Below are 72,089 nucleotides of genomic sequence, written 5' to 3'. Positions count from 1 at the left end.
CTAATGACATCATGATAGGTAAGGAGTCTCACAGGTTGTGTGAGGCTACCCAGTAAGGACGGTAAATTCTGCATCAGTGCCTTCAGAATACTGTCACACAGACTCTGGATTACTCAGTGACTACCTGGAGATGACAGGCACCTTGACATGAAAGTACACATGACTTATGGCTTTTTGGAGGGGACTTTGCTGACAAGATATGGGAGACAGGGAGGAGTGGGGGTTACACTTCTCACTTACTGTCTGTTAGAACTTAGACAAGTCACATAAGTACTATAAGCCTCATTTGTAATAACATCTATCATTAAGGTAGTTATGAGAACTAAATGTACTGATTTCTGTAAAGTGCTTGGAGGGCTAACTGACCTACAGTACAGAATCATTTATGGCTATTATCATCATGGGCCAAGTGGGAGATTACATTCTCCCTTCCTTTTTCCTGGATGCCATATTGCTTAAAGTTTTCAAAGACGCCTTCCAAAATCAAGAATTAGTCTTGCTGAGTCCTAAACTGAAACTGTTCAAGAACATATGCCCTTATATTTATTATCTCTCCTTCCCTGCCTCATCTTATGCTTTCATTGAGCCCTGCCACCCAGGGATTGCACTATCCAATAACATGATACCAACAGTACATTTTAGACTCATGCATTGTTTTCTAGATCACAGAGCTAAGACTATGACAAAGTAAGAACGTAGCCATATTGGAAATAATACTCTTGGAAGAGGGTATTATTATCCAAGAATTTTCCTGGGATAATTACAAATTAGGAAATATATTGAAAATGTTTGATACATTCATAAATCATGGAGAAGGAAAAAGTCCATAACAACCTCTCAGTAGATAACAAACACAAATTCAGTAGAAGTCAACATACATTTTTAAATAATGAGGCCGGGCATGGTGGCTGACACATGTGTGATCCCAGCACTTTGGGAGACTGAGGCAGGGGGGTGGCTTGAGTGCAGGAGTTTAAGACCAGCCTGGGCAACGTGGTGAAACCCCATCTCTACAGAAAATACAAAAAGTAACCAGGTGCGGTGGCTCACACCTGTAGTCCCAGTTATTCTGGAGGCTGAGGTGAAAGGATTGCTTGAGCTGGGGAGGTGAAGGTTGCAGTGAGTTATGATTGTACCACTGCACTCCAGCCTGGGCAAGAGAGTGAGACCCTGTCTCAAAAAAAAAAAAAAAAAAAAAGTAAAGGAAAAAAAAAAGAAAGAAAGAATAATGAGTTATATAAATAATTCAAAATCCTATCAAATAAGAGTTTTATTTCTACAAGAGAAAATATATTTTCTTCTTCCAAATCATCTGCCAACCTGATTTCAAACCCAGTCCACATTAAATTATTCTCATTAAAATTATAATCACCACTGGAATGCCAGTCATGTATGACTATTTAGCATTATTATGTATGTTCTATCTAACAAAGCGATAAAGGAAAACCAAATGAGTTATGCTGGAAAGATCATATAATTACTCTCTTTATTATATTTACCAAATAGCACTTAATTTATGTAGTTGTTTTACGTAGCAATTCTGTGCTCAGGAATTTATCATTTAGATATACATGTACTTGTTGCTAAAGATGCATGGGTCAATTGATTTTACACTCCAGAAAGGCAGGGATTATGAGTGTTTTGTGTTTATGATTACATACACAACACCTAGCCGAGCACTTGGCCCAAGATAATGAGAGCCATAAACGATTCTGTACTATAGGTCAGTTTGTCCTCCAAGCACTTCACAGAAATCAATACATTTGATTCTCACAACCACCTTAATGATAGATGTTATTACAAATGAGGCTTGTAGTGATTATGTGACTTGTCTAAGGTCAAACAAACAGTAAGTAATGAGACAAGAATTTGAACCTCAACATTCTGATTCTAGAACTACTTTTGATCATTCTGATATTTAAGGCTTTTCATATGTAGACATCACATACTGTTACACAAAAAATTACTTTTTGACTACTCCATGTAGAATGAGTAAAAAGATGAAAAAGATGTACAAATAAATTATTGAATGACAATGCCAATTGTTACCAATTTATAAAAATAAAAACAAGAAAATAATAAATATAGCAAGAGCCAAAAAATAAAACAGTCTGATAAAATAAAAATTGGTTAATTCATCTAAAGGAATCTACAAAATCATTAAGAACAGTGATAAATCTCAATGTAAACAAGTATGGGAAGACATGGTGCTATGTGAAAAGCAAATATCAAGTGTGATACACAGAATAATGACCCCTCAAAAACATCCGTGTTCTAATTCCCAGAACATGTGAATATATTACATGGCAATGGGAAAATTAAGGTCACAGATAGAATTAAGGTTGCTAATCAGCTGACCTTGAGATGAAAGGATCCTGGATTAGTCAAATGAACTCGATGTAATTACAAGGGATCTTGTGAATGAAAGAGCGAGGCAGGAGGATCACTTTCAGAGTCAAAGAGAGATGTGAAGATGCTACACTGCTGACTTTGAACATGGAAGGGAGTCACAAGCTAGTGAATGTGGGGAGCTTATATATGCTAGAAAAGGCAAGTCAATAAATTTTCCCCTAACACTTCCAGAAAGAATGCAGCTCTGCCAGTACCTTGATTTTAGCCTTGTGAGATTCATTTCAGATTTGGGGCCTCTAGAATTGTAAGAAAATAATTTGCATTGTTTTAAGCCACCAAATTTGTGGTAATTTGTTGCAGCAGCAATAGGACAAACATATACCAAGTTGGAGAAGTATATTTCATTTTTATATACAAAAGCATATATAATTAGCGTAATATTACACGCAGTTTAAAAACCTTATCTTCTTTGGATTTGTATTTTCTCACTTTGCAGAACATTGGTAATTATTACATATATATTGCTATATAATACGATGTCAGGAAATAATAATAATATGTAAAATATTTAGATACAGCAATATTTAAATAGGGAAAAATACACACACGAAGATGAGTTTAAAGATGTATAATAATTAACCATGTTATTTGTTGTATTTTCACATAAATTGCACTTTTCAGTAGCAAATAACTATTTTCTTAAGCTTTCAAATTTTTTTTTTTTTTTTAAACAGGTTCTCACTCTGTCTTCCAGGCTGGAGTGCAGTCTCACAATCATAGCTCTATGCAATCTTGAACTCTGGTGCTCAAGTGATCCTCTTGCCTCAGCCTTCAAAGTAGCTAGGACTATAGGTGCATACCATTACACCCAGCTGTTTTTTTTTTTTTTTGACAGAGGTTCTCACTTTGTCACCCAGGCTGGAGTGCAGTGGCACGATCTTGGCTTACTGCAGCCTCTAACTCCCAGGCTCAAACAATCCTCCTGCCTCAGCCCCCTAAGTAGCTGGGACTATAGGCACACCACCATGCCCAGCTAATTTTTAAAAAATTTTTCATAGAGACAGGGTCTTGCTATGTTGCCCAGGCTGGTCTTGAATCCTGGACTCAAGCAGTCCACCCACCTCGGCCTCCCAAAGTGGTGGGGTTAAGGTTTGAGCCACTGTGCCTGGCCCCAGCTAATTTTTTAATCTCACTATGTTGCCCAGGCTGGTCCCAAGCTCCAGGCCTCAAGTGATCCTCCCACTTCAGCCTCCCAAAGTGCTGGGATTACAGATGTCAGCCACTGTACCTGGCAATTTCCAAAATTTCTACAATATGCCTGTGATACATGTAAAATTCTCAGAAAAAGCAACAAACTTTATTTTTATTTATTTATTAATGTTTTTGGAGACGGAATTTCGCTCTTTTTGCCCAGGCTGGAGTGCAATGGCACGATTTCGGCTCACTGCAATCTCTGCCTGCCAGGTTCAAGCAATTCTCCAGCCCCAGCCTCTCGAGTAGCTAGGATTACAGACGTGCATCACCATGCCCAGCTAATTTTTGTATTTTTAGTAAAGACAGGGTTTCACCATGTTGGCCAGGATGGTCTCGATCTCCTGACCTCGTGATCCACCTGCCTTGGGCTCCCAAAGTGCTGGGATTACAGGCTTGAGCCACTGCGCCCAGCCATTATTTTTATTTTAAATATAACTTGGATTTTACACACTGTTCATGGAAGGTGACACAAGAGATATTAATAAACTAGTTACCTTTTAAAATCAAAGGTTGGTGTCTGAAAATTGATGTTCCCAAATTCACCAAAGCAGAAAGGTGAACAAAATATTTCAGCTCATTATCATAAATGTCCAACATATTTTTATCTAAATGTAAAAAAAACCATGCACATCTTATAAGAAAACACAGCAAAAATAACTTCACAGCTTGAGTCAAAGAAAAAGTGGATATTGATGAAACTGTGTGTATATATTCTAAATACAATTTGAAAGTCAGGCACGTAAATGTTGGTAACACCTTCATCATTTTTATGCTAACAGGGCTGAAAGGAAAAGAATTAATTACAACCAATCGTTGAAGCCTCCAGGCAGTAGTGAAGTTTTTTTTATATTTTTCTAGACTCATCTTCCATTTTTTCACTAAGCGCTTATATTAGTTTCCTATTGCTGTATAACAAATTGCCACAAACTTAGTGACTTAAAACAATATACATTTATTATCTCAAAGTTTCCAAGAGTCAGAAGTCTGGATACAAGCCTGTTGGTTTCTCTGATTAGCTGTTCACCAGGCTGAAATCATTAGCTTGTTCACCAGACTGGACAGCCAAGGCCATGATGTCATAGAAGGTTGGAAGTCATCTTCCAAGCTCACTGGTTATTGTCAGAATTCACTCCCTTGTAAACATAGGAATGAAGTTGTCATTTACTTGCTGACTGCCTGTCTAGCACTGCTCTTGGCTCATAGAGATCCCTCTCAGCTCTTCACAGCAGTTCATAGCTTGCTTGTCTGCTTCTTCAAAGCTAGCAAGTGAACAATTTCTGCTGCTTAGAATCTCTCTGACTTCTTTCAAGTATTGACCTGATTAGGTTGGGTATACCTCAGATAATCTTCCTTTTGATTAATCTAAAGTCAACTATTCAGGATTTAATTACATCTGCAAAATCCTTTTGCAGCAACATCTGGATCAGTGTTTGATTAAAAACTGGGGACATATATGTACACCAGGGCTAGGGAGTCCTGGGAAACATTGAGAATTCTACATACTTCATACTCTAACTATTAAACTATTGACTCTTTCACTAAAGCTCCTGGACTTTTTCACCTCTGTTCTGCATTTCTCATGTCATCTTCCTTATTGGAATGCCCCTATCATGTTTCAGTAGGATAATTTTTAAAGTTTTATTTTTTAACACCCTTATTGAGATATAATTCACATACCAAATAATTCAGTCATGTAACATGTACAATTCAGTGATTTTCACTGTATTCAAAGAGTTGTGTAACTTTCACCACAATTCATTAAAAAACATTTTTACTACCTCAAAAAAATAAAAAAATTAAAAGCCCAGACTGACAGCAGCGAGATGACTGACTAGAATTGCCTGGCGCTTATCCTCCCCACAAAAAAGGACCAAAAGAACAAATAAACAACTATAATACAATCAGAGCCTGTGAAGAAGCGTGATGGAGTACAGCAAGGGAGTGGTGAAGTCCCTGTGGATCACAGAAACTGAGGATAGCAGCATAGAGAGAAGAGCAAGGCACCCTACCTCTGCTGCCCCATCTCTTCTGCCAGGATCAGATGAGCTCAGAGTCAGGAGGGATTTCCCTTTGTGAGGAAAACGTAAGTAGGAGGCCCCCAACACCCCACATTACTACCACAGACACCTGCAGTTCTTGCTACGGAAGAATCCACCAGTCCTCACAGGCCCTGAGCCCAGTTTGGGGAGCTGCTTAGAATTCAAGTGGCTACACTGTTCCAGAGGAGGAGATTACATTGTGCACTGCCTCCTGACACATGACCCAAGCTGTTACAGCATACTGCCATTCTGAAACCAGAGTCACTGCTGGAGTGTGTCCTACTCTGGGGGCCAGTAGGCTCTGCATCTGTCCTGTCCTAAGGCTCTGCCATCATTCCACCATGCTCACATAGGTGGCTGCAATGCAATGATCCTACCTGCTCAGAGTGAAGCCACAAATAGGTGTGACTCCAGTGCCCAGGCCCATGTGATGTCCTGCCCCTCAAGGAACAGGTGGTTCTGCATAGTGTGAAAACCAACCTTGTGTGGGCCAGGAATACTGCCATGCACTAGAGCTCCCAGCAGGAGAAAAAGTTTCAGTGACCTGCCCCTGGAAGCCCTACCCTCAATCTGGCTGAACTGCTGTGGGCCTGCACCCTCTCCAGAGAAACAGCCTGGCTGCCACACTCCGAAAATAACCAAACCAGCATGTTCCTGCATCCTTGGCTGAAGAAACAAACCAGCAAAACTTTCTCTGGGAACCCTGCCCTAGAGTTAGCAGAACTGTTTGCTGTGCACCTGCACCCTCAGCCTGAAAAAGAGACTAAGGACCCTGTTTCCGGTGATTTTGGCTTCTGACTGGCCAACCTGATACACCATGCCCCCAGCCTGAGAACAAATTCAGTGAGGCCATCTCTGACAAAACTGTGCCACCATTGCCACCATAATCTCCTTCAGCCTAGGCAGCGAAGGCATTGGCAGACATCTCTGACATGGATTATAGGAGAATAAACTGCATGGAAATTATACTACTGCATTTATCCAGAATCAAAACTAATGCACACCATCGAACTGACTCCCTAGGACCCATCTACAGGAAGAATTCTCTGCCTACAAAAGCTGCTCCACAAAATTGAAAAAGGTAGGCTGTTCTACCAGATGTTCAGATATCAACATACGGACACAAGGAACATGAAAAAGCAAGGAAACATGACACCTTTAAAGGAATACAATATTTCTCCAGTAACAGATCCCAAAGGAAAAAAAATATATATAATGACTAAAAAAGAATTAAAAATAATAGTCTTAAGAAAACTCAGTGAAAAATAAGGATTATAAATAAACAATTCAATAAAATCAGTAAAACAATTTACTATCTGAATAGAGAAATTCCACAGAGATAAATATAAGAAAAAAACATCTTGGAGCTGAAGAACTCAATAAATGAAACAAAAAGTACAATTGAGACCTTCAACAACAGAATAGATCAAGAAGAAAAAAGAATTTCTGAGCCTGGGTATGATGGCTCATGCCTATTATCCCAGCACTTTGGGAGGCCAATGGGGGAGGCTAGCTTTAGCCCAGGAGCTCGAGACCAGCCTGGGCAACACAGGAAGACCCCCATCTCTACAAAAAAAAAATAAATAAACTTAGCCTTGAGTGGTGGCATGCACCTGCTATTCCAGCTACGCAGAAGGCTGAGGTGGGAAAATTGCTTGAGCCCAGGAGGTTGAGGCTACAGTGAGCCATGATCACATCTCTGCACTTCAGCCTGGGCAACAGAGTAAGACTCTATCTCAAATAAATAAATAAATAAAATTCTGAATTCAAAGATCTTTTGAAATAACAAATTTAATAAAGTTACAGGATACACAACATAAAAATCAGTAGCATTTCTATATGCTAATATGTGCTATATGTAGTAGTATTTCTATATGCTAGTAATGAACTATCTGAAGGAGAAATCAAGAAAACTTTCCCATTAAGAGTAGCTATTAAAAAATAAGTTACCTGGAAATAAATTGAACCAAGGTGGTGAAGCTCTCTTCACTGAGAATGATAAAATATTGTTTAAAAAAATTGAAGAGTATGAAACTAAATGGAAAGATATCCCCTGTTCAGGGATTATAATTAATACTGTTAAAATGTCCATGCTGGCTGGGCGCAGTGGCTTGTGCCTGTAATCCCAGCACTTTGGGTGGCTCAGGCGGGCAGATCACGAGGTCAGGAGTTTGAGACCAGCCTGACCAATATGGTGAAACCCCATCTCTTCTAAAAATTCAAAAATTAGCTGGGTGTGGTTGCACATGCCTGTAGTTCCAGCCACTCAGGAGGCTGAGGCAGGAGAATCATTTCAATCGGGGGCAGAGGTTGCAGTGAGCCAAGATCATACCACTGCACTATAGCCTGGGTGACAGAGCTAGACTCCATCTCAAAAAACAAACAAACAAACAAACAAAAATGTCCATGCTATCCAAAGTAAACATTCAATGGAATCTCTAACAAAATACCAATGACATTCTCCACGGAAATAAAAAAAAAATCCTCAAATTCATGTAGAACGACAAAAGACCCTGAAGAGCCAAAGAAATCTTGAGGAGAAAATAAACAAACCAAACCAAACAAAAAAACAAAACAAAAAAACCCAACACAAACAACACAACAACAACAACAAAGCTGGAGGCATCACACTGGCTGATTTCAAAACATGCTTCAAAGCTAGAATAACCAAAACAGTATAGTATTACTACAAGAACACAGATACAGATACCAGTGGAACAGACAGAGCCCAGAAATAAATCCACAAATCTCCAGCTAACAGACTTTCAATAAAGGTGCCAAGAAAACCAGATTATGGAAAAAGAATAATCATTTTAATAAATGGTACTAGAAAAATTGGATAACCATATGCAGAAGAATAAAACCAGACCCTTATGTTTTACCATATTTAAAAATCAACTGTAAATGGATTGAAGATTTAAATGCAAGACCTGAAACTATTAAACTACTAGAAAAAAACATATAGGGGAAATGATTCATGACACTGGACTATGCAAATATTTTTTGGATAGGAGCTCAAAAGCATAATCAACAAAAGCAAAAATAGATAAATGGGATTACACTAAACTTAAAAAAGCTTCTGCACAGAAAAGGAAACAATAAACAGAATGAAGAGACAACCTAAAGAATGAGACAAAATATTTCCAACCTTTATATCTGACAAAGGTTACTATCCAGAATATATAAGAAATTCGAAGAATTCGAAAGCCAATAATAATACTAATAATAGTATCCTGATTTAAAAACTGCGCAAAACACCTTAGCAGACATTTTTCCAAAGACTATACACAAAAGACCAACAAGTATATGAAAAAATGCTATCAATAATTATCAGGAAAATGCAAATCAAAATCACAATGAGATTATCACCTCACCCCAAGTTAGAATGCCTATTATCAAAAAGACAAAAGATGACAAGTCTTGGTGAGGATATGAAGAAAAGGGAACCCTTACACATTATTCATTGAAATGTTAAGTTAATACAGTGATTATGGCAATTACTATAGAGATTCCTCAAATTATTACAAATATGACTGCCATGTGACCCAGCAATCCCACTACTGGGAATATATATAAAGGAAAGGAAATTAAAGAGATATCTGCACTTCCATGTTGGCAGCACTATTCAAAATTGCCAAGATAAGGAATCAACCTCAGTGTTCAACAACAGATGAATAGATTAAGAAAACTGTGGTATACATACTCAATGGAATACTATTTGTTCATTTTAAAAAAAAGAACAAAACCTTATTTTACATGAATGAATCTGGAAGACATTATGGTAAGTAAAATAAGTTAGACCCAGAAAAACAAATAGCACATTCTCACTCATATGCAGCATCTAAAAAAGTTGATCTCACAGAAGTAGAGAACACTGGTTAGCAGAGACTGGGTAGGTAGGAGGGAGGAGAAAATAGTGGAGAGGATGGTCAATGGGTACAAAGTTACAATTAGAAAGAAAGAATAAGTTCTGATGTCCTATATTGCACAGTAGGGTTACTCTAGTCAGCAATAAGTTATTATATATCTCAAAAGAGCTAAAAGAGAGGATTTTGCATGTTCCTACCCTAAAGAAATAATACATATTTGAGAAGTTGAATGTGCTAATTACTCTGATTACTGCATAAAGTACACAGGTATCAAAACATCACATTGTATCCCATAAATATGTACAATAATTATGTGTCAATTAAAAATAAAAAAGAAACCCATATCCATTAGCAGTTAATCTCAATTTCCCCCAGCTATCCTCCCCCATCCTAGCCCTAAACTACTATTTTTTCTCTAAAGATTTGCCTATTCTGGGTATTTCATATAAATAGGATATATAATATGCCATCTTTTTTTTTTTTTTTTTTTTTTTTGAGGCAGAGTCTTGCTCTGTCGCCAGGCTGAAGTGCAGTGGCGTGATCTCGGCTCACTGCAATCTCCACCTCCGAGGTTCAAGGGATTCTCCTGCCTCAGCCTCCCAAGTAGCTGGGACTACAGGCACGTGCCACCATGGCCAGCTAATTTTTGTATTTTTAGTAGAGACGGGGTTTCACCATGTTGGCCAGGATGGTCTCAATCTCTTGACTTCGTGATCTACCCGCCTCGGCCTCCCAAAGTATGCCATGTTTTATGACCGATTTCTTTCACTTAGAATGCCTTCAAGTTTCATCCATGTTGTAGCATATATTGGTATTTCATTCCTTTTTATTGCTGAGTAAAATTTCATTGTATGTACAGACAACATTGTATTTACTCATTCATCAGCTGATGGACATTTGAGTTGTTTCTACTTTTTGCCTGCTATGAACATGCTGTTAGGAACATTTTTGTACATCTTTTTGTGGACGTATGTTTTTGTCTCTGTAACCTGGGAGTGGAATTGCTAGGTTATGGTAAATCTATGTTTTGAAGAACATCAAGATTACTTTCCAAAAGAGAATTCATTTCCATTTAATTTTGCATTCCTGTCAATATTGTATAGGAGTCCAATTATTCACATCATTGTCAAAACTTGCTATTATATAACTATTTTACTATAGCCATCCTCGTTGGTATGAAGTTTGTACTTTTGATTTCCACTTCTTTAATGTCTGATGTTGCTGAGCATCATCTAAAGTATTTAGTGACCATTTGTATATTTTCTTGGGCCTCTTGATCTTTGAGGTTCATCTAAAAGATCCCCTCCTACCTGAAGCTTTCTCTAATTCTGCTAGCCAGTTGTGATTTGTTCTCCTCTGATTCATAACTGCACTCTTGTGTTGAACTTAATTATTGATCACTCTGTATAAGATATCATACCAAGAACAATTGAAAATACATTTGTGAAGCAGATATTGATTGATATTTGGTCCTCAAGAAGTGTACAACCATGTTAAAGAGATAAAACATATGTGTTCAGGTCACATGACATGCTTGCTTTCTTCCTTCTAGTTTGTAAAATTGATAGCATGAGATTGCTATCTTATGACCCAGTGTTATAAATAAAGCCAATAAATATTAATTGAATTGAACTGTAATCTCAGCCTAAATTATGTCTAATTTGGGGATAAACTTAAGAAAACATCTAAAGTAACAAAACACTTCACTTAAAATTATTGTTAGTTTATTTTCCCTCTTGAAATCTTCCAACTTTCAGGTGTAAGTTTCTTAAAACACAGCCAAATTAGCTCAAACCACCTGACCACTGAAGTCTTTCTCTGTAATGTATAAAATCATATTATAAAATTTTGAAAGAGAGTTATCTCAAATGGCCTCATTTATTTCCTATAAAAAATGTAAATCTCTAAACATTTAATTCCATTTGAATATTATATTCATCTTTCAAAATCAAGCTGAAATGCCTCTTCTTTTATAGTCTTATTCTGTTTTTGTAAGGCAATTACTTGATCTCTCTTTCTCTATTCTTCCTATTTTATGTTTTAGGTCCTTAATAGCAATTGTCATGTTGAATTGTGGTTAGCTATTTATGCCCAGCTCTCTCCATAACTGTTTATGCTGTAGACCATAGTGGGTTTCTCTATAAATTCAATTTTTTAGCTCCTATTATTGTTGCTGTAAAATCCATTTGATTAGATGTTATCAATTTTAGATAATTCAGTGAGCATTACTGAATCTATTACCAATAGAAAGCAAGAGGTTTTTGCTATTTGTAAAATTTTTCTATAGACTGGAAAGGCAGCAGTGGCAAGCATATTTAAAGTCTATTGTTTATTTTATGCTTTCCTCATAGAAAATAATATTATATTAATTATTTGATATACAGTATCCTAGTTCCTTTATTTGGGCTAAAATAATATATTTCTTCACCATTAAAAATTATACTTGAGGATTTAACAAATGATTAATTTTGTTTCTCTTTTTATTTTTTGAGATGGAGCTTCGCTCTCATTGCCCAGGCTGGAGTGCAGTGGTGCGATCTCAGCTCACTGCAACCTCCACCTCCTGAGTTCAAGCTATTCTCCTACCTCAGCCTCCAGAGTAGCTGGGACTACAGCTGCCTGCCACCACACCCAGCTAATTTTTGTATTTTTAGTGGAGACAGGGTTTCACCATGTTGGCCAGGCTGGTCTCAAACTCCTGATCTCAGGTGATCCGCCCTGCTCGGCCTCCCAGAGTGCTGGGATTACAGACGTGAGCCACCGTGCTCGGCCTTGTTTCTCATTTTTCAAGAATTATTTAAAATTAGCTATGTTATCAAAAAATTTTCAACAGCAGAAAGAAATATTAAGTAGCCAAACTTAGAACAAACCAAAGAGGTTATGCAAGTCAACATAAACACTTTGAGATAAATGCAATTATCAAGAGAACATATTTTAAAATACTGTACAGAATTTATAACAGAGAAAAGTTGGTGAAAAAATTTATTTTGCAATCTAATCTTTTTTTTTTTTTTGCCAGAGTTTGATGGTTTTCTAAAATAATCTTTTAGGGAGCAAGAACTTCCCATTTGAATTGACATTTGTAGTTAATAAGATTTGAAAAATTTGAAGGACAGCATTTAAATCTCTTTGTCACTGCTATGGCTTACACTAAAATGAATGCCCGGCCCTATAGGAAATTTGTTTTAAGCCCACAATAAACACGTCACTTAACCACTCTAGGACTCAACATTTTTTTCTTGAAAAATAGGGAGCAAATGTTTTTAATGCCCCTCCCAGATCTAACATTGTATGATCTTTCTGCTAATTTTAAAATCATTTTATAGGGAAAAACTTGATAGGTACTCTTTTATGTTAGATTATGTTAGAAAAGGAACAAAGAGAAATAAACAGCTCTATTCTAAAGTAATATCTACTTTGTGCTATTTTTAAATATATTTTACTTTATATTTCCAATGATGTTGTAAGACATTTATAGTTCTGTATTAAAGATAAAAATGAACAGATCATCAAATTTAAAAGAAGACAAAACAAACTTTGTTCCAGATCACATGGTTAGTAGATGACCCAGCTGAGATTTAACCCCAAGGCTCTCTCTGTTTATATATCTCATTAAGTATACCTTGTATGTTATTTTTACAATCTATTCAAAACTCAGTGTCTCAGTTTAATACAAACATGTAATATACACTAGATTTGGCTCTAGATTATTAATGGCAACCTTCTCATCCCCATTTCCTCCCACTCAATGTCAATCACAAGGTTACTTTTAGCAAAGTATACCTATAGGGGAGAAAAACTTTCACACCCATTGCAAGGTTCATTGCTGAGGAGGCCACTGTAACAGAAGACAAACTAAGAGAAAATGCACATTTACCAAATACAAGTTTTCATGACATAGAAGGCTTCCTAAATGAGAATCCAAAGAAACAAGAGAAACTATATTATTATGGTAAAGCATACCAGAGGCATTCGAACGAGAGTGACTACCTTGAATAGCAGCTGGGCAATATTAGGCTGAGACCTGCTGGGCTTGCATTCCCAGGAAGTTATGCATTTTTAGTCACAGGATGAAATAGGAAGTTGGCACAAGATACATTGTCATAAAGACCTCGCTGATAAAACAGGATGTAGTAAAGAAGCCAGCCAAAACTCATCAGAACCAAGATGGTGATAAAAGTGACCTTTGGTCTTCATCACTGCCCATTATATGCTAATTATAATGCACTAGCATGCTAAAAGACACTTCCACCAGTGCCATGACCATTTACAAACGCCATGGCAACATCAGGAAGTTACTCTATATGGAAGGGGTCCCCATCCTGCGGGCTGTGGACCAGTAGTCATCCATGGGCTATTAGGAATCACGCCGCAAGCCACAGATGAGTAGCAGGCGAGTGAGAATTACCACCTGAGCTCTGCCTCCTGTCAGATCAGCAGTGGCATGAGATTCTCATAGAAGTGCAAACTCTATTGTGAATTGCACATGCGAGGGATCTAGGTTGCACACTCCTTATGAGATTGTAACTAATGCCTGATGATCTGAGGTGGAACAGTTTCATCTCAAAACCACACCGTACACTGCCACCCTCTAACAGAAATTGGTCCCTGGTGCCAAAAAGGTTGGGGACCACTTCTATATGGTCTAAAAAGGGGAGGAACCCTCAGTTCTGGGAATTGCCCACCCCTTTCCCGGAAAACTCATAAACAACCCCTTGTTTAGCATATAATCAAGAAATAACTGTAAGTATACTCAGTCGAGCAGCCCACGCCGCTGCTCTGCCTATGGAGTAGCCATTCTTTCAGTACTTTTGTTTCTTAATAAACATCCTTGCACTTTACTCTGTGGACTACACCTGAATTATTTCCTGCACAAGGTCCAATAATCCTCTTTTGCAGTCTGGATCGAGACCCTTTTCTCATAATAGTCATGCAAGTGTATAATTAGAGGACAAAGGCTATGGTAATAAACTAGGGTCAATTTAGCAACGTCTATTAGTGCAGATTCTTCTCCGTGTTCCGGTATGGTATTCTTTTCCTCTAGGTATAGGGTGGACACATCTGGAATGAAGGTTCTATGACCTACCTTAGAGAGAGGCCAGCGAATTCTCTTAAAGCCTCCTTCAAGGGAAAAGTGTGAGGGAAAGGTGAGAGTGAACTTCCTGCTTCAGTTCCTTCCTGCTTCTGCTCCTTCCTCAAATGCCAAGGTGCTATATTTTGGGGTAGCATGTCCTGAACCCCATTTCACCTAAGGCTTACCCAAGAGTTTTATTTTAAATTGTCCCTCTATTATCACATCAGGAACACTCTTGGAGTTAACATTTAAATGAAAATGCATATTTAGATAATTAATATATTTCAACACAATCAGAGATGCCAAGATCATACAAGCAGTTGCTGGCAGACCTTTAAAAAGTGTTAAATTCCATTGGCTGTTTTTACATGTAACTTGTTAGAAGCAGCATTTCACTCTCAACAAATGGGGGGGAAAAACAATTATATAGTGAAAGCCAAAATAATGACTGCATTCCACCATCCTGTGTTACTTAAGTCTGCTAATTGCTTTATTTTGAATCGCTGTGGCTTGGTTAATCTAGGTGATTGAAGTTCTTTGAAAACCTCCACTCTTGCCAAACTTAGCTTTTGATGAGTCACTTTGAAGTGACTTGGGTGCCTTGGTGAAAGGTAGACAAATACAGTCCCACCCCACCAGGTGTCCTTGCCTTGTAAGGCTTACTAACTCCCCAGGTCCAGGAGCTAAATTCTATTTGGCTGCTTCTAAGGAGAATCCTGAAGTCAGGATACAATAATATTGTGCAAAACTGAATGTTTAAAACTACCTCCCAAGTCATTCTGAATTTCATTATGCAATAGAAATGGCCAATTCTAGCATGCTTATATTCCAGAATATCCTCACATAAAAGTTGACTTGGAAAAAAATAAAAATTACAAATTGAAGTAGAAGGTTATTTGAGCTTTGACCGAATATAATTGTTTTGTCACACTTCTCACTTTCTAAAGTAAATGTATGTGGGTACTGAGTAATATTAATTCAGGAATGGCAATGCTTGAAAAGTAGGAATTGAGTTGATAATAAGGAAATTTTCCAGATGGTTTTAAATTATAATTCAGCTCAGAACCCAGGTTTCTGTCAACATTTTTTGCCCAAAAATTAAATGATAAATTTTAACATTAAATCCTAACATGTTAAGGATAACTCATTAATGTAGTAGAATAATATTTCTCAATATATTCTAACAAGAGGATCCTTTTAAATATGAAAAATATTGGGAAACATACAAATGATAATAATCATTCAAACTGGGAAATTCATTGCTTTTTCCTGGACTTAAAAAAGTATTTAAAAACTACTGTTAAATCAATAGTGGTAAGTTATTTAATAGGAATTATATCAATGAAACCACCTTTGAAAAATTATAACTGAGGAAATTATGATGGGGAAAGAGAGAGAGGGCAGAACTAACCAATCCCATCTTGCTTCTAATCTCTAAGCTGTCCTAGTTCATTCCCAATTAACCTTGGGAAGGAATTTAGTTTACAGTTTAACTTTGAAACAAAAATAATGATAGCTCTTCCCCAGAAAAAAACAAAACAAAACAAAACAAAACAAACAAACAAAAAAAACCCTTTGTGCCTGGGGACCAGTCTGCCTTTGCAGGACTAACAAATTAGCTACAAGATTAGAAATTACAATTTAGGGGCCACGGAGCAAGAGTCTGAATTTCCCCAAATTGCTCCTGGGAATAGTATCACTGTTGTAAAAACCTAAGATCAGTGCTTGAGATATTTTGCAAACCCTGCGTTCCAATGCACCAGCTGACACTGCCCAGACCAGTAATCTGACTCAACCAAATCTGTGATTCCATCCAGAAACAGAAGACAGCAAGAGCTCACTTCAGCCCCCTATGATTTCATCTCCAACCCGACCAATCAGCACTCCCCACTTCCTGAGCTCCCACCTACCAAATTATCTTGAAAAACTTCGATTCCCCAGTTTTCAGGGAGACTGATTTGAGTAATAATAAAACTCCAGTCTCCCTCACAGAATGCTCTGAATGAATTACTCTTTCTCTATTGCAATTTCCCTGTCTAAACTGGCTTTGTCTAGGCAGTAGGCAAGCTGAACACATTGGCAGTCATACCAATACCTACATTTATTAAAAATATGTATTTAAATAAAGTTTATTATTCAAACCTCAATAAGGTTTGTTGTACATTTAGATTAACAGGCAACTTACAACAAATCTATGACTCTCCAGAATTATTCTGCCTTATGTTTGGTATCCAATGTTGGAAAAAATAGAAAAAAAAAGAAAAAAAAAAAGAATTGGTTTCTAGCCCGTGTCAGGCCTCTGAGCCCAAGCTAAGCCATCATATCCCCTGTGACTTGCAGGTATACATCCAGATGGCCTGAAGTAACTGAAGAATCACAAAAGAAGTGAAAATGGCCAGTCTCTGCCTTAACTGATGACACTACCTTGTGAAATTCCTTCTCCTGGCTCATCCTGGCTCAAAAGCTCTCCCACTGAGCACCTTGTGACCCCCGCCCCTGCCCACCAGAGAACAACCCCCTTTGACTGTAATTTTCCACTACCCACCCAAATCTTATAAAATGGCCCCACCTCTATCTCCCTTCGCTGACTCTCTTTTCCGACTCAGCCTGCCTGCACCCAGGTGATTAAAAAGCTTTATTGTTCACACAAAGCCTGTTTGGTGGTCTCTTCACACGGACGCGAGTGAAAGCCCGAATTTTGAAAATAATTATTTTCAGAACTTATGTAAGTAAACTGACATCTTGGTAATGCACTTTATTCTCTAGGCTTAATTTTCTTCCCTACCAAAATCAAGGGCTGAATTTTATGATTTTCATGATCCCTTTTAGCATTTCCTTCTGATACATTAATCCATTTTTATGAATTTTAAAAAGCGTGATTTTTCTTGTTATTATGGCAGTGTTATGACATATAGATTGAATAACTGAGTATTAATTCACATTCTTGGATCAATTTCTGTCTACAGCAAAATATATTTTGCTTAATTATTTGCATATTTTAAGTAAAAATATTGTGTGACCTGAGGTATCAAGATCATTGCTTTAATAAACCACTTTAACCACCTTTTTTTTTTTTCAGAATAGCCAGTGTTTCCTAGTAATTAATTTTCTAAAAACATAAAGATCCCCAGAAGCATGATACCAGGCACTCTTTTTCACTGCCACAACCTTTGTTCCATATGTTTGAAATTTACCATATGCTTTGTTGAACTCCGAATATCTTTTCACAACTTATGTAAGTAAATTAACACCTTGGTAATGCACTTTAACTGAGACAGGTCTCAGTTAATTTAGAAAGTTGAGTTTGCCATGGTTGAGATGGCCACCTACAACACAGCCTCAGGAGGTCTTGATGACATGTGCCAGAGGTGGTCAGAGCACAGTTTGGTTTTATACATTTTGGGGAGACTTGAGACATAGATCAACATATATAAGATGAACATTGGTTCTGTCTGGAAAGACAGGACAACTGGAAGCAAAGGTGGGACAACTGGAAGCAGGGAGGGGGCTTCCAGTTCACAGGTAGATAAGAGACAAACAGTTGCATTCTTTTGAGTTTCTGATTAGCGTCTCCAAAGGAGGCAATCAGATACGCATTTATCTCAGTGAGCAGAGGGGTGACTTTTAATAGAATGGGAGGCAGGTTTGGCCTAAGCAGCTGCCAGCTTGACTTTTAGTTTAGTGATTCTGGGGCCTTAAGATTTATTTTTCTTTCACAGATTCAATTCTAACAAAGGTGTCAGTAGTCAGAACTGTCGTGGATATTTAGCAATATGCGCTGCATTAAAATTGTATTAATTCCTGTCTTCCTTTTTGTGCTTCAGAAATATCAGACATGGAACGGATTTTACTTCAGATAATTAAGAATTGGCTCTTTGATCTTGGTTCCAGGCAAATTACCTCTGAGTTTGTGACAACAGAAAATGTAACTTTGTAATTTCTTACTACAATTCACTACTGATTTTTAAGTGTCTTGAAAACTCATTGTATCAATGTCAATTGTGACTTTTACATAATGCTAAATTTTATGAAAATATCATTACAGTTAATGCTTAAGGATACATAAATTCCATAAAGAAATACCAACTACTATTAATAATATCAGATAAAATAATGGAAAGGATACTATAATAGAAGTCAGAGAGCCTAAGTTACATTTCTAGCTCTTATAGGAATTGATAATAGGTAATTTAATTTGGCAGGTAATTTAATTTTTTAAGGGTTGTCTGATCCTTAATATGCAAAGGGAGGGGGCTGGACCATGTAATCTCTAAATGCAGTCCAGTAATTGAAACAGAAAAAAGAAGGAAAGAAAGGAGGAAGAGAGAAAGGAAGGAAGGTAGGGAGGGAGGGAAAAGGATAAAGGAAAATGAGCAGAACTGATAAAATCATTCTTCATGCTGCTATGTGTAAGGAATTAGATGTACTAGCAGAACTCACTTGTTTCTTCTACTTCTCTCTCCATGCCTACAATGCCAAATCAGTATCTTATTTTGCTTTTTTTGAACAAAGAACATAAGGTGAAAATGTTGTCAGTGTTTGAGAAATGTACTGCCTTAGGTTCTGCCCCCTTCTCTTCTGCTCTCCTTTTGCTCTTCTTGGTTTGTTGGTTTATTTCAATCCCCTAGTCACCATTTCCCTTCTCTATTTCTTCCAACATAAATAGAAAGAGAACTCCTGAACACATGTTTTTATGTTCTCTCTTCTTCCCACATAAAAGAGGATCGAAAGGAGCAGGCTGTGGTTGGTGAATGATGAGTGGTTTTGCTCATCAACATGCATACTGGTGTGTCTCTTTAGCTCTTTGCACACTACATGCTGCTTATCACATGGGCATTGAGTGAGCTCATAAAAGCCCATGGAAGCAGGCAACATCAATCCTCTGCCTTCCAGCTCCCTCCTCTGTTGCAATGAGGCCACATTTGGCTGCTGCACTTGAGAGAATCAGTTTTTATTGGCTAAAATTGCTTTTTGCTTCAGAGCTCTCAAAACTGCCTTAGGAAAAACAAAACAACAACAAAAAACGTGGTCTGTTTTTCCCTTTCATGCAGCTTTTGGGATAGCCCAACATTACTGGCTTGTGTGTGTGTGTGTGTGTGTGTATGTACATATATACATATATATACATATATATATATTTTTTTTAGAAGAGCCAGTTAAAAAATTACCTTTATAGATACTAGAAAGTTATTTGTTACTTAAAAAATAAAGGAAAAAAATGAATTGAAAATATGTCAGATCATTCATAGTGCATTCATCAACAGCAGCAGCTCCCTACCCTTAGAATCAATGTACTAGTGATAGGCCACTATATCAATTTTAAACTATCAGAAGAAGAAAAGGAGTAAAGAGGACCTCAGTAACCTGATTAAGTATTGCAGGTGAGAGAGAGCAGATCAACATAAACAGCAATTCCATTTTGATTCAGTGCCCTTTTTCATCTGAAGAAGTGAAGTATTTCAAAATATTTGAAACTCCCTCCTGGTAGAAAGTTGCTTAGTGAAAGATGCTGACTCATTTCTGTGAACGACGATATTGGATATTGTAATCTGCATTATTTAGCCCGTTGTGTGATATTAATCCATATTTTAAAAAGAAAAGAGAGTAGACGAGAGAGAAGAGAAGAGCAGAGAGGAGAAATGGAGACACAGAAGTGAAGGAAGGCTATATGCCTCAGGTGGAGTAACTCAGAAGCTTGCAGCATAACCAGAAACATATGCTATTTCCAGATTTCTCATGCAAAACACAAGTTATAAAAATAGGATTTTATTCACCAGGATGAACATGCAGATTGCCAGAAAAGCAATAACTTTATTGAAAGCCATTGCTATGGATGAAAGCTCCTGATCTAGTTCTCTTATTTTTTCACTGGGATGCATTGACATCTACATGAAAACCCATTCAATAGACACTGTTAACATTTATATATTCTGAAAAGCAAAATCATGGGCATCATACTCTTAGTTTCTAAAAGAGTTCCATTCCCTAAAGTCATGTAAGTCCAAAATAAATCAAGATCAGAACTGAGAACGTTATGGTCCAGATTCCTTTGGCCTATTTCCTGAATGAATTAAGCTTAGTGCATTTGTATGAAGTATTCTGTCAATCTTCATTTGTTCAAATTTTGTGCCAAGAAATATTTTAGTGTTGAACAACTGTATGGTACTGAATAAGGCATATCTCTCTCCCCTTTGAGCTTGCAATCAAGTGGGTACAAACAAAAACAAATCATTAACATATAAATAAATAAGATCCATACATTAATTGGGCAGTGTTTAGTGCAGTTAAGAAAAACACTCTAGATACTTTAAACAGAAGAGTTTGAAACAGAAAGTTAAATGCTCAAAAGCCCTCCAGTGTCGTGTAACCACATTCAAAGAGCTAGTGTTGAGCCACAGTTGCCTCTAGCATCCATGAAACTAGAGAGAATACACTGAAACACAAAATAGCGTCTTGGTCTTCTTATCTCAACAACCTTGTTTGTCAGTGTAAGCAAGACAATAGCCTGTACTTCACTTCTGTTTTTCAAAAGTTACTTAAAACTTAATTTTGATTGAGAATTCTAGTGCAAAGAAGTCTGGTAAGTGTAGATTTTTTAGCTCACCAGTGTCTGTGGTATAGAAAGGCAGTTTAGAGGGAGGGTAGAGTGGAGGTTGAGTGGATCAATTCACATAATCTATCATACTGCAGATTAAGATAAATAATATAAGGAAGTAATATAAATGATGTGACAGAAAATAAAACGTCAGTGGTAGCAGCTTACTATGATAGGCTGGTCAGAGAGGGCTCTTTGAGTAGCTGATATTTGATTGTAGACCTGAAGAAAGGCACTGATGTTAGCCATCTGAAGAGCTAGAGGAAAAAAAACCCGCAAAGTAATGAGCAAGGAGAAAGACAGCGTATTGCGAAGGGGCTTGATGCATCTGAGGAAGAGAAAGAAGCCAAGTGTGGCTCAATTGCAATGAAGTGAGAGAGTGGGTCTTGAAGGTATAACACGAAGAGAGAAAGCCAAGTAAAACTAGAATCATGCTGGATCTTACAAATCATAAGATAAATAAACAACTACTAAAAAGTTTCAAGCAGAACAGCAATATGATCTGATTCGCTTTCTAACCAACTATTAAGTCTATGTGCTACATAGACTGTGGATTGAGATGATTCAACACAGAAGCTGGAAAATAAGTTAGGGACTCTTGTGAGAATCTCTTACGGCTTAGACTCACAGGCATTGTAAGTCTGCTGCAGGAAAACAATGGAATTTGAGGCATAGCATGGGGTAGACCTGACAGATCATGATATGTCCCATGGAACACGGCAAGGGTATATTAGAAAGAGAAGATCAAAGGATGGGTGGAAAAATTCATTGCACTTCCAAGTCTTTTCCTTACCATTGCTCCTGACACTGTAGCTTTTATTTTTTCTCACCGCTTGAACTTGACATTTGATATTTCCTTTAATTCTGACTTTAGTTCTCCTTCAGGACTGCAGTTGTACTTACCCTTTGGATTGAGACTGCTTCTAACATATGACAAGAACAACCTAATTCAATACAGTCTTATCCACTGTTCGTTTGAGCTAACACGAGCAGCCAGTTTGGCCAAAAACTTTGCTGATGACTTTGGGGGAGTGATGGTAATTGCATAACTTAAAAGATTATTTTAACTTTCCCAATTCTTGAAGAACATAGATCTCAAAAATAAGTAAAATAAGTTTCACAACATTTATTTAATACATTCTTTACAAAATACCCTGACCAATAAATGCATTACTTCAGGATTACTTGATCTGGGAGTGGGTGACCAAGAACTTTTGCCCTCCTTTTTCCAGACTGACAACAAAAATATTTATGTTCACTGTGTCAAATGTCACTGCTGAATTTTTTTTGGAAATAAATGGCATTTGCATAGTTTGAAAACAGCAGAACTTGAGGAATTTTTGTTGATTACTCAGTCAGTTACAGTTTTCTAACCAGGCTGTGGCAAGCAAACAACTTGAAAGAAAATTGACAGGAGACAAGTAACTCTAGGTCAAAGAAAATGCTCTTAGATGACAGAATGAATTAAGGCACAGGCAAATACCTCAGAAATAAAGGTGATAGCAAAGTTGAGGAAAACAGATGTTATGTTGACCTCAGTTCATTGGAATCAAATAACTAATTTGCTTACCATCCTCTAATACTTTGAAATGGTCCCTGAGGAAGCCAGGAGTAGCAATGAATTTGTAAACTGGATACTTCCACATTTTGGTGAGGTGCAGTTTGTGAGAACAAAAGCAATCCCTGTTGGAACGCAAACACAATGCTGCAATAACATTAGCACAATGTAAGGTCCCAGCTGACAACATTGGAGGCAGCAACCTGAAATATGGGGAAATAACCACATCGGTTTTCTCTCCATTTCACTGCTTGATTGAAACACATAGCCAAGCATAACTCAGCTGACAGGCGAGAGGGACCCTCCAGCACAATGGGACACTATCAGTAACACCTTCAGCATATTCAGTCTCAGTCAGAAGCTGAAAGTCTGAGTTGATTCTCTTTCAAAAGGTCTAGAGCCTTTCTCTCAAACCTGTATCAGTTTCAAGTAGCTAGTCATAGTATTCAGGTCTAAAAATATATTAAATTACCTGTTGACAGCTAGAAGTCAAGATGCCTGGTTTTTTGTGACGTTAGTTCTATTCCTTAAAATTTCTGAGTTTCAATTACCTGTTTTGTTAAAGACATATATATATATAGTGAACCACATACTTAAGACAGGTCTCAATCAATATAGAAAGTTTATTTTGCCAAGGTTAAAAACGCACCTGTGACACAGCCTCAAGAGGTCCTGAGGCTGAGGCTGAAGAATCACTTGAGCTCAACAGTTTGAGGCTGCAGTGAGCTATGATTGTGCCACTGCACACCAGCTTGAGTGAAGGAACAAGATACTGTTTTGAAAAAAACAAAACAAAAAACAGCATACTAGGGGCCAGAACATAGGCAAATTATTTGAAATACTTAGCCTCAATTTCCTTATGTGGAAAAGAAAAATAATTGTAACTTCTGAGCTATTATATCACAGAGATAGTTTAAGTATTAGACAGTCTATATAAAACAGCGTAGGACCTAAATAAGCATCCCATTCATGTTTATTAGAGGAATTAATACACGAATGAGTTAATGATATTATTATTTCAATTGGAATTCAAATACTAGTTATCTGAATCAGTTTGATCAATTCTACTCAATACATTTATATTGTCACCTCTCAATCGTAGCTTTTATCTATAAAATGCACTACTTGATTACATCAACAATTCTCAAACACTCATGCATAAAAGAAGCATTCAGAGACTTCGTTAAAAATTAAGATTCCTTGGTCCCATACCAAAGCAGTCTTAATTAGAAGAGCTACGGTGAGGCCTGTGAATCTGTATTTTCAAAAGCATCACAGTTGATTATGGTTCACTTGGACAAAACATGTTTTTTTTTAAAAGTCTGGGCTAAGATCTCTCCGGGCTCTAAAGTTTTCTTCATTCTCATTACAACAAACTATTTCAAAAAAATCCACCTGCTACAATTTGAGGTTATTGACTCATTAATAAAAGAATCCCATGATCATATATATGTATGTACAAGCACATGCACAGATGCACACATACACACACACACACACAAACATACTCAGCTGAACACTCACAGAAATTCCACTCTTACATCATCTGTACTGCTGATTAAAGTACTTGATTTTGAATGATGGGAGAAGTAACCATGATGCAGGGCTGCCATGTTGTAAAATTCCTGGAGGTATCTTAATCACATTGATCAGCTAAGTCAGCCAGCTCAGATAAGAAATCTCCTATTCAAAATGCCTAAAAGATATTCTCAAAGTCAGAGTGAAACTGAGACTAAAACAAAAATTGCAGCACTCCTGACCTCATTATACTTCCTACTTCCCGAATAGCAATGCCCAAATACTAAATCTCTACATGAGCAACCTGACACTCAAAGTCCTGTCACGTTCCCCCTTGCGTCTCTAGAACCAGCCCAGGTTTGTGGTTGGAGAGAAGGAATGTAACTACAGGAACATTTTCTCATCTCTTTTAAATAGCCTCAAATTTCTTCTATAGGAAGGCAGACACCTGGTAATCTCAAATTGAAGCCAAAGCACAAAGATAACTGGGAGAAGACACCAATCACTTCACAAACAGAGCATGAAAAATTTCATCACCCTAACAGCAGATCTGCTTTACTCCTTGTACATTTTTCTATAGAGTCATTTTGTGAATAAATCTTCCCCCGTGGAGGAGCATATTCCATTAGCTGCCAAGGTTGAGGAATGAGAGGAATCGGTGCTCTGTGAAGAGCAGCTCAGTTCACACAGCCTCAGGGCTGGCACCTTCTCAGTCTTTCTTAATGGTGCCTTTTGGGAAAAGTGCCTTCCTTTTATATCGAAACAGAAGTACATTCAATTTCCCATATGGGTATGACCCTAGGAAGAGTAGGAAGAAATAGAAAAACTAGACACTCAAATGTATTTAAGTGAGTAGCATGAAAAAACAGGAGTATTAGGCTCTCTTGTCCAGTTTTATAGTTGAATTCAGGGTAATCTCCAGCCTCTACAGTTATTGGAGGCAAAATTTAATCTGACGTCAATAATAGATGAATAACACAAACTTAGACACGGGAGTATATGTGTACATGTATGGTGATCATGAGAATATGCCTCTCAAATCTCCAACTGCAGTAAGTGTAATTGACCAAGAGTCCCAGCTGCAACCCCTAAAACCCACTGCTGTGTTTGTGAAGAGGACACATTTCCTATGGCAGCTCTCAGTCAATGACAAAACATGGTAGAGATACTAAGGAAGTCTAGTGCTGGAGAAGCTAGCCTCTTCTAATGGATGACTTTGGCTTGCTAAATTTTCCATAAAATGGCAAGTGTAGTCTAAGATGCTTCCATTCAAACTTTTTTCCTGCCTTCCCTTTCTCCTTCACTCTGGTTCAGACTTGTATCATGGGCTGATGGTGCTCTCAGACTCTCCTGTCTCCCTCCCCATTTTCTCCCACAGTTTTTTTAAATAGTAAATTTCAGAATATTTAATCTCCTTTTGGTGAGCTTATCAGAAAACTCAGACTAACACAAAATACTTCTGTATATTTTTTAATTAAATATTTCAGTAAATTATTAATCAGGGTTGTAATACTTAAAAAGGTGGGATAAGAGCATGGTTTTAGTAGGGGAAGGACCAAATAAGTTTAATTTTGTTCTAAGCATTAGATCTACTTACTCTGTGCAAATAGTACTTCAAGTTGTTCATCTCTAGCCCAGTTTATCAGAAGAAGATTGTGAAATTTAGCAGTAAAGCTCGTTAGTAATAATGTCTACTTGTGCTTAATTTAATCTTTGTAGACGGCAGTCCCTCCAGTTACCCTAGGACAAAGTGTCAAATAGATTTATTTTATTGAAGTCTTCATAAAAATGGTACTATTTGTTGAGAGTGAATAGTCTGATGTCACTGAATATGAGACTAGTTGGTAAACATCTTTTGATCAGTGATGTCTGACAACAATGTTCTTGCATGGAGACCACAGTGATGTCAGAAAGCTGACTGAGCACTGTACTGTTTGGGGACCTGAGTCTTGGACGGATATCATCTCTCTAATTCAGTTTTTTGTATGTTTAAATAAAATACAAATATTCTTTGAAATGAAATATCAAACAGGACTTTAACAAAATAAGTTAGAACAAGATAATTATGATTAAAATTGGGACTAGCCTTCCTTAAAGCCCCTGATTCAGTCCCTGGTATGCTCCCTCACCAACTTAGGACCCACTATAAGGAACTGAAACTAACGCTCAAATGAGGTCTTACTATTCTCTCTTCAACACTAAATTAATGCCCCCAATCTTTATAAAAAGAAAATTCATATATCTAACATTATTAATCATGAAAGATAATTCACTGAAGGTGATTGATCATAAAAATTCCCCACTGAACTTCTCACAAGTTCATATTTTTCTTCATGATGAAAAATATATGTGGCTTGCAGAGGATTCCTATATACAGAAAATCATTTCCTATAGCTTATATGTCTGACACTACAGTGGTACTCAAATGTGAAAGCACTTTGAAAACAAATGATGCCTTATTTTAAAGCACCCATTCCCTCCTCCCAAGATTTACTAAATGAGAGTGTTCAAAGGTTAAGACCAGAGATTCTGTCTCCAATCAAAGCAAAATGACACCCCAGAAGTGATTTCGATATACAGGTAAATTTGGGAACATTATTTCCACAAGAAATAATGAATCTAAATTATATGGATTAAGGGCTGACAATTAGTCAATTTCTAATTAAAATTTCCAGGAAGATCCAGGTCTTAATTAAAACTTTGCAGAATATTTTATGATAGTAGGTGGGTTTCTAAATACAGTTTAACTTTACTTTTTCTCATCTATAAATTAGAGAATATAAAAACACCCATTTCCTGTACAATTTTTATGAGAACATTTTCTTTGAAATATGAAGGCTTAAGTGTTCCTAACATTGGTTTTAAATAAGCATTATTCACCAGTATACACATTGCATGTTGTATATGAATTATCTGTGTCCTTATCTAAGGTCAGCCCCTCTACCTGATCACTAGATCCTTCTCCTTCTTGTCTACTCAGGAACATCATTCAGATATTCCTTGTCTCTATTCGGCATCATGATTGTTATCGACTTTATCGAATACTCTCATGAACACACTCATGTGCTATAGTATCTCTGAATAAATAAATTATCTTAACTACATATCCTTTCTTAGCTGCATCCCATTTCCTGCTTCCCTTAAAAATAAAATTTCTTCATATAGTTATCTATATTTTTATCTCCAAATTTTCTCTTCCAGATTCCTCATACCTAACATTCCATCAAACACTCATCTCCATGTAGGTTATACCTGTAATTATATAACTTAGTAAATTAGTCCTGTGACTTATCTTAATGGAAACAGTGTTCACTCTCTGTGAAATATCTTCTCTTGGCTTCCAGGGCATGACAGTCTTGGTTCCTGCCTTACTACACTGACCATTCCTTCTTAGTTCCCTTTACTTGCTTTTCCTCATGTTTCCAATGTTTTAATGCTGGGATTCTTCAAAGTTCAGTCCATGGCCCTCCTCTCTTCTCTGTCTGTTTACAGGATACTCTTACCTAGTCTCATGGCATTATGCAGATGACTTCCAAATTTAAATGTCCAACTTGAACCTGCCACGTAAATTCCAGACGTGTCAATCCAACTCTCTAACTGACCTCTCCATTTGATGTCTAATAATCATCTCAGATTTGACTTGTCCTAAACCAAGTTCTTGATACTTCTCCCAAAATTTTGCTCCTCCCACAGTCCTCCAGATCTTAGCAAACAATAACTCTGTTTTTTTTTTGTTTGTTTTTTTTGAGATGGAGTCTTACTCTGTCACCCAGGCTGGAGTGCAGTGGCGTGATCTCGGCTCACTACAACTTCTGCCTCCTGGGTTCAAGCGATTCTCCTGCCTTAGCCTCCTGAGCAGCTAGAACTACAAGCGCGTGCCCCCACACCCAGCTAATTTTTTTGTATTTTTATTAGAGGCGGGGTTTCACCATGTTAGCCAGAATGGTCTCGATTGTTCTGGAGTCTTTCTCTAATACACTACATACAATCTATAGGCAAATTCTGTTGGCATCGCCTTTGAAATCTACCCCAAATCTTACTATTTTTACAGCACTTCAACCACTAGTACCTTATCAAAAACCACTTCTATATTTTTTGTAAATTATTGGAACAGCCCTTTACCTGGTCTTCCTGTTTCTGCCTTTTGCATCTCTTCTTCCTTCCTCTCCTCCACACATACCACTAAAATCACAACATTGCAACTACAGTAATAAATACATCACTTCTCTGCACAAAAGCTTCTGGTGGCTTCCCCCCTCACTCAGGAAGTCTTTATAGTACTCCGCAAGATCACTTTCTGGCCTTTCCTGTTGGACTCATTTTCTATTTCTACCTTGCCCACTCTGTTGCAGCCACACTCTCCTCCCTGCTGATTTGTGAACACACTGACCATGCTCTTGCTTCAAGAAGACTTACATTGCTGTTCCCTCTGCCGGGAGGACAGTTCCTCTAGTATCCACTCACCTCATTCAGTTTCTGCACAAATGTCACTTTTACAATAAAGTCATCCCTAAAGAACTAATTTAAAATTGTACCCTACTAAAAAGCAATCCGCTTACCTCACTTAGAACACTCTAAAAGTGCTCTAAAGGACTAAATTAGCAATTTAGCCCTTTAGTACCCCACTGATTAGCAATCCCCTTACCCCACTTAGAGAGTGCTCTACTAGTACTTTAGATAGTAGCATCTAAACAGTGATGCTACTGTCACACTAAAAGTCACCATCATAGGTAGGTACATACATTTAAATCAAATAAACTTAATCACCTAATTAGAACATTATATTTCATCTACGATATCCACATATTCAACAGGTATTTATTGACCATGTTGTACAATTTTCTAGGTACAGAAGATACATCACTTAACAAAGCAGATCACTACACTTGGTTACTTGGAGTTTATATTTGAATTGGTAAAATATATGGCAGAAACTAAAAGTGCTGAAAAGTACTAAATTAGTAATGAGTAATTTACTGATTAGCAATCCTCTTACCCCACTTATAGAGTGCTCTTCTAGTTCTTTAGATAGCAGCATCTAAACAGTAGCATCTAAACCCCTTGGGATTGCTAATTACCCTACTTTAGGAGGTAATTACATGAGGAGGGCGAAGCCCTTATGGAAGGAATTAGAGTCCTTATAAAAGAACTTGAGACAGTGGGTCCACTCTCTTTTGCTCTTCCACCATGTGAGGACACAGCATTCAAAGCACCACCTTGGAATCAGAAACAAGGCTCTCACCAGACACCAAACCTGCCTGCCCCTTGATCTTGGACATCCAGCCTTCAGAACTATGAGAAGTACATTTCTATTATTTATGAATTACCCAGTCCGGTATTTTACTATAGCAGCATAAAGAGACTGTGATAGAAGGTATGAATTTTTGTTCTAAACGAGGACTGGGGGTGGTAGGAATTTGAAAACAACGCTAATACAACAAATCAGTTAGATTGCTTCTAGCTATTTTATTCTTCTTTCATTAATTAGTAATTCCAATCCACCTCTGGGTCTGAAGTTTTGCAGGTAAAACAAGTTCCTTTTAGATATTTTCCTCTGAAAAGAATTGGGGAAATGTTGAAAAGTAAAAGGAAAAGGGAAAGGAGTGATCCTGACATTTACGAATTTGTGATATTATGTACTGAAATGATAAGCTGATTGTATATTTCTGCCTAGTCTGCATATAGGGAGGTTACTCAGGTAAACTACTACTGTTGCTTATTGAATTATCCCAGTGTCACTTCTCCCTACAACACACGTGGCATCATAATGACATGATGGTGTCACTCTGCCATCTCGAATAAGTAATCAAAGAAACCAGGATGTGAGTTATAATGAGACTGTTGCCAAAGTATGGAATTTCTTATGAGTAATATGTTTTTTGTTTGTTTGTTTAAATTTGGTTTGGGGGGAAAATTATATATTCTGCATTGATAAGTTAAACAAATTATGTTTTTTATTCTATTATAATAAATATTTTTATTATCTTAAAGATTGCTTTTTTATAAGATAAAATAACAATTGTAACTCAAATAATTTAGTTTTAAGTATCTAAGCTTTTTATTAATGTAGAAGAATCAGAGATAAATAGATAAGGAAAGGGGATTGTCCCCCAGATTTTTTTTTTTTTTTTCTGTGATCTTGGCTCACTGCAACCACTGCCTCCTGGGTTCAAGCGATTCTCCTGCCTAAGCCTCCTGAGTAGCTGGGATTACAGGCTTCCGCCACCACACCCAGTGAATTTTTGTATTTTTAGTAGAGACGGAGTTTCACCACGTTGGCCCAGCTGGTCTCCAACTCCTGACCTCATGATCTGCCTGCCTCGGCCTCCTAAAGTGCTGGGATTACAGGCGTGAGCCATCGCGCCCAGCCAGGATTATATATATATATATATTTTTTTAGAAAAATAGACAATACCTATCACACAGGATAGGATTATTATAAGAAGGCAATGATGTAACATTTGAAAAGAATTTTGTAAATGTATTATTACTATACTGTGAATGCTTGATAGAAAAAGAAAGAACAAATGAAAGAAAGAAAACTATTACTAGAATAATAGTTGTTCCTTATCTACACCATCCAGAAAGTTTCTGTAACACAGTGAGAACTTCAGTGTCATTTTACGTACTAAATCATGGAGACAATTCAAAACCACACCAAACATACTCATTTAAATATCATGATCTCTTGGTTTTAAAAGTTTGTAAGATAACTCAAATTAGCCAATTTTAAGTTTAAACTAAAATAATATATATAATTGTTTTAATCTAATATAATTTCTAAAATTTTAGGAAGTACAGTAAAATCCATGGAATTGGATGTTAAGTTTATTAGTATATTTTAAAGGAATATCTGCAGAGCAGAAAAATACACAAAGACTAGTTAATCTTTTGTAAACTTCTACTGCCACTTCTCAAATATAAATTAAATTTTTAAAAAATTTTGTTTAGAAAGTGTCAAAAATTGTTAATAAGAAAAGTCACTGATAGGATTGGAACATGTTACTTATGTTAATAGTGCATACTTTAATGCTTAACATCAGGTTGCTATAATTTAAACATGTCCCTCAAAGTTCATGTGTGGAAAACTTAATCCCCATTGCAACAGCATTAGGAGGAGGATCCCAATAAGGGGTGATTAGGTCATAAGGGCTTTGCCCTTATGAATGCATTAATGTTGTTATTGCTAGAGTGGGTTAATTATCTTGAGGGTAGGCTTGTTAAAAGGAAGTTAAAACCCCTCTTTATCTCTTGCTTTCCCAAATTCTCTCTAGCCCTTCCACCTTCTGCCATGGGATGGCACAGCAAGAAGGCCCTCATCAGATACAGGCCCCCCAGCCTTGGTTTTCCAGTCATTAGAACTGTACGAAATAAATGTCTTTTCCTTATAAATTACTTAATCTGTGGTATTCAGTTATAGCAACACAAAATGGACAAAGACACAGGTGTTACTTTTCTGCATTATTTTTGGATCTCATCCTGAGGTAAGATAGCAATAGCTGTATCATTAGTGAGTCAACTCAGTTCGCTAACAGCATGACAGTAAGAAATAAAACCACTCATCACAACAAAATGGGTAATCTCACCTGTGAAGAAGCTAACTCTCCCAAAGTGGTAAGGAAAATAAAGCTTCTGTGCAACTAGATAACATCCAAATATAGACAAAATGAGAAAAATGTGGTTGGTAGAAAATTCAAATTAAAGTGATTTTTCAAATATTCTAAGATGCAATGTACTTTTATTTCTGGAATATCATTTTTTGAAACACAGTAGTGCATACTCTGCCAAGGATGAGACAAGCAAATGCTCTTTATCTAGCTTATCTAAATAACCTATATATAATAGCTTATGATATAATGTAATATAAATAACCCAATATATAACCTATGATAATTATAACCCAGAATAATTAAAACTGTTGACTTTTTCAAACCAAGAAATTCATACAGGAGTTTTAAAATACTATATCATAATTACACATTGAACATGAAATGTGCAGAGCTGTTTATTCATTGTAAAATTTTGTATTAATTTATTTTTCTATGGTAGTTTGAGAAATTCATTGTAAATACAGGCTTCAAATTATATTAATTTTCAAGTTCTTTTCTAAAAAATACTTTCTTCTACATAAATCTTTATTAAATGTATGCAGCTTTGTGATAAACACTGTAGGGGTATAGAAGTATGTAAGAGTTGCTTTTGTCACCAGGAACTTTCAGTCTAGTAAAAAAAAAAAGCAAACATGAAGGATGTGGGTTAGTAAATAAATAACAATAAAGTAAATAAAACTCGGCTCAAACAGGCACACTAAGCCCAATTCAAGGATCCAGGAGTCATAATATATATTTGTCACAGTGGCTTTTCTATAGGAGTTCACCTGCTATTGGGGGAGATAGATTGATAATACAGATCATTCTAGTGTAAAGCAGTAATTTACAAAACAGAGGTGAGCACGAGGTAATAAATCCTTCATTTACAGAGTGTTTTCTGAGAATTTATGAAGATATGCTTTCAAATTATACACTAACATTTGTGATCATTTTTAAACGAAAGCACATGAATTAGCCATGGATGATGCTACAAGCTTTGGCCTTGGTGGGAGAAAATACAATTTCTGTTAATTTCAGTAATTTCACCAAGTTTTATGATATTGAGCCAGTTCCTGTAACCTCTTCATCATTTCCTTCTACATAAAAACAAAGGTTTTGCTTGACTGGGGTTCTAAATATGGGATCCACTGACAGGAAGAAGTCTGTGGGTAGAGTTCACAGGGTCTATAAATTGGAATGGAAAAACAAAATCATATTCACTAACTTCTAATAGACATTTAGCATTTCCTTTCATTATGAATGTGCATGGCTAATCATAGAAGGATTTGCAGCACCTCCAAATTTGACACCATGAGACGTCACAGTCACAGGTATTTTCATATGACATTATAGAATTGCAGATACTTCAAAATGTTAATGAGATAACATTATTTTACCCTGTTATACAATATTTTAATATGTAACAATATGTATTGCAATATCACAAATTAGGTTTTTAAAGAATATTTTGATAATTATATTTCAGTGTTGTTGGATTATTTATAATTCCATGTATACATTCTATGCATGTAAGAACATTATTTTGAAAAACGGGTTCACCAGACTTCCAAAAGGGTCAAAAAAAAAGGAAGTCAAAAATTCCTGCTGTATACAATCTTGAGGACTCAGTACAAATATATAATATTTTCAGCACTAATTATTATCTAGGGCATTTACACTTTGCTATTCTCACCATGCAATAATTTCTAAGAGTGTTAAGGCAAAACAGAGGGGGGCCTGAGGTATTATATATAGTCTTGATTCTGGAAACCTAGAAGTCTTGGAAGTAATTCTACTCTTAACTAGTAGTTCTCTGTCTATGGATTGGTGTTTTTCTAGAATGATGTTTCAATGGTAAAATTTATAGTAATTTAAATCTGTTCTTTGGGAGAGTTGTGAAAGGTTTTTTATTTTACCGTGTTGTTAGAATGTTAGTCCTTTTCTTTCTTGTAAGATGAATACTACAGACATTGTTTACATGGCACTTCCTAGCCTGTTTAAGGCTGTAAAGACTAGAATATATGATGAATTTTTACGGCTTTTAGCATATTCTAGGGGTGTAAAGCATCTGAACATGAAAATTGAAAACAACAGCAAGGAAAACTGACAAGCAATGCAGCCACATTTTGTAGAATTTCTGTGTGCATTTTTTTTCAAGAACGCCTGTTGTTAGTTTAGACACTCATGTGTCTAATCCATTTTGGTTTTCTGACTTCTTGGCCTGGCTTCACCAATGTTCCTGTGACCAGTCACCTAATTTCACCTTTGGGATCACCTCTTCCTGACACTAGATATCAAGCAGCCTGACAAAAAACTTTAGAAAATACTTAGGAAAGCTTCTTAGTTAGAGAGTTTTATAGTGGATAAAGACTTTAGTGAAGGCTCTGAGAAATTACAATACTTGGAAAATTAGAGGATGCAGTTGAGGATTTCCCAGGACTTAAATGTTCAATGACTGCCCTGCTGGATTTCAGACTTGCATGGGCTTGTAGTCCCTTTTATTTGGCTAATTTCTACCACTTGGAATGAGTGTATTTACCCAATGCCTGTACCTCTATTGTATCTAAGAAGTAACTAACTTGCTTTTGATTTTGTAAGCTCACAGGCAGAACGGTCTTGCCTTGTCTCAGATGAGACTATGAACTTGGACTTTTCTGTTAATGCTAAAATTGATGTAGAAAATTTCTTGATCACTTTGCCAGCCAGGACCTCCAGCTGGCGACATACACCCCCACCCCCTGCCTGGGCCTCACTTGGCCCTGGGCCTGCAGCTGGAGGCACCTTGCCCACTCATCTCCCCTTGGCTAATATTGGCTGGCAACCAGCTCAGTCTGAGGATGGGCTGGGAACACCTCGGCCCACATATATTATACCTTGTACCCACATATGTTGGTTCCTGAGCTCTTGTCCCATGTCCAAGAAGACTGAGGATATGCTGACAGCTGAAGGGTTAGTATGGGTGGAGAAGAATTTTATTGAGTGATGGAACAGCTCTCAGCAGAGAGGAGAAGCAGCAGGGGGTGGTGCCCCACCCCTGCAGTTGGGTGGTTTTGTTTTCTCATTGTGGCTGGGTCTGGAGCTTTTCATAAACTCTGAATGGCAAGTGTGTGCTAATTGGTTTGTGAGTATGCAAAAAAGGTTAAAGTGAAGACATCACTCAAAGGAGGGCAAGACAGTGTAGAAAACCAATTAGGAAAGAGTAGGTTTATGTAAAACAGGTGAAGGGTGGGGATCAATCAGAGCAAAGTATGCCAAGTGGGAAGACAGGTTCTCAACATGGTCTGAGGATTTAGCTTGGCTTTCAGGCTTTAAGCTGTCTTCAGCTTGGAGGTGGGGATTCACTGGGGACCTACCCCTATCTGCCTAGGCATTTGACTGCCTCCTGTTACTATCAAAATGAGTTAAGACTTTGGGGAACTGTTGGGAAGGCATGATTGTGTTTTGAAATGTGAGGACATGAAATTTGGAAGGGGCCAGAGACAGAATGATATGGTTTGGCTGTGTCCTCTCCAAAATCTCATCTTGAATTGTAGTTCTCATAATCCCCACATGTCATGGGAAGAACCAGATGTAAGGCAATTTAATCATGGGGACAGTTACCTTCATGCTGTTCTTGTGACAGTAAGTGAGTTCTCAAGAGGTCTGATGGTTTTATAAGGGGCTTTTTCCTCTTTTGCTCAGCACTTCTCCTTGCTGCTGCCATGTGAAGATGGACATGTTTGCTTCCCCTTTCACCATGATTGTAAGTTTTCTGAGGCCTCCCCAGCCATGCTGAACTGTGAGTCAATTAAACTTCTTTCCTTTCTTTTATAAATTACCCAGTCTCAGGTATGTCTTTATTAGGCACATGATAATGGACTAATACAACTATTTTATTAATAAGTAATCGAGTAATCTCTTTTTGAGACAAGGTCTTGCTCTGTCAACTGGGCTGGTGTGATCACAGCTCTCATGCAACCTCCACTTCTGGGGCTCAAGCAATCCTCCCACCTCAGCCTCTTGAGCACCTGGGACTAGAGGCTTGCACCACCACACCCAGCTAATTTTTCTTTATTTATTTTTATTTTTTTTGTAGAGGTGTGATTTCTCCACATTTTTTAGGCTGGTCCTGAACTTCTGGGGTCTAGTGTTCTGCCTGCCTCGACGTCTCAGTGCTGGAATTACAGGCCTGAGCCACTGCAACTGGCTAGCTTGTAGTCTCTTGAAGTACAGAATTGAAACTGGCAAAACAAATTGGCTACAGGTTTTTAGACTGGAATAAATTAATATATATTATTAAAAAGATCATATTGTCCCATTATTAAAAATTATTTGAAAATAAAGTCAACCATAATCCCAAACCACTGATGACCCATTTACTTCTTAAATTATTATTTTCACTTTCTGATTTTTAGTCAAGGATATTTTTGCAAAGTTTATTTATTTATTTTCATCATTTAGGTATCAGAGCAAGTATTTCAATCTTCACAGGGTTTACCTCTACCTTAGCTAAAGAGTAAATCTCTGTTACTCTCTCATTGTCATGCTTCCTTACATTTCCTCATTTGTTTTCCTTTATAAGACCTTTAATATGTAAAATAATTACTATTTTATGGTTGCTATTTCCTCAGTTGACATTATCTCTATGACAGCAGGAATGTTGCTTATGTTTCCAGATATAGTAATAGAAATAATGCCTATCCTATAATATATAATAAATAAATTACTGAGCGAATGAATGAAAAAATCAGAAAAGCTATCATAAATTAAGGGCTGATACTAAAGGTATAAGCTAGCAATTCATATAGCAGTAAAGACTGAAGTCCTTAGATTTCCAATGATTAGAAAAAATATCTATACTCCAAGGATAATTCTTAGAAAATACCCACCTTTCTTTGAAGGATGGAAGTATATTTTTATTGTTTAATGTTATCACATTGTATAAAATATACTACAATGTGTTAATTTATTGTTTCAGTGATGACCATTTGGCACAGTTCCAATTTGAGATTATTTATGAATAAGATTTCTATGAATATACACACATTTATAAACGTTTGTGTGAACATTTTATGGACATACTGTTTTGAAGGGTAAATGCCAAGGAGTTGAATGCTAGCTTATAGCATTGGTGTACCCTCACCTTTGTAAGAAACTGCCATATATTTATCCAGAATAATTGTATCATTTTACATTCCCTGTAGAGTACGAAATTTCCAGTTGTTCCACATCCTCACCAATACTTGACACTGCAACATTTCTTTAACTATTTGTGTAGATAAAAGCTATTATCTCTTTATGAAATAATATCTCTCTGAGGAATAATGATGTCAAACACTTTTTTATGGGTTTATTGATTATTTTTATATAGTAATTTGAGAAGTATCGAATAAAATATTTTTTCTATTGTATTTTTGTTGTTTTTTAAAATTATTAATTTATATATGTTTTTGTACATTCTGGATGCAAAGCATTTATCAGCATATATTTTATATATAATATATAATATATAATAATATATAATATATAAATTATATATATACACACACATATACTGAGAATAGAATGTTTTCTTCCAGTATGTGCATTGCCTGCTTATTTTTTTACTGTGTGTCTCTTTAAGGATAGATATATTCAATTTTGATGAATTTAAATTTACCATTTCCTTATAATAAGGATAGTGCTTTTGTCCTATATAAGAAATTTTTATTTAACCTACAGTTGTAAAGTTACTCTTACTTTTTATAGAAGGATTATGACCTTAGCTATGATTCTTTTAACTCTATTATCCACCTCAAATTAAATTTTGTCTATCAAGTAAAATAGAGTTCAAAGTCCATTTTTTTCCATATGGATATCCATTTGTTACAGCAGCATTTGTTGAAAAGACTTTCCTTTTCTCACTGAATTACACTGGCTCCTTTGTCAAAAATCAGTTGACTATATATGTGTGATTTCTATCCCTGTTTCTGATTTTAAGGAGAAAGGATACATGCTAGCATTAAGGGTAATGTTATCTATAGATTTTTTTTTCATAGATGTCTTTTCTAAAAGAGAAGATATTGTCTATTCCTAGTTTACTAAAAGATCATTATAGCGAATGGCTGCTGAATTTTGTCAATTGCTTTTTCTGCTTTTAGTGATTAATCATATGATTTTCCCCTTTATTCTATAATGTGATGATTTAAACATTAATTAATTTTTGAACCTAGGATTTCATGAAGAATTTTTGTGTCTATGCTGGTCTTGTTTTTGTTTTGCTATTATAATGCATTCTCTAGTTTTCTTATTAGAGTCATCATGGATCATAAAATGAATAAAGAAATGTTACTTCTTCCTTTTTCATTTTCTGAAATAATTTGTATAAGATTGATGTTGTATCCTACTTTAATGTATGATGGAATTGACTGGTCAAGGGAAATGGGACCAGAGTTATTTTAAGTTTTTTTTTTTTTAATGAAAAATTCTATTTTTTAACAAGAAACTTTTCCATTTCTTCTTGGTATTAAATACATTGCTATAAAGTTGTCTCTTATGTTTTTCTTCCTTTTGATGTCTGTGGAATCTGTGGAAATGTCCTTTCTTTCATTCTTAATATTGCCATTTGTGCTCTTTTTATTATTTGATTAGTTTTGCAAGGGCTATGACAATTGTATTAATTTTTTTTGTTTACTTGGTGATCTTTTTATTGATTTCCTATCTGCTATTGTATTGATTTCTACATTCAAGTTTATTTTTCCTTTCTTCTGTTTACTTTGGACTTAATATTCTTTGTTTCTCCAGCTTTTTAAGTTGGAAGCTTAGAATTTTGTATTTAAAATATTTAATATACCCATTACATATTATAATTATTTCTATAAATATTGCTTTATCTAACAAATTTTTACATGTTTTGTTTTAATCCTCATTCAGTGCTAAATATTTTCTTCTTTCCCATGTAAACTTTTCGTTCTTAACAAATGTAGAAATGTGTTTATTAATTTTTAAGTATTTGGATATTTTATAAATATTATTGAATTTTATTTATTAGGGGTTATTAAAAAACACACTCTGCCTGATTGTAAGCCTTTGAAATTTCCTGAGACTTCTATTATGGCCCAATTTGTTCATCTTGGTCAGTGTTCCATGTGAAATTGAAAATAATGTGTATTCTGATGTTGATGGGTGTAGAGCTCTGTAAATTTCATGAAGTGAACTCTTTATTTCTGATATAATTTTTTCAATTCTGAAATTTCCATTGAAGTCTTTTTTATTATTTACTCTTCTCTGTTGAAATTACCTGTTTATGCATTAGTCCACCTGTAACACTAGATGCTTTAATATACCTACCATTGTTATCTTACAATTTTTCCTTTCTAATTCTAACATCTGGACCATCTATGGATCACATTGTATTGACTATTTTACTTTTGATAAGTCTCTTTTTCCTACTTCATTGTGTCTCTCAAAAGGTACATATTTGCCAAAATTTATCTTTACATCTTGTGATGGTTAATACTGAGTGTCAACCTGATTGGATGCTAAGTGTTGATCCTGGGTGTGTCTGAGGTTGCTGCCAAAGGAGATTAATTTAACATTTGAGTCCGTGAGCTGGGTAAAACAGACTCATCCTTAATCTGGGTGGGCACCATCTAATCAGCTGCCAGCACAGCTTTGATAAAAGCAGGTAGAAGAACATGAAAAGGCTAGACTGGCTTAGCCTCCCAGGCTATACCTTTCTCCCAGCGTGGATGCTTCCTGCTCTTGAACATCAGACTCTAGGTTCTTCAGTTTTGGACTCGGACTGGCTTTCTTGCTCCTCAGACTGCAGACAGCCTATTGTAAGACCTTATGATTGTGTGAGTTATTACTCCTTAATAAACTCCATTTTTTATATACATGTATCCTATTAGTTCTGTCTCTCTAGAGAACCCTGATTAATATACATCTTAAAACAATGAGTAGAAATGGAAATGAATGAACTATTTCCCCCAGAAAAGAGCATATCTCTTGCTCTCTCAGGCTGCTAATGAAGGAGGATGAGCCACTTTAATTGGTGATTTTGCTCAGCCTTGGATTTATTGCACCATTAGATCGATTCAGTTTACCTCTGTCCTTATATTTAAAAGGTGTGGTATTAAGACATTTTATTTGTTAGGTTTTGGGTTGTGAGCCCTAGTGAGATTTTCAGATTTCTTGATGCTTTATAACCTAATTAGCAGTTTACTGATTTGTCAAAGATCTCTCTCTCTCTCTTTCTCTCTGTCTCTCTCTCCTTTATATCACAACCAATAGTTTTTTGACTTGCTGGGGAATTCTCTTTACTTTCCAGCCCTTTCTGTTCCTCAGGAAATACAGTCTTTGGTTATCTCTGCAGTACACTCTGTGAATATTTGATGCATTTTAGGGTTATTTCTCTGCCCTTCTTTCCTACTCCCAGCGATTAGCAGGATTATGCTTTGTTACTTGGTGAAAGTGGTATGTATTTTGAGGCATCGCTCTTTTCCTGTCCTAACAGTTTTCAGCATTCCTCATGCTATCACTGTATACTGTAGGCTCACAGTAAAAAGTCAGTGTATAAAAGTACACTTATTTTGTTACTAGAGATCCCTGGGATTCTAGGCCATCATGGCAGTCACAATGTTATTACTTCCCATTTAATAGAGACTATTATAATCCTTTAATGCTAGTAGAATCTGTCCACTGTCATTGGAAGTTGTTACCCTACAGTGAAATCTGAAAGCTTATATTTATCGACAGAAAATGACAGTAAATTAGGATACCTGAGCTTGGACTTTAAGTACATTGTCTTACAAATTCTGATGAAGTCTATGAATGCTATATATTTACAATTAGGCACAAAATGTGAGGGGGTGATGCCCTGCTAAGAAAAATAGCAATAGAATTTATATTTTGATTATTTCTCAGGTACAGGAACGAGAGTGATGCACACACTTGTTTTCTTTTCCTTTCTTCTCTTTTCTTTTCAAGGATACAATACATTTTATTAACTGTAATCACCATGCTGTGCTTTAGGTCTCCAGAACCTGTTCATCTTATAACTGAAAGTTGATACCATACAGCAATCATCTCTCCCCTTCCCTCACTTTCCAGCCCCTAGTAACCACTATTTACTCCTTTTGGTGTGAGTTTGACTTTTTAAATTAATTTTATTTTATTTTATTTTAAGTTCTGGGATACATGTGAAGGACACGCAGGTTTGTTACATAGGTAAATGTGTGGAACGGTGGGCAAACACTTCTTTTCTAAATTCTAAAGGTCAGTGTTTTGAGACTTTACATGCATTGTCCTAGAATCTGAGCAGATGTTTCTGTGGGCTAAAATACATAAGAGAGACCTATAGGAAATAAGAGCTGAACTGGGAGACAGTGGTATTGATAGAGGCTGAAAACAAAAATGAACCAATATTTTAATAAGTCATCTCTCTGAAGAGCAAGACAATGAAGGGATTTGCTTATAAGCAGTGAGATGGAAACCAGGGATTGCAAATAAAGCAGTATGTTTAAAACGGAGGATATGGACAGAAACCACAAATGAGAACAAAGACTGCCTTGATAGCTGTGGCAGTTATTTTTTTATTTTTTAAATAGTTTTCCTGTAGTCTTAGGCACTGGGAAGAATGCCAGTATTATTTGCCATGCCCCCATGGTCTATGAATGTACCATGATCTTTCTATCGTAGTGTCTTTGCTTTTTCTGCCTAACATAGTTTCTCATCTTCCTTAACCTTTAACCTGACCAACTTCTTTTCAACCACTGGGATTCAGCTTAGATGATGTCTCCTGAAATGAAGCCCCACTTAATTTGATGATTCTCATTTATTCTCCTTCTGGTCTCAGATTCTTCTAAGTTGCCTGATCAGGAATAAAAAACTGTAGAGCAAAGTCCACATCATATTTGTTATCTGTCTCCCTCGCCATTGGCAAAGTCCCTGATACACAGTGAGTGCTTAGTGATAATTAAACGCTGTAGATAGTAAGTGGGTATTTGTATTTTTTTTTTTTCTCTTTTTGAGACAAGGTCTCACTCTGTTGCCCAGACTGGAGCATAGTGGTGTGATCTCAGCTCACTGCAGCCTCCTCCTCCCAAGCTTAAGCAATCCTCTCCCCTCAGCTTCCGTAGGAGCTGGCACTATAGGTGCATATCACCTGGCTAATTTTTAAATTTTTTGTAGAGATGAGGTCTCACCATGTTGCCCAGACTGGTCTCGAACTCCTGGGCTCAAGTGATCCACCTGCCTTGGCCTCTCAAAGTGCTGGGATTACAGGTGTGAGGCACCCCACCCAGCCATATTTTTTATCTCAGGGAAGTCTTTTTAGAAGGGAAGAATGCTGTGAAGAAACCTCTTTTTCAGAAAGAAGTGAGAAGTTTGAAGCAAAGTGAGCTACTTGGGAGATGCTTGGTTGTGTAGCCCCTGCCTGACAAGCCTTTCTCCCCAATACCCATCCTCAGATCAGTTTGCTGTGATATGCAGTGCTTGGCATCCCCACCATGAAGATGACAGGGTACACTGAATCCAGACGAAAGGAGGACCCCACATTCTCTTATATTCTTCCTATACTTTATAGAGAGGAACTTTAATGCAGCCAAGCAACTGTCTTACTACTAATTACCTAATGACTCTCCCATAGTTAAAGTCACATGAGACGTTTTGTGCCTCTTTTTGCATCAGCCAATAGTCTATACTTGAGAATTGCCTAATTTTCTCAAGGATTTTAGATTGTTTTTCCTCATCACGTTATTTTGATACTTTTCAAACTATGATACAGAAAAGTATCATAGAGATGAGGGCTTTAGGTGTGCATATTTGAGGAAATGTGCATATTTGAGGGAAATATAGAGTCAGTTTGGAAAAAAATTAAGTTTGCAAGGGTTATCACTACTGACATTGAAAATAACTGCAGAATGTGATATATTTCACCGCTTATTTCCAGTTGAGCAGTGAAAAAAATTCTGTATTACAATGAAAAACTTTCAAAAAGATCTTAAACCATGTAGGTATTTAAAAAAAAAAAAAAAAACTTGACAAAATTAGAGTTCCAGACACTAAACTACAAAAACTTGGATTATAGAATAATCAAACAATGGTAATGAATATGGTAAAAAAAAAAAAAAAGTTCCCCATAACTTTGCATTTCCTAATATCAATATTCATGACAAATCTGAAGAATAATTATCCTTACTTTTTATATAAGAAATCTAAATAAGTTGTACAATATATATTCTGCTGAGTTGTTAACTCAGCAGAATATATATTTATATTCAGTTAATTTGCTTTTAATACCCATTTTCCATGTTAAATATTCCTTTCCAACTGCTCTGTGTGTTACCCACCCCAATAGTATCACATAAATGTTTTGCATTTTAGTACTGAATAGTGAAGGGGGTAGCACAGTAAGTTAAAGATATTTGGATATCAAAAAGCATTTTCAACAGGAGAAACAAGAAAAAGGTAAACCTAAGCACAAAGCAAGACAGTCCTTCCTGGAAGGAGAGTTAGCTACCTCATTGCTGCATTAAGAGATTTTACTTTATACACAATAGACAAATAGTAAATATTATTATAAGCTTACCAAAATATTTTTTTCCACTTCATAAGATCCCTGAGTCAAGTATTGGAATACCTCAGTTCTTACATTTGCAATGCTCTAGGGATCAGTCCTCAAGTCTTTTCTATTTGTACTCACACTCCTGGTAGTGTCATGCGAACTCATGGCTTTAATATCCTCTATATGACAACTAATTGTGAATTACATTTTCAGTTTAGGCCTCTCTCCAAAATTCCAGGCTTAGGTATCTGACATCTCCTCAACAGGTCCTTTGGAACATATAATTAAAAACCTGTCCAAAACCAAACTTCTTATCTGCCAAAAAGCACACTCCAGTTACAGCCATCCTTGTACAAGGAAAAAAAAAAAAAAACAGAATTTTCACACGGATCAGTTTAGGTCAAAATCACTAAATTGTTCCCTGTAATTTTTGTTTTTCTCTCCTATCTCACTTTATATTTTTTACTGAATCCTGTAGATTTTGATGTTAAAATATTTTCAGAGCCCATCTGTTCCTTGCCCTCTTTACTGCTAGTAACTGAAGCTACCATGTTCTCTTGCTTGGATCATAAAATGGCCTCTGAAATGTTCTCTAACTTTTTGCTCTTGACCTTTTGTAACCATTCTAAACACATAAGACCAAATGACCCTTACAATATCATGCCATAGCATGTCACTACTCTGCTCAAAACCTTGCCATTGTCAAAGTCCATGCAAGGCCCTGCAGGACCTGGCCTCCTGGCCTCCTGGCCTCCTGGCCTCTTTGACCTTACCATTCTGCTCCAGCCACACTGGACCCCTCAACCACGCCAGGTTTGTTATAGTTTTATTAAGCCTCTTGTTCTAACTATTTCTTCCAAGAGGGAAAGTTTGTCAAGATACATACAATGGCTAATTCCTCATATCTATAAGATCTTCCTTCAAATCTCTCTACCCAATGACCACTTTATTTAACGCTGAAACTTACTCGCCCTTATTCAACTCTGTTTCTCCTTATTCTGTTTATTTTTTTTTTTAAATAACACCTAACTACCTTCAAATATGTTGTGTAATTTACTTCTCTATTATACTCAATTTCATTAAATTCTCTATTTAATTATATATAAATTATTATATTTAATATATATTAAATTTCTCTATTATATGTAATTTCATTATCTGCCCTTACTCCAAAATATGAGCTCCACAGTGACGTACTTTCTCAATTTTGTTCATTACTAGATTCCATGTACACAGAACTCTGCCTAGCACACAGGCGGACACAAAATAAGTATTTGCTGAATTAATATTGCATCGCCTCAGGCCTCTAACAGTGTGACATTCCACAGATGATTAAAGATATAACTGTAAGCCTCAGCCTTTATGAATCAAATTTCTGCTTTTGAAAAAATTCTAAGTTAGCCTACAGATGCTAAGAATGAACCAGTCCAATTGCAAAACTAAAGTTAGAAGAAAAAACAGGATAATGTATTTATTTTACTCTTATGCACATCAGAGTTCAACTACAATATGTGAAATCATTTCAGGGTCTGGCCAGTTTCCTTGACTTAAACGCATTGCTTCAAATATTTTTTGAAATTGGTATCTGTAGAAATACATAACTATAACAATATCTTGTCTTTACAAAGATTTATAGCAATGTTATTTGCTCTAATAGATTTTAAACTCCATCTGTAGTAGATAGACTGTCTTATTTCAGGTCTGACTGATAGTCACATGCACTCACCTATCTTCAGATATACAATACCAATTGCTTCTTATATGTCCATCATTTCCACTTACATTGATAAACTATTTGTCTCAACAAAAATAACATTCCATCCTGAACTTCTACAAAATCCAAAGCCAGGAGAACTAAATTCTAATTATGATGGTGCTGTGTCACCTTGAGCAAGCCAAACAACTTTTTTAACAAAAATAAAACATGCATTATATGCGTGTTGCCATACCCTTTATGGACCCTGGTGAGTCTTTGAGGGTAGACATAATGTCAGTATTGTTTTGAATGCAAGATCCCAGGCAGTTTCTACCAGTCCTTGTTACATAAGATAAAACTCACTAAACACTTCTTGAAATAGTATCTATTATTAACATTACTAAAAAACACTGTTTTTAAATTAGCTACCATGTGTCAGACACAATTTTATTCTCTATTATGCATTATCTTAATCATATCACTGTAAAGCAAGGATTGTTAGTGATATTTTATCAAAAATAAAACTGAAGATTAAGAAGTTATTAATTTTCCCAGTCATGAAGCTAGTAAAAGGTTACTATGTGTCTTGACCTCAGGTTTCTTTGCCTCTGAGCCTTGACTTTATTTTATACCTACTTCCTAGCGCTTTGGTTAAAAATATCATATTATATCTCCAATAAGAATTTTTTTTTGAAAATTCAAAAACCAGGATTTCTTTTTCTACCAATCAACTTAATATGGTTGAAAGCATTGACAGTAGAATCAGTGGCCATTTTCTGTAAAGGTCATAAACAAAGAGAATGTAGCATGTCTAAGAGCAGTGTTGTTTACTTCAGACTTCTGCTTATCAATTTTTCTTCATTCCCAAGGACATACTGATTTGTAACCATGTTGTAGGTATTCTTTTCTAATCTTTAAAAAATGAAGTAGTAAAAATAATTTCAGACCATTAGGCAAAAAAGATTTAGAATACCACTCAGAGAAGGCATGAAAGTAAAATATCAGAAAATCCATTTGGGGCTGGGTGCGGTGGCTCACTCCTGTAATCCCAGCACTTTGGGAGGCTGAGGCGGTTGGATCACAAGGTCAGGAGTTTGAGACCAGCCTGGCCAACATGGTGAAACCCTGTCTCTACTAAAGATAAAAAAAAAATTCGCCAGGCATGGTGGTGCATGCCTGTAATCCCAGCCACTAGGGAGGCTGAGGCAGGAGAATCTCTTGAACCCGGGAGGTGGTGGTTGCAGGTTGCAGTGAGCTGAGATCACACCGTTGCACTCCAACCTGGGTGACAGGGCGAGACTCTGTCTCAAACAAAACAAAACAAAACAAAACACCAAAGAAAATCCATCTAGGTCAATATAAGCTCCTAAATAATTGACCATGATGAAGAGGAAACGTGGGTTATAATGTTAAACATTTCAAGTATTAGAGAAATCAAATAACTATATTGTTCATAACATTTGCTTTGACAAGTCAATACAACTTCATGATATGTTCTTATATGTTCTTTTGTGTAATAATCTATGAAATTGTCTGCCTCCTCCTTTATTGTCAATGTACTTTGCATTTACCATACACTACTCATTTTAAGTTTCTTCCTATTTGCCTAGTATCATATATTTTTATCTCTGAATCTCAGTCATCATCATCTGACACTATATGCCTTCCCACCTTTAATTTTAACTTGAAAAAATTTATTTATGTGTGTTTATATGTCATTTACCCTGTTTACATAATATCAAATAAGGTAATTTCAACCAAAACTAAACCAGTCTTATAGCATCTTGAGAATAACGTACTTCGATAATCAGTTGAATTTTTTTTTTCACATTTAAACAAGTATTTTTGGTTTCATGTAGACTCAGCCAAGAAGTCATAATTCTGCAATTGGAAAGTATGTTTGTTTAATCTTTAATATTTCTGGGTGCCATTTATGTTCATTTTCTTAAGATCGTTTAATTACTATTACAATTTTTACTTGTCTGTTCTTCAGAAAAAGGATATATTGGTTAGTAGGATAATTTTCTGAGCTGTTTTAAAAGTCTTTGCCGAGATGCAAATACAAGTATCTACTCTCTGTGTGTGTGTGTGTGTGTGTGTGTGTGTGTGTGTGTTTTCTTTTGTAGAGATGGGGTCTTGCTGTGTGATCCAGGCTGGTTTTGAACTCCTGGCCTCAACTGATCTTCCTGCTTCAGCCTCCCAAAGCATTGGGATTACAGGCATGAGCCACTGTACCCAGTCACAATCTACAATTTAAAAAAAATGTGTGGGTACTATCTATATTTTTAAAGAATCTCATGGCAATTTTTGACTTTTAAAAAACTTTAGGCACATAAATAACTTTTCAAACTGAATTATACTTACTTTAGATTTTTCCACTCAGGTCTGTCATTGTACTAATATTTTTTCTTGCATCTCTTTTGAATAACTAGGAAATTGATTCTTATTTAGAAACATTAACTCTGTAGGCCCCAACAGGCTTTCGTACTCTGGAAGAAATCATGGTTTGCTAAACAGAATTCATATTGCTCTCACACTTTCCATAAATATAGTAATTTATTCCATACACAAGGAAAGGAAGGATAATTTACCAAAGAGCAATATCTTTCTTTATCAAAATATTTGCATTTAATTACATAATGAAATACTATTATTTGCAAGATACTGTGATAGGCTATGTCAGGCTGTGGAGAGGTAAGGAAAAGTCAAGAAAATTCTAGTTTAGCACATAGGAGTAAAAGGAGAGACACAAAGTACTTGTTGATTTAGCAAATTGCAAACAATCAGAAAAAAAAACATGAATGCTACTTTTCTGGAATGTAACTTAGAGGGTTTGATTTTCTACATTTCTACTGATCTATTGTGTGCTGAGATATAGAAAGAGTTGAATAAGGGCCTGGTACTGTCCTTGGCATTAACAAACCCAAATAGGCCTAGGTAGAGGAAGGCAATTAGGTCTGGAAGGTGTTGAGGAGGTTCTGGGAAGACAGATTCCAGATGGATTTGCATGAGTACACGTTTGAAAGGAAAAAAAGTGAAAGGTATGTTTGGGCCCCAAAAATTAGTCCAAATGAGTAGGGGCCTAAAGAATACATGGCGAGATATTGCTATAGAATTTTAGAAAGGTAGATTAGGGCCATGAGCTGGGTGTGGGCACATGATGCAGGTAAGTCTGCTGCCGCTGCTGTTGACTTTGTTATACCCCAGGAATTATGATTAACTCTGTGGATAAAACATGTATTAGATTTCAAGTAAAAAAAAAATTCCATACTAAGTTTTACTTTTCTCTCCTAGAGAAATATAGCTACCTGTCTCTAAAATACATGTCAAGTTACATAATCTGCTAAGGTGAGAGAGCATCCTAAGATGTCACTATAATAGTGAAAAAGTATTCATAAATATTTTACTGATTTTTATTGATTGATTGAGAAGTAGAAACCACTGGTACATAAAAAAAATAGTCTGATTGATCACTGTATAATAAGCACTCAAATTTATGTATTTCTGTATCAGTGAAGTGTAATATGATGAAGAGAAAATGAAATTGCTATGGGAAGCAGGAGGACATACCCAGACCTAGAGGACAGGGAAGACTTCCTTTAGGAAGCAACATTCAATAGAGATCTGAAGCATGAGCAGGAATTAGTTATAAAAAGTGGGATGTGTGAGAATTGAGGGAGGGATTATACAGCATTCTGTACAATGCCTCAGAGGGGAAAGAGAAACAGATTAAACAGCTAATAGTGGGAACCTCAAACAGGGGAGATGGTTGCTCAAGTTGAAGCTGAAGATGTAGGATGGGAATGTTTAAACTTCACCTGGAGGTGCGATGCCACATCATTGAAAATGCACCGAGGTAGAAAACAACACTTAACTTATTGACTCATAAAACTGAGAATCTAGGTACCTAAAATTTCAAATAAAAGCAAAATACCAAGAGTAAATTATTAGATTAGATTAAACAGATTAGAAATCAAAAAACTGTCTTTGCCTCATTTTCAGTACATTAAAGATGGAATTTTCTATAAATTGGAAGTAATTGAAAAGATTAGCTGCTCTTAATAAATGAAGCACACCTCACAGAAGAGTTTGGAAAAACATTTCACCAGAGTTCCACATATCTAAGTGTATCTAATTCAGGACAAACAGATCAAGGCCTGAATATTTAGATTTTTTTTTTTTAAGTTTTCTAGTTATTGTGATATGTAACTCTACTGACAACCATCCAACACCGTGAGAGCCTTTAACTCTCTGGACTGCAAAAAATTCAAGACCCAAGGTAACCTCAGTTATGGCATATAGGGTTCAGTTGCATTTAATCCAAGTTCCTTCACACTTATATCTATAGCTGTAACAGCCTATAAAAATTGATGTTTACAAACATAAGCCCTATCACTATGAGATCATAAGAAACTCACCAAATATTATAGATTTTGTATTATGCTTTCTTAGAGAAAGAAATGTGGGCCAAGCACGGTGGCTCATGCCTGTAATCCCAGCACTTTGGGAGGCTGAGGCTGGTGGATCATGAGGTCAGGAGTTCGAGAACAGCCTAACCAACATGGTGAAACCCTGTCTTTACTAAAAATACAAAAATTAGCTGGGTGTTGTGGTGCACACCTGTAATCTAGCTACTCAGGAGGCTGAGACATGAGAATCACCTGAACCTGGGAGGCAGAGGCTGCAGTGAGCTGAGATCGCACCACTGCACAGGATCTGTCTCAAAAAAAAAAAAAAAAAAAGAATTTTAATCCTTTTTGTAACAGCCAAAGGGAATTTTAGACTAACTGTAATTAACAAGACAACTTAGACAATCAAAAGCCCTCTGTTGTGTCTTTGAGTTACCTGATGATTTTCTCTATTAGAATGCCCTTACATTGAGGGATTTGGCATTATTTTATCATAGATTGCTTTTCTTCATCCTCTATTTTACATTTCTCTCCAATAGATCATATCTACCTCTTATATTAGGCCAGCTAATTGGAAGCTTAATTGCTTATATAATTAATACAGAGCAAAAATTAGATATAGAAAATCTTTGAGAATGTGGAAATATGTATGTGCACACATTGCACACAAATATATATACATGTTTTAAGAAAGTGTAATTCTATTTTTTAATTTAATGATTTGTCATGAGCATCCTCTAGGAAAAGATGCATATATTCTCCTTTTAATAGTTGCATAAAATTCTATTGTGAGGATCTAGAGACCTTTAACAAGACTGTTCTTTCTCTCTGCCTCTAGTCTAACAACAAATAGCCATTTTATTTTTCTAGAAAATGTTTCTACCAGAAATAACTATTTTAACTGACAAAAAACCAATTGTATACCATTAATTATATAACTATGTTCATGTTAACGGAAGTGTTTATTTCAGATTTAACAAATATAAGTAATGGTGCAATAACCAACTCCCTTAGTGTGTTATTATTTATTTGTTTAAATTTATGGAGTACACATGCAATTTTGATACATGCATAATGGTCAAGTCTGGGCTTTTAGGGTATCCATCACCCGAATAACTTACATTGTAAGCATTATATCTTAGTGTTTTAAACATAGGATAGTTTAAATAAAGTAGGAGTACATGGTGAAGAATATGTGTATTTTTAGAAGTACCAAGTTGCTACTACTTTCGTTTCCCTCAGGTACTTACTACCATCAGCAATGTACGAAAGTGCTTGTATGCACACCAGTAGTGAACTTAATTTTTGTTTTGAAATGTATTTGAACTGATGAGAAAAAAAAAATAGTACGTAGTTGGGTTTATTTTCATTTCCTTGAGTGCTAGGAAGCCTGAGCAAATTTATAAAGTATCTATTGATGACTCATTTTCACCCTTTATTGTCTTGACTGGACCTTTTGCTAAGTTTCTACTAGGAAGTTTCTTTTAAATATGTAGAAGAATTTTGATATAAGTAAACTATTTACCCTTTAATTTTTTTACTTAAAAATATTTTTTTCAAGGCTATACTTTTAGATTCTGGATATTAGTCCTTTGTTGAATGCATTTGCAAAAATGTTCTCCCATTCTATATGTTGTCTATTTATTCTGTTGATTGTTTCTCTTGCTGTGCAGAAGCTCTTTAGTTTAACTAAGTCCCACTTGTCTTTGGTCTTGTTGCATTTGCTTTTGTGGTCTTAGTCATAAATTCTTTGCTTAGGCTAATATTCAGAAGACTTTTTTCTAGGTTTTGTTCTAGGATTTTTATAACTACAGGTCTTACATTTAAATCTTTAATTCATCTTGAGTTAATTTTTGCACATGGTGAGAGGGAGAGGTCCAGTTTCATTCTTCTGCATGTGGGTTAACCAGTTTTCCTAACACCATTTATTGATTAGGGTGTCCTTTCCTCACTGTTTATTTTTGTTGACTTTTTCAGAAATCAGTTAGTTGTAAATGTGTGGCATTATTTCTGGATTCTCAATTCTGTTCCATTGATATATGTGTCTATTTTTGTACCAGTACCAGGCTATTTTGATTACTATAGCTTTGTAGTATAATTTGAGTTTGGGTAATATGATATCTCCAGCTCTGTTCTTTTTGCTGAAAATTACTTTGCTTATTTTGGGTTTTTTTTTTATTCCACATTAAATTTAAAATTTATTTTTCTAATTCTGTGAAAAATGATCATAGGAATTTGATAAGAATCTTTAGTATTGAATCTTTAGATTGCTTCAGCAGTATAGTCGTTTTAATGATATTGATTCTTCCTTTCCATGAACATGGAATATACTTCCATTTGTTTGTGTCATCTGCAACTTATTTAATTGGTGTTTTGTAATTTTCCTTGTAAACGTCTTTCACCTCCTTGGTTAAATATATTCCTATTTTATTTGCATGTGTGGCAATTATAAATGAGACTGAGTTCTTAATTTGGCTCTCAGCTTGAGCATTGTTGCTATACAGAAATGCAAGTGATTTTGTGCATTAATATTGTATCATGAAATTCTACTGATGTCATTTATCAGGTCTAAGAGTCTTTTGGAGGAATCTTTGTGTTTACTAAGTATATGGCCATGTCATCAGCAAACAGAGGTATTCGACTTCTCCTTTTTCTATTTGGATGCCTTATATTTCTTTATTTTGCTTAACTGACCTGGCTACGGCTTTCAGTACTATGTTGAATAGGAGTGGTGAGAGTGGACATCCTCATCTTATTCCAGTTCTTAGGAAGAATTCTTTAAACTTTTCCCCATTAAGTGTGATGTTGGCTGTGGGTTTGACATATAGAGCTCTTATTATTTTTAATTATGTTTCTTTGATGCCTAGTTTGTTGAGGGTTTTTATCATGATGGGATGTTGGGTTTTATCAAAAGATTTTTTTGCCTCTATCGAAGTAATCATATGGTTTTTGTTTTTAATTATGTTTATGTGGCAAATCACATTTATTTCCATATATTGAACCATTCTTGCATCCCTGCAATGAAGTCCTTCAGTTGATTGGAATGGATTATATTTTTGATGTGCTGCTGGATCCTGTTTGCTAGTATTTTGTTGAAGATTCTTGCATCTATGTTCATCAAGGGTACTGGCCTGTAGTTTCCTGTTGTGTTCTTGCCATATTTTCATATCAGGATGATATTGGTCTTAAGGAATGAATTAGAGAGGAATCCCTTATCTTTAATTTTTTGTAATATTTTCAGTAAGATTAGTACCAGATCATCTTTGTACATCTAGTAGAATTTGGCTACGAATCCATCTGATCATGGGCTTTTTTGCTGTTGTTCTTGATAGATTTTTTATTACTGATTCAATTTCATAACTCATCATTGGTCTGTTCAGGATTTCAATTTCTTCCTGGTTCAATCTTGGGAGACTGTATGTTTCCAGGAATTTATCCATTTCCTCTAGATTTTCTAGTCTGTGTGCATAGAGATGTTCATGGTAGTCTCCTGAGGATCTTTTTTATTTCTGTGTTATCAAAAATACCACTGATGGCACTTGTTTGAATCTTATTTTTTTGATTTATTGGTTAATCTAGCTCACAGTCTATCAATTTCAGTTATCCATTCAAAGAACCAACTTTTCATTTCACCGATCCTTTGTATGATTTTTTAAAATCTCAATTTCATTTATTTATATTTTAATCTTTGTTTCTCTTTTGTTCTGTTGGCTTTGGGTTCTTATTTTTCTAGTTCCTTTAGGTTTGATGTTATGTTATTAATTTTAGACCTTTCTATGCTTTCCATGTAATCATTTAGCACTATAAACTTTCCTCTTAACACACTTTTGCTGTATTCCAGAAGTTTGGGTATATTGTGTCTCTATTTTCACTTGTTTCAATTTTTAAATTTCTGCTTTATTATTTACCCAAAAGTCATTCAGAAGAAAGTTTTTTAGTTTCCATGGGACTTTTGTGTTTTTGAGGGCTCCTCTTGTTATTGATATCTAATTATATTTAACTGCGGTCTGAGAAGACGCTTGATATGATTTCATTTCTTTTGAATTTATTGATATTTTCTTCATGGCCAAGCTTATGGCAAATTTTGGAGAATTTTTCATGAACAGATAAGAAAAAGATCAAAAGTCCAATCTGAGTCCTGAGTTTCTTTGTTGGTTTTCCGCCTTGATCTGTCTAGTGCTGTGAGTGGGCTGTCTAAGTCCCCCACTGCTATTGTATAGCTGTCTAGCTCTTCTTAGGTCTAGTATTATTTGTTTTATAAATATGTGTGCTCTGGTGATCAGTGCCTACGTGTTTAGGAAAGTTAAATCTTCTTGTTTATTTCCCTTTATCACTATATAATGCCCTTCTTTGCCTTTTTCTACTGTTGTTGGTTTAAAGTCTGTTTTATCTAATAGTCTTGGTTGACTTTGTTTTGTGTTAAGAAGGCTAAAATAGGCCCCCAATCTCTTCTGGCCTGTAAGGTTTCTGCTGAGAAGTGTGCTGTTAGTCTTATGGGATTACCTTTATATGAGAGGTAATTTGGTTCTTTTCTCTAGCTGCCTTTAAGATTTGGGGGTGTGTGTGTGTGTGTGTTGACTTTGGATAGTCTGATGACTATATAAGTTGGTGATGGTTGTTTTGTATAGCATTTAGCATGTGTTTTCTGAATCTCTTGTATCTAGATATTGGCTTCTCTAGCAAGATTAGGGAAACTTTCCTGAATTATTTCCTCAAATATGTTTTCCAAGCAGCTTACTTTTTATTCTTCTCTCTTAAGAATGCCAGTAAGTCATAGGTTTTGTCACTGTACATAATTGCATATTTCTTAAAGATTTCATTTTAGAATTTTTAAAAAATTTTTGTCTGACTGTGTTAATTCAAAAGAATGCTATTCAAGCTCTGAAATTCTTTCTTCTCCTTGGTCTAGTCTATTGTTAACACTTTTAATTGTTTATTGAAATTATTTTAGTGAATTATTCAATTTGAGGAGTTATATACTATATATGTCATATATACAGTCACGTTATATACATAAGTATATTTATTAATACAGTTATATATGTTATACAGTTATATATATAAGTATATATTATATATGTGTGTTTAAAATATAGCTATCTAATCTTTCATATTCTGAATTGTTTTTCTGGTTTCTTTGTGTTGATTTTCAACTCTTTCTTGGATCTCATTGAATTTCCTTATAATCCATATTTTGAATTCTTTATCTGTCTTTTCAGAGTTTGCTTTAGGTTAGTAACCATTGCTAGAGAGTTATGTTCATATAGAGGTGTTGAGACACTCTGTCATTTTGTACTGCCAGAGTTCTTGCACTGATTCTTATCTGAGGGAGCTATTACTTCTTATTTTTAATTTTATTATCATTTGGATGGGATTCTTTTATTTATTGTTTTCTTCAGGGTGTGGCTTCGTTGAATGCTGTGTATAATCCTTTAATTTTGTTTATTTGTTTCTGAGTGCTTTCAGGGAGCCCAAGGCTCTGTATGGCTTCCTTGGTTATGGATAGCTTCCGTGTGGTAGCTTTCTCAGATGCTTCTTGTTGTAGTGGTGTATTGGACATTTAAGCTGACACTCTGTCTCTTGAGGGACTGAGTGTGGGGATGTTTTAGCAAGCTTGTCTCATGCACTAACACTATGCCATTTTGGCAGCAGGTTTTTTTTTCATTTGGCGTTGCAATTCAGGCTTCAGTCTCCAGTAATTGGCACTCTAGAGTAAGAGCCAGCTCTCCTTTGTGTAGACTGATGATCATTGGTCACACCCTCCCTGACAGTGGGAGAAGGGTTGCAAGGCGGGATCATGTTGGGGTGCACTGAAGTTTCAGGGGAAAGAGTTAGTGGGTGTGCACCAGTTCCTCGTCCTGAGCAGGCAGGAACCTAATTGTATCCCTGGTGCAGGGCCCATGACCTTTAGTTCAAATAGACTTTATCCTTCGGCTCCTGGCCACAGTGTAGCTTCAGCCCATGGACACACGTTTCTCCTTGGCTACCACCAACATGGGCTCAGGTTGGAGCCTCTTTCCCCAGTGCAGGGCGGACAACCCTGTGGTTTGCCCGCCATCCTTTGCTGGGAGGCTGCCACTCTGTGTAGGGAGTGGGAGTTGGACTCCACCCTTTGTGCAAGTCCAAGAAGTGCAGGCTCACTTTCGATGGAGGTGGAACTACCACAAAAAGCACGAAAAGCACTTTCTCCACGCATTGGCCCCCAGCAGGGAAAACCTCTACTGTGTTCACAACAGTGCACTGGTTGGGGGAGATGACCCCTCTGTGTCCATTCTTGGCTGGCGGTGCCACCCTCTTCAGTGATTGGCAGTGCACTTGTCTCTCCTTTGTCCCCAGGGAAGGTTTGTCAGGCTGTGTTTCCAGCTCTCTTAGGGGCGGCCCACACCTAGGGTTAGGTTTGGGAGTTTGCAGTTTCCCAGGAACCTGCCAATCCCCTGTGATTGCCAAAGTTAGAAGAGGTTGTGGCGTATGTTTGGGTGTGTGAAGGGGGGTCTCATGATGCCACGACTCAAGGGCAAAGCAGAGTCCACCACAGGTGGTACACAAACAATATGGTGTTTGCTGTTTTAGTGCAGGCCTGAGGAGTGTGGGCATAACTATGAGTACTGGTCAGCTATTTCTCTGTCACTGGGAAGTCCCAAATTGCGAATGACAGTGTTGCCCAGGGTCAGGAGGGCAGAGGGGCTCCCCAACAGTTTGGCAGTTAGCAGATAGTCAAAGGGGTAAGGGAAGCAGAGAAGCACCCCCACCTTCCCTTCCTTCTGCGCTCCACGTTCCTTGGAGGTCAATCACTGTCATACTCTTGCTTTCTTTTTCTGCACTTCAGCTTCTCCCCATAGGCACTCTGACAGGTCCTGGCTCTCTTTCCTCAGTTTTCCATTTGGAACGTGTGCATTCCCCAGTAACTTTTATCTTCTTTCTGAGGAGAATTGTCACCCAGTGTTCCTACTAATCCATCTTAAAAAATAAAGGCTTAGTTAAATATTTCTGGTTTTATTAGATACAATCAGAATGTGGGATATAATATAGTTTTTTATTTTATATTAAGCTTTTCTATATGAAGGTGTGCACAAGTGAACACACACATATACATACACATACCATTTTGTAGATAAAAGAGGTAAAATATGCTATTTGTTGCCAGTATAAGTAGCTTTACATTGAAGATACTCTATTTTCCAATTCTGAATATTTGGTATATTAAGATTAATCTTAAAACCATCCTGCCACAGACATTTAGAAATAATGGATAAAGTATGCTTTATCCAGTTATGATCATTTCAATACCTTGCTGAGCTTGCAAGTAAGAAATCCCCAATCACCCTAACTAGAAACAATGTGAACTGAATAGTATAGTAGTGGATACATAAATTCACTCCGGAACTGATCTGGGTGTTAGAGGAGGAATCAGTCCTTGTAAGTAAGGAATTGAGAGAAAAACAATGTCCTTGGGATCCTATTAGGTCTGAGCTCACAGTAAACAGGTAGACTAAAAACAAATCTGCATCATTGGAAAAATTCTGGACTACAGTATACTCTCCTTAACCACAGGGGATTTCAACACCCACAGTGGATGCCTAAAACTGTAGGTGGTACTGAACCTTGTACATACTATGTTTTTCCTAAACATGTATGATAAAGTTTAATGTATAAATTAGGCACTGTAAGAGATTAACAAAAGTAACCAATAGTAAAATAGAATTATAACAATATACTGTAATAAAAGTTATGTGAATGAGTTATCTCACCCTCTCTTAAAATATCTATTGTACCATGATCGCCTTTCTTCTTATGATGATGTGAGATGATAAAATGCCTGTGGGATGAGATGAAGTCAGGTGAAATGCATAGGCACTGTGACACAGAGTTAGGTGACTACTGACCTTCTGATAATATGCTGGAAAGAGGGTCATCTGCTCTGGGTTATTCTGGATCATCTAGCAATGACAACATCAATGGTTGGATGTCAAGAAGAGACAATATTGATGCACAAAAAGTGGGTAGTGTCTACAGCATGAATATGTTGGACAAAGGGATGATTCATGTCCTGGGTAGGACAGAGCAGAATGGCATGAGAGTTCATGATGTTACTCAGAATAGCACACATTTTAAAACTTATGAATTGTTTGTTTCCAGAATTTTTCATTTAATAATTTTAGACTGGTTAACTGCAGGTGTCTAAAACAGAAAGCAAAGCTGTGGATAAGCAGGTACTACTCTTTTCATTTCTTCCAGGTCTCAAAAAAGAAGAATGAAATTCTCCTGTGCAATTTAAAAAATCAGGTTCTGAGTCCTGCACTAACATGGAGATTGCATTACTCTGGAGGAATAGTCAAGTTCTTCCCTTTCCAAGATTCTACCTTTAAAAGGGTGGTAAAACTCCAAGGGCTCTGGCAGAAGCAAATCTCATGCTATTTTGGATGAGCAGTTCTCACCCAAGTCACAAAGAATTAAATAGATATAAGAGGCCGCTCAAAAGTTGAATGTGTACTTTAAAAATTACAAACCCATTCACCGAGAAAAAATCTACCTGGAACAAGAGAAAAAAGACACACGTAGAAGAATTAGAAACCCCCAAACATGAACTGATCCTTAACAAATGAAACAGCACATTAATTGAGTATGTTAAATTATTTAAATACATTAAATAAGACATCAAACTAGGTACTGTGAAACACTAGGCTTCTCACATATCTTGTGATATGATTTATTCTGAAAAATAGCATATATGTGTTATCAATGAGTAAGTTAAAGAGAAAACAGAAAACTGTGATGTCAGGATGATAGATCTGAGGAAATTACAGAAATGAAAAGTTCTAAATATTTAATTAAAAAGGGTTTTAAGTGGTTATAATAGAAGGAGCCAAAAATAAAAGAGGCAATATTTGAAAAGATAGTGACTTTGATTTTTTTTCAAAAGTTGATAGGCACTAATCTTCAGAATCAAAAAACACAGTGAGAGTCAAGAAGTTAAACAAATCCACACATAGATACTATAATAAAACTGCATAATACAATTTAAAAAAAACACAAAAGACTCATAGCAATTAAAGAGAAGGGAATGTTTACTTATACAAGAACAAATTGAACGTCATTTAATTTCTCAAAAGAAACAGTAGAAGCCTGGAAAGAAACAGAAAAAGGAAAGAGAAGGAAGGAAGGAAAAAAGGAAAGAAAGAAGGACGGAAGTGATGAAGAGATGTAAAGGAAGGGGAGGGAAGAGGAGGGCTGAGGAGGGCTTGTGGGGGGAGGGAAGAGGAAAAGAAAAAGAAGAGAATAAAATAAAATGAATATCCTGAAGAAAAGTATCTGTTACCCTGCAGTTCTATAGCTGTATAATATTGAAAACTCCAAAAACAATTTTAGACATAGGCCAGTTTCCTGCTGCTAAAACGTTATTACAATCCTAAATGTGCATGGTAAGCATATTATTATTAATGCTTCAACCTCTCTCTGTTATAAAATTATATTGCAGTTTCCTCCACTACAGGTGAGATATGCTTCCATGTCCAGGAACTTTGAGGTTACCCATGTGACTAGCTTTGGCCAATGACAAGTGACATAATGTAAGCAGAGGTTTTAAATGTTCTTGTGTGATTTGGCTTGCCTCTCATGCTCCTGCTAACACCATGAGGAATATAAGCTCCAGGTTTTCTCCTCCTTTAACCTGGGCCCAGTAATGACACATACGGAACATACTTGACGAGAAACAGAGTAAAGCCCATCTCATTCACACTCTGAAGCAAAGATGCCCCGATTGACCCAGGTTCAGGAATTAGAAAAGTAAATATTGTTGTAGGACATTGAAGTCATTGGAGAAATTGCTGATTAACACAGCGTGTTTCAGGAAGATGGAAAGGGACCTTGAACACAACAAAAGGAGTGGGATGAAGAAATGATGGTGAGCAAGTATTTGGTGAATATTTGAGAAAATTCAAACAAACATGAACTTCATAAGACAACAAAATAATTTGTTATAATTTGTTATGATTTGACAACAATATTATTTGTGTCATATGAGAAGGGGATAGAAATGCAATTCCATGTAGGCCAAGCCACAAAGGCTGGTTTTAAATTAATAGTAATAAAATATTGGATATTACCAAGTTTACCTGCAAACCAGCAAGAATACAACATAATATTATGCACACATGAGAATATTCCTGGACAGCGGTGCACATGGGATTAACTTCCTGGTACATCCTTTATTGCTCTCAAAGTCATGGCCAAAGCTCAGTGTCTATGCTGCCTGTATTAAACTGGGATTCAAGGAATTAGAGGCACACAGAAGCATGTGCTTACAGCCTTTTATTTGTGGTAGTGGGGTAGGCTTATTTAAGGATTTAAGGATTCATATGATTAGAAGACATTTTTGCTGCAACATAGTAACATTACACATTTTTTGCACTATATTTTCTGCTGAATTACCTGGCTTATGTGAAGTTTGAGGACAGCTGGTCTAGTCAGAGTCTACTTCTAAATCAATCCTGACATTCTCAAGATATGAAATTTAAGGCAGCTAATAATTAATGAAAAGACATACACTTACATTTGTTCCTTTTAATTTATGGTTAAAATTGAGGCTTTCTCACTTAGATTTATTGTTTCTTATTTGCCAATTTTGTCCTTTTTTTAGCTTTATCATGATTGTTTGTCTTCTTACAAATTCTTGTTAATTTAGCTATGTATTCAATCTAGTGATGATTTTCTCCTTTTCCCCAGTTATAATTAAATTATACTTCTGTATTAATGCACCAACATTAAATTATGACTGTATACCATTCTCACTCTAAAGCAAGGCATTATGCTTCCAGACCCAGTTCCCTACAAGATGAGAACTTAAGATAACTGTACATCCATTCCAAACCCTGAGTTTACTTGATATAATTTAGTTATTTGGTTCTAGTTACAAAATGTTTCATCTGTTTCAAATAATCTTATAAAGACATAAAAATTTCTAAGTCATATTTTCATCATGCATTTATATTTCACTATGTATAATTAAATTAAAATTTAGTATATTTATTATTGACTACAAATTAGAATATATTTTATAGTATGAATTTGTATACCTTTTCTTAGAGTACATTCACAGTGCATTCTTGTCTTCTATGGTTTCCCCTCAATAAAGAATGACACGTTTTAACCTGTACAGAATATTTTAAAATTCATTTATTTTCTTTAAGCAGTCTTTATTTATTATTTTATCATTTTCAAGCTTGCAGTGCTGCACATGAGAAATGTAATTTCTTTCTGGATGCTTGCTTCTTTGCATATAATGTGTTCTTTCTGTAAGTAATCTTATATAATTTTTTTTTTATTCTTGGGGCCCAAAAGTTTCTCTAGGATATAGAGACCAGTACTGTTTAGATCAGTACTGTTTAGTTGCAGTGCTATTTAGATTCAGTAAATTTCAGTACTGTTTAGATTCAGTAAACCCTTTCTACACTGAAGTTTGAACCTCAAATTACTTTTCAAGTTAAAAATATATTATTTATATTCCCTTCTGTCGGGAATTTTTATTATTTACATTACTGGTTTCCTTGATTTATTCATAAGTTTTTATTTGTGAAATTATTTTCTTTTTTCAGACCTCTGCTATAAGGTAAAAGTTTTCTTCATGTGATATGCTAGAATTTTAATTTGTACTCAGCAATGTTTTTTTTCCCTCCTCATTTGTTAAATGTTTATATTTGAAAGTCATATATTTAGATCTATAAATTAATTTTTGTGTTCTTATTGTATCACTTTGACATTTCTTTTTTTTGGTTAAAATTTTTGTTTTTCACTTTTATTGTTTAAGCTCCACAGGTGCAACCTGTCCTAGTTGTTCATCTCGATCTTTATGCTTCACATGGCTGAAGCTTCTTAGAAGGATTATATAACGTATTTAAATATACTCTTGGTTATGTATTTCATCAGCAGGTATAGAGATCAGGTTCTTCAGTGTCATGTCTTGTGGTATAAAATGGAGGCTACAGCTATGGTTATATTTGTCTGTTGGTTTTTCTTTGGAATTAATTAAGTAATTATTCATTTAGTGGATCTGTAAACCTTTTGCTAAGGCATTAGGGACAGACTTCTTCTCTTTTCTAGGTTTTTCTATATATACTCAGGGAAGAGGTATTCCCATCCTAACCTCATGAATCAGGACCAGTGCATTTCATATGAGCAGTTCCTCTGCAGATCTAGTAGCGTTAGCCAGTCAGGCAGGTTTTCCAAGTGCCTCCTACAAGACAGCTGGTGAAGCCTCTCTCTGGGCAAATTCAATAGCCCTTGCCATCTGCGCTCTTTAGAGCCATGAATTCCCTATTTGTACCCCACAGGAAAAGAAAGAATTTTCCTCTGCTGCTAGTCCCATACCTCCCACCCAGCACCCCAAAGATAAGACCTCACAATAGAAACGCAGAAGGAAATCCTGCTCTGTTGGCCTGTGTAGTCTGAAAAAATATTAACACAGCTTCAGTTACATACCATTTGGAACACACCATATGCTGAACCATGATAATTAGCCCAACTTGGATACTGAAAAATCTGAAGCTCTGTAAATTTTGGATAATGTCAAGAAAAGGGAGAGGAAAGAGGAAACAAAACCAGAAAACATATGCTAGCAAAGCACTAGAAAGTTGAATGATGGAAGGCCAGGACCATGTTCAAAATTATTCTGAAGAGAGAATGTTTGCCTTTTCTTGATGAATATTTTTTAAATTTACAGATTGTACTAGGTTTTAACTTTACAAGTTACACCTGCTGGATAAAATATTTTGCTTTTACTTGTTTCAGTACCCTATTTTAGGAAATTAAAGGTTCAAAGGAATTTCATTTCACTGGGGATAAAATACAACTAATGGAGGAACAAAAGATCAACATCTCACCCCTATTCTTCCGTTTTTTTTTTTCTGTTTATACAATTAAAATGAAATTAAAATGTGTCTAATAGTATTCACCTGTTCATATAGTCATAACCTGGTCTCTTTTACACACATGCCTGATGAGTTATTATAGAAAAATTTATATGCCCAAACTGTTTAAAATGATTTCTTTGCCCATATAGGAGGACATCTAGTCTTTAGTCCAAAACAGGCCAAATCTTATATATGAGGTTTTAGATTACTGTTTGAAAACATAAATGTAAACAATGTAAAAACATCAACTTATAGATTTTGAAATTCAATACCAAAACAAATATAGATATCTTTCAAAAAGTTAGTGTTTTGTAATACAATTCATATGTGCTTTGAATTTAGACAGTCTAGAGCTAAAGAATTCCTTCTTTACATAGAGATTGGCTGCATGGTTCTGTTGAATGCAGGTCCCGGGCCCTTAGCACCAGCCACATGTATTCTGATTTAGTTCATCTAGAATATGATACAGATGGTTCATGGAGGGGTGACCACACAATTTATTGTTTGAACTGAGTCATTTTTCAAAGTCAAAGGAGAGAGATTAACATTTATAAGGCAAATCATGGTAAATCACACTGCATGGTCATACACAGACTACAAACTGAGAAACCTTGCTTTACTCAAGGTGTTGTAAAGTGACTTCTAGTGTGTTATGGAAATCAAATACAGAAACTAAATTGAAAAATATAATGCTGTGGAGTAGTGTTTCAAGGTATTTCTTGTTCCTTTTCCCTTTCTTGCACTAGAATAAGCAGAAGGACTCATTGAGTGCCAACCTTGTGCCTACACAAAACGAGGCTGCTCCAGCTGGATGCTGCAGCTCTTCCCCTGTCCTGTTCTGAGTATCCACCTTACTACTCACAGCTGCCTCTTCTCTAGAGGAGCATTATACTGCCTTAAAACTCTTTTCTGATTTCTTCCCAAAGTTTAAAAAATGTTGGCTTTTCACATACTGCTGTGATACCATCAGTACTCACTGACTCAAGAGATACTTTTTGGTCCATACAGAAATAGTGAGAATGCCCCTTTCCCGGCCTCTGGGCCCCAAAATAACCTCATCTATGTCCTCATCATCAGCAAGTCTCCACATTTCATTCCAGCCTGGAATTCCTGGGCTCAAGCAATCCTCTTGCCTCAGCCTCCCAAATAGCTGGGACCACAGGCGCATGCTACCATGTGCAGCTACATTTTTTTAGTTTTTATTTACTGTAGAGACTGGGTCTTGCTACTTTGCTCAGACTAGTTTCAAACTTCTGGCCTCAACTGATCCTCTTGCCTTGGCTTCCCAAACTGCTGGGATTATAGGCATGAGCTACTGCACCTAGCCACATTTTAAAGCTAAATAGGGTTCAGTTTATTCCCTGAAGACATTAATATTTTACTAGAAAAATATTTTTAAACAAATGAAAACAATACAAAATTGAATAGGAGAAAAGTAACAAAGTTTTATGAGGTTTTTATAGAAAACAATGCATCTTCAGCTGAAGGGTGAGGATAAGAAAAGTACTTAGAAATACTAGGTTGTTGTTGTTTTTTTTTTTTTTTTTTTTTTTTTTTGAGATAGAGTCTTCCTCTGTGGCCCAAGCTGAAGTGCAGTGGTGTGATCTCGGCTCACTGCAACCTCTGCCTCCCGGGTTCAAGCAATTCTCCTGCCTCAGTCTCCAGAGTAGCTGGGATTACAGGCACCCACGACCATGCCCAGCTAATTTTTGTATTTTTAGTAGAGACGGGGTTTTACCATGTTGGCCAGGCTGGTCTTGAACTCCTGATCCACCCACCTGGGATTCCCAAAGTGCTGGGATTACAGGCGTGAGCCACCGCACCTGGCCTAATACTAGGGTATTTAATATAAGTTATGAAAGATGGGTTAGATGCTGGGAGGATGGCCGTGCTAAACAGAAAAATAAAACAAAGAACTGTCATGGAGAAGTAAGTTGAGGTTCCTCTTCAGGTAATAACAACTAATATTAATTTGTACTCACTAAAGCATCAAGCTGATTACTGAGCAGTAAACAGATTATGCAAGAGTAGCTTTGAATTAGTAAAGACAGCCACATATTGGTGCACAGGTTTATTGTTTTTCAAAGTGTTTTCTGCCACCTTGTATACTTGGCTTTCTGTTTATACTTTCAGAAAAAAGTATATTTTTAGTAAAATTCTATTTTGCAGTGTGAATCTTTTTGTTTGTTTTCCTTTCCAAGTTTGGAAGCAGAAGAGAGACAAGGGAGTAGGCAGATGGAAAAACAAATATTGACTTTATTACTAAATAAATCTGGTATGGGAATAGGATTCCTAAAGCTGAGTCCCAAAATTAGACTGATTTGCTGTTCTAACAGCAACCAGAAGATTCAGTGAGAAGCGTCAGAAGCACCTCCCTAACATGAGAAATGAAACTTTTGAAAACATCACCAAAGTTGTTCCTGTCTTGTACTACAGGCCTCTCTCTACTAACTCGAGATCTCAGGAGAAATCATGACTCCTCTCCCCTCAACTGGCTGAACCACCTGGATGTCTTTCCATCATTCTGTCTATTATTACCCTATATAATGACCTTCTTCCTTATATGTGTTCAGGAACTGCAAAAAAAAAAACTCCTAGATGTATATTATTTCTCTCTTTTTAAAAATTGTAAGTACTCAGAACAATACCAAGAAAAATACAAAAGTAAAGCTTCTTTATAGCTAACTAGAAACTTCCCTGCAATTCTGAAGTGTATGTGATATTGTGTATTGTTACAAAAATACACAATATTATTAAAGTATATGTGATATTGTGTATTGTTTACCTTGTGGTGCTATATATGAATTTGTGTATGAAGCTATTCTTTACATTTTAATAAAATGTCATCAATATATAGAGAAAATAATTTTCCTACGTATCACTGGAGATTCAAAATTTACCTCATATGAATACATTATTTTAGGGGACAATATTTATGCAGCCAGATAGAAAATAAATTGGCTAGAAAGATTGGGATGAGCAGGCATCAAACGTCACATTCAGCTCTTAGTGCCCGAATTTCAGACTATTTTCAGGGACGGCATTACTAAAGGACTATTTCAGAAGAATAAAAGACTATGCCAGAAATGGAAAAGAAAGCTTGCTTTTTTTTTCCCCCAGCATAAGCTTTTATCCTACCTATAATCTGATTAAGCATCAATGTTACCTAAGGAGTTGTTGATACAGTATTTATGTTGAAGCCTCATTCCTGACCTAGTAAATGATTTTTTTTTTCCTGCAAGTGGGAGTATTCAGAAGGAGAAATTACAGTCTTGCCTAGGTAGGTTTGAAGATTTTAACTTGTGTGCTCAGTCTCAAAACATATAGAAACTATTGAAACACTTCTGGTATTCCCTAATCCAAAGTGAACTTCCTGCCTGGATTTCTATAACTACATCTAAACCTTCTTAACCCTGAGTAAACTCATTGTATTCACATGTATATATTTTTCTCTCATCTTTTTAAGAGTCATCAGTTAATACCACCATTGTTTTATTTAAAAATGAGACTCCCACTATGTTCTTTGTGAGTAGTTCATACTCTTGATTTAATCCCCAAATCCTCTGGCATCTTTCCCTGCAATCTGAAGTTGGAGAAAACTGTAGTTACTGAGTCACATCAAAGCTATCATAGTTCAGATTTGATTTTCACCTCATTTTATAGATGCACAGCCTGAGAACTATCTAGTAATTCTGAATCCATTGCATCTTCTATGGGCAATTCAAAATACTCTGACTTGGGCATAGTTAGTGAATCATGTTTGGGCATTTGAGAGGAACACCACATGCTAACATATCATTCAGCAAGATCCACTTGAAGTTTCCTTTTAGGTGTTAATGACTTGGAGTTGTAATTTTACCAGCCACTCTCTTCAGCCCAGTGTTGGGAGATGAAGTGGGTGTTTTATGAAACAAATTATGTTTTTTTATTTCTTAAAAAGTTATACTTCTTTGCCTGTCTTTCATCATTCCCCTGAAAAGAATTATGAAGTTCTCTTTTGTAGAATTTTCCAGGATGTTGCTATGAAATTAGAAAATGCTGTCACAACTTGAAGATTCTACACAGACTATGCATGCAAATACATTATTTGCTGTTGTCTGTCTACTCTGAAATGTCGGTTTTGATCACGCAAGTTTTTCTTAGCCTGACCTATATAAATCAGAAACAATCTAATTCTCTCTCAAACCTCAGAAAATGTGCGCATGTGTATCTCTAGATAATTTGGATAATCAAAGTAATGACTAATGGTGGAATGTACAAAAAACATGATTATGAAGAATGCATCGATTTGACTGTTCCTTTGCTTCTTTATCATGCTTCTGCAAATTTATAATATCTATGGTTCTTGTTTCTCTTTTATCAAGATAGTTACCAGCATTTAATAAAGTAAGTCTCATGCTGAGAGAACTTCTTGTGTGTATACGTGTGTGTGTGTGAAACAAAGTGATGATCTGCAAAATCCCTATGACACTTGGCACTGAGGATGCTGTCCATATGTTTCTGTTTTGTTTGCTAAAGTCTCTGTGCAAACCTGAGGACATCTTTCCTAAATATACTCCCTGGTGATTTCCTGTTACCAAGAAATTCTGAAATCACAAGGAATTCAACATAGCCTTTTCATGAAGCTAAATATGTCTTACAATTTTGAGATTCTTTGTGAATCCATTCAACAGTGAACTGATTCTTCAGTTGCTGAAGTCTGAATGGTCTCTCTGAAAGTCAGAACAGGAGCAGTGGTGCACAAATCTCTGCACTGTTATTCCTTTTATTTTACCTTCTGGGAAGGCAGCATTCTTGTTGACATACTTAAAATGACAAATCAAAAGTGTTTCCTTCTTTTGTCTTCTTTGGTCATGTAAAAATACATTTTAAATTAAAAGATAGCATTTTAAGTTCCTATTCTGTGATGTGGTCAATGTATGTATATGAAATCTTTAAAATACATTGAAATAAAGGAAAATTTGTTTTCCTCTCTTTTATGATTATGTAGAACATATTCTAAAGAAAACTTACCAGGAGCCCTCCTGGAATATTTATTAATGTTCATTTTCTTTATGGAAATTTGTAGGAGTCAATGTGTCTAAGAGGGACTTATTTATAATGATTAATGACTATACTATTAATGGATTATTCAATGGTACTACTTGGTTCTTAGCCATTACATCACCATACAAACAGCAACTTCTTATTAAACTTATTAGAAATGAACTCTTTTAGTAAAGAAATCTCAGATAAATATATTGTACTGTATCTAGTAAATAAATCTCAGATTATTATATATCAGTTATATATATGTATGTGGTTGGGGAGTGGTGCAAGGGCAGAAATTTCTGAAACTAAATGTTGTTCAGGAGTTTTTCCAAAAGTAAGTGTATTTCTGTATTCCTGTATTCCATTCTTATGCTGCTAATAAAAACATGCCAGAGCCTGGGTAATTTATAAAAGAAAGAGTTTTAATTGACAAAGTTCAGCATGGTTGGAGGCTTCAGGAAACTTTCAATCATGGTGGAAGGCAGAGCAAAAACATCCTTCTTCCCATGGCAGCAACCAAAAGAAGTGCCAAGCAAAGGGGAAAAGATCCTTATAAAACCATCAGATCTTGTGAGAACTCAATCACTATCATGAGAACAGCAGCATGAGGGTAACTCCCTCAATTATTCAATTCCCTTCGACCATGTCTGTCTCATGACATGCGGGATTATAAGAACCACAATTAAAGATGAGTTATGGGTGAGGACACAGCCAAACCATATCGTTCTGCCTCTTGCCCCTCCCAAACATCATGTTCTCACATTTCAAAACACAATCATGCCCTTCCAACAGTCCCTGAAGCCTTAACACATTCCAGCATTAACTCAAAAGTGCAAATCCAAAGTCTCATCTGGGACAAGGCAAGTCCCTTCTACTTATGAGCCTGTAAAATCAAAAGCAAGTTAGTTACTTCCTTGATAAATGCAGGTATAGACACTGGGTAAATACATTCATTCCAAATGGGAGAAATTGGTCAAAACAAAGGAGCTATAGGCCCCACACAAATCTGATATGCAATAGGGTCAAAAAAAGGGGCTACAGGCTTCATGCAAGTCTGATATGCAATAGGGCAGTGATTAAACCTTAAAGTTCCAAATGACCTTCTTTGACTCCATGTCTCACATCCAGGGCATGCTGATGAAAGAGGTTCACTCCCATGGCCTCAGGAAGCTCCTCCCCTGTAGCTCTGCAGGGTACTACAGTCCCCCTCCCAGCTGCTTTCAAGGGCTGGTGCTGAGCCTCTGTGCCTTTTTCAGGCACACAGTGCAAGCTGTCAGTGGATCTACCATTCTGGGGTCTGGAGGATGGTGGCCCTCTTCGCACAGCTCCACTAGGCAGTGCCCCAATGGGGATTCTGTGTGGGGGCTCTGAACCCACATTTCCCCTCCATACTGTGCTAGCAGAGGTTTTCCATGAGGACCCCACCCCTGCAGCAGACTTTTATGCTCTCCTTCCTCTTGAACACTTTGCCGCTTAGAAATTTCTTCCACCAGATAGCCTAAATACTCTTTCTCAAGTTCAAAGTTCCATAGATCTCTAGGGCAGGGTCAAAATGCCCTCAGTCCCTTTGCATAGCAAGAGTAACCTTTACTCCTGTTCCCAAAAAGTTCCTCTTCTCCATCTGAAACCACCCAGCCTGAACTTCATTGTTCATATCACTATCAGCATTTTGCTCAAAGCCATTCAACAAGTCTCCAGAAAGTTCCAAACTTTCCTACATCTTCCTGTTCTATAAGCCTTCTAAGTCTCTAGGAAGTTCCAAATTTTCACACATTTTCCTGTCTTCTTCTGAGCCCTCCAAACTGTTCCAGCCTCTGCCTGTTATCCATTTCCAAAGTCACTTCCACATTTTTGGGTGTCTTTGCAGCAGCACCCCACCCTCTACAGAACCAACTTACTGAATTAGTCCACTCTCATGCTGCTAATAGAGACATACCTGAGACTGGACAATTTATAAAGAAAAGAGGTCTAACTGACTCACCATTCAGCATTACTGGGGAGGCCTCAGGAAACTTACAATCATAGCAGAAGGGGAAGCAAACATGAAGGACTCCCAAGAAAAAGGGGGAAAGCCCATTATAAAACCATTAGATCTCCCAAGAACTCAGTCACTATAATGAGAGCAGCAGCATGGGGATAACTGCCCCCATGATTCTATCATCTCCCACTGGTTCTCTCCCATGACGCATAGAGATTATGGGAACTAAATTCAAGACAAGATTTTAGGTGGAGAAACAGCCAGACCATTTTAGTTCCTAAACTCATCAATTAATCACTTCTTGATGAGTCAGGTCCACATTTCTCTACATGATCTAAACAAATGATACACTCACAGGTTAATGAATTATGAATAATTTTTGTATGCTAATTAATACTATGTTAGATTTCTTTTTTTATTCATCTAGTTATTTCTGCTTCTGTTCTATTGTTTCCTTAGGCATTTATCTCACTTTTGATATTTTTTCTTTGTTTTACATTTGATTTGATAATCAGATAGCCCCAAATTAGAGTATTTGTAAAAATTGTGTAAATAGGCATGAAGTAAGCACTTATACTTTTAAGAAACAGTTTTACATATGTTTTTACAGTTGACAAATTATTTTTTACTTACTTTTTGGAAGATAGTTGAATATGCCAGAGACATGACATAGTAGCCATTCAGGCTGTCCACAAACACTACAGTTCTTCTAGGCATAGTAATATTGTGCCTTCTCAACACCTGAAGTTACATGTGTTTGTGAGACAGTTGGCTAACAAAATGTAAGCAGTAGAAATATATGTCACTTTCAGGCCAAAGTTCTAAGAGACAGTGTGAGAACACATTCTCTTACCACTTACTGTGGTTGATCATGGAGGTAGGTGTCAAGATGAGGTCACTGGGTCTTTTGAGTGACTCTAATAAGCACAGTCTCCAACAAAACTATGGTCGACATGGAATACAACCAACAAATAAACCTTTGCTTTTATAAGGAACTGAGACTTGAGTTGTATGTTACCAATAAATTGAAAATAAATTATAAATTAAACATTAGTATGAGAAGCCATTTATTCATAGCTGTTGCCTTCTTAACAGTAAGGAATAGAGATAAATGAGAAAGTCCCAAACTCAATTATTAGGTTCCCCCAAAATTTCATAATAAATGTATAAATGGTTGAGGAATTCACTAGGAAAATAAAAGAATTACAAGAAGGAAAATCATGAGTGTATTTACATAAGTCATTATAAACATTTTTCAAAATGTTTTCTGAAATAAAATTGCTTATTATCAATAGATTTTAAAGTAAAAAGTAAAGCAGTAATAACTGCAAATAACCAACTAATTTTCATTAGCTAATTCAGCTCCGTAATGAATATCTGATAACAATAATGCATTGCTGGTGAAAGTAGTGATAATGGCAGTGTGGGATGGAAGAAGAAGAGTTGGACTGTTATTAGGAAGAGGAGCCCTCTGACATCAAGGTTGCTAGCATCAACACCAAGATCACTGTTTCTCATTACATTCAACACCACTAGAAAAATTTTCTGTATTTGCAAAATTGTTGAAATTATTGCTACTTCATTGTCTCATGGAAAATAGATTATAATCTTTTAATTAACATTTATAAATATTTCGTTATTGTTATTGTTCTGTCTTTTCATCATAGAACTCAGTGGAGAGATGAGGGTAGAGTTTTTCAGTGGTTGAACTTTTGGATAAGCCGAATAAAATCTACACAGGCTGAACTCATTTTTATTCCATTTTGTTGTTAAAACAAATGAAAAAGAAAAGCTTCTGTGCCAGCATTCTCTCTTCTTTCAGGCTGAGTCATTTCCTAAGAGGCTCCTTATCCCTTAAAGTAGACTTCTGGCAGATACACCATGGTATCATTTTAATTATTTTTAAGCAAGCTTGGGGATGGTAGTCATTTAAATCACAAGACATGTACAATATTTTCAACAATTTCATTAAGTCACTCCTAATACTGAAACTAAAGATTTTCTCCCTTTCCAATATTATGCAAATTACAGATTACTAACACCAAATAAACACCTAGCAATATTATTACATTTATTCTAAGAAATACTAACATAGGAGACTCGGTTTCTTCTAAAGACATCATTTTAGGTATAATTGGAAATACAAAAACGTTTCATTTTAATAAGGGGAAAATTAGGCAATACAAATAAATAAATTTAATTTAAAAAATGAATGATTTTATGAATTAACAGAACTCATTAGATGTACTTAAAACAATATCTGAATAAAGGTTTTGATGAGGAAAGAAAGCGCTCTTAAAATTAATATATAAATTTCAATGAGATTTTACGTGAGATTGCTAATCAGGGTCAGTTTTTTTAATTGTTTAAAATAACCTTAAAGTTTACGTGGCAATAAATAAAGGGAGTCTGAAAATAGCAAAGATTATGAAACATAAAATTGTGTCATGTATTATAAATCTTTTGCCTGTAAATTTTAAAGACAGGTTATCAGTTTTATCAACAAAGATGGCTAGAGTGCTGATTGGAGTCGTGTTGGATTTATAGATCACTTAGAGTAAAATTGACATACAAAATATATTAAGTATTCTGATCCATAACATGGTATACTGCTAAAATTATTTTTATCTTCATGATTTTCAAGCTTAAACAGGCAGATTAAAACTCTGCCTTAATCTTCCTTTCCTGATTTTAC

General features: G+C 36.1%; 1 long non-coding RNA gene across 1 annotated transcript; it reads left to right on the top strand.

The window, feature by feature from the left end:
* The first annotated feature begins 45,946 nt into the window (after window positions 1-45,946).
* On the top strand, window positions 45,947-65,169 carry LOC116484103 (uncharacterized). The gene is made up of 3 exons (XR_004252453.1): window positions 45,947-45,964; window positions 48,366-48,419; window positions 64,555-65,169. It is a non-coding gene; the product is annotated as an uncharacterized LOC116484103 (long non-coding RNA).
* Window positions 65,170-72,089: the final 6,920 nt, after the last annotated feature.

The sequence above is a fragment of the Hylobates moloch genome, unplaced genomic scaffold, assembly GCF_009828535.3.
Source record: "Hylobates moloch isolate HMO894 unplaced genomic scaffold, HMol_V3 SCAFFOLD_15, whole genome shotgun sequence".
Classification (NCBI taxonomy): domain Eukaryota; kingdom Metazoa; phylum Chordata; class Mammalia; order Primates; family Hylobatidae; genus Hylobates; species Hylobates moloch.
The sequence above is the reverse complement of the archived record's forward strand: the minus strand, read 5'-3'. Positions and strand labels throughout refer to the sequence as shown.